Source organism: Arvicanthis niloticus, chromosome 13, assembly GCF_011762505.2.
Source record: "Arvicanthis niloticus isolate mArvNil1 chromosome 13, mArvNil1.pat.X, whole genome shotgun sequence".
Classification (NCBI taxonomy): Eukaryota; Metazoa; Chordata; class Mammalia; order Rodentia; family Muridae; genus Arvicanthis; species Arvicanthis niloticus.
The window spans coordinates 17,747,910-17,819,537 of NC_047670.1; the positions used below are offsets into that span (position 1 = coordinate 17,747,910).

The 71,628-nt window shown below is 44.4% G+C and overlaps 1 protein-coding gene across 1 annotated transcript; it reads left to right on the forward strand.

The window, feature by feature from the left end:
* The first annotated feature begins 18,427 nt into the window (after window positions 1-18,427).
* Atp6v1c1 (ATPase H+ transporting V1 subunit C1) lies at window positions 18,428-54,038 on the forward strand. Its single transcript, XM_034517209.1, has 13 exons — window positions 18,428-18,672; window positions 32,495-32,658; window positions 33,466-33,533; window positions 35,746-35,831; window positions 37,080-37,174; window positions 38,047-38,138; window positions 39,958-40,056; window positions 41,528-41,596; window positions 48,296-48,388; window positions 48,480-48,573; window positions 50,026-50,123; window positions 51,781-51,907; window positions 53,234-54,038. Exons 2-13 carry the CDS (start codon window positions 32,527-32,529, stop codon window positions 53,327-53,329), a joined length of 1,149 nt encoding a protein of 382 aa, XP_034373100.1. The 5' UTR covers window positions 18,428-18,672; window positions 32,495-32,526; the 3' UTR covers window positions 53,330-54,038.
* The last annotated feature ends 17,590 nt before the right edge of the window (window positions 54,039-71,628 follow it).

Here is a 71,628-nt window from a genome sequence, read left to right on the forward strand (position 1 = left end):
CTGGAAATTTGGGATGTAGGGTAGTTATTAACTCTCAGACCTACACTGGGATGTGAGGAGAAGCAGGATGGTCCTGAGGAAGAAGTTAATTATGATGTCAGCACAACGAAGCCTTTGGCAACTTTGCAGGAAGATCCGGAGTTAGCACTGCTTGTCAGTTTGCCTAAGCCAAATGGCAGTGCGTGTGCTGTCCTCACTGCTCTTAGTCTCACTAACCCAGAAGGATGTGACCGCCAAGGAAGCTGACCTTGGAGGAGCTGACAAGTGAATGTTATTTGCTCACAAACTTTCTACAGCTGGCCTGCCTTTCCTTTATGGCAGAGAGGATGACACTCACATTCTATCATATCTTTAAAATCACATTCTTCCATCGCAGCTATGCTCCGACTAGACAGGCTGACAAAAGTTCATTCCAGATGCAGGACAGTTGTAGCTTTGCATGAACAACACTGTAAATTAAAGCATACATCTCATTTTAGGATTTTTTTTCTTGAAACAGTATGTCTTTACTCTTTGAAACAAAGACTCCTCCCTTTGCTCTGTTTTTGTTGCAACATGGGTACTCACAAAGAATCATGACTTATATTTTCCTTTTAAAAATCTCCTAATAGAAAATCTTAGCTGGGTAGTGGTGGCGCACACCTTTAATCCCAACACTTGGGAGGCAGAGGCAGGTGGATTTCTGAGTTCGAGGCCAGCCTGGTCTACAGAGTTCCAGGACAGCCAGGGTATACAGAGAAACCCTGTCTTGAAAAACAAACAAACAAACAAAACCAAAAGAAAGAAAGAAAGAAAGAAAGAAAGAAAGAAAGAAAGAAAAAGAAAATCTTGAATAATTTCTGCTTCCCATTCTTCATTGGAAATGTAGGGTCACCTAGCCTGCCCGGTTACTAACACACAGCTAACTTGTCCAAGGCTAAATTCATCTCACATGACTCTCATGGGCTCTCTCTGCAGAGCTGAGTCACATGTACAGAAGCAAATTCCCTTAGAAGGAAGTTTGTGACACAGTGAAAAAAATGAGAGGAATCTTCATGGCTACAAACCTTCCAGGAAGGGAGCTTGAAGGTTAGCCATGACCCAGATTTCTAAGGTGTAGAAATAATAGCATGTTTGCAGCTGTGTACTTATGAAAGCCGTAAGGACCGGAACATGTGTGCATACACATGCACACATGCATGAACCCTTGCACAACTGCTCATTTGGCAAGACTAGCATCAAATCCAGACCTCCTGACGTCCTCCTCCAGCTGCTTACTCTCAGCACCCGATGTATTCTTAGGGACACAAAGCCAAGCAAAGCAGCGACTTTGTTTCCACACTTGGCGTCTCACCAATTGCAGATTATCGCTGGGTGTGCTGGGATGCTGGGTGAGCTCGTGGCCTGGGTGTGCTTTCCTTTTTGTGGTCCACCTTCTTTTTTGTCTATTTGTGGTGCTTTGAATAAAAATGGCCCCTATAGACTCATAGGGAGTGGGATTGTTTGAAAGTATCAAGAGGTGTGGCCTTGTTGGAGTAGGTGTGGCCTTGTTGGAGTAGGTGTGGCCTTGGAGGAGGTGTGGCCTTGTTGGAGGAGGTGTGTCACTAGGGGTGGGCGTTGAGGTTTCAGAAGCCCAAGCTAGGCCCAGTGGCTCGCTCTCTTCCTGCCATCTTCAGTTCCAGATACAGAACTCTCAGCTACCTCTCCAGCACCATATCTGCCTGCATGAAGCATGTTTCCCATCATGATGATAATGGACTAAACCTCCGAGCAAGCCCCAATGATAAGTGGTATAAGCCTCCTTTGTAAAAGTTGCTGTGGTCATGGGATGTCTTCATAGCAATAGAACACTGACTGAGCCACTTTACCTGTGGGCATAGGGGAACCCCGAGTGTCTGGGGAGTTCCCTGGTCCTCCCCCTCTCAACAATCTTATTAATGACTTAGAGAGCCAGCCATGGTGGCACATGTCATAATCCCAGCATCTATAACTCCAGAAGTGGAGGATTGGGTGTTTAAAGTGATCCTTAACTACACAGTGAGTTTAAAACCAGCCTGGCCTGTATGAGATTCTGTCACAAATATAGAGATGCCAGTAGTTCCATTTTTTATCCTCCTAGGGGACAACTCTGAAGTAAGACCTACTGTGTTCCCAAGTTGACTTTTCAGTATCATCCCTTACCTTATTTGGTCTTTTTTCTGTACCTTTTACTTCCTCTGACTTCTACTCACTTGCCCCCTTCCCCCACTTAACAAATGAATGAAAACAGAACAAAAACCTGCAAGAAAAGAAGTTTACACTTTAATCCCTTCCCATCATGCACAATGGCAGGTAACTGAGGATTATTTGTGGGCAGGGGATACGCAGTTGGTACCTGTCATGCACAAGGCCCTGTATGATGGTACCATTTGTAACGATTTGGAAGGTGAAGGAGCAATCAGAGTTCAAGATCCTCTTCAAGGAGTCTGAGGCTGGCCTGGGGTGCATTAGTGCTGTGCCCCCCCCCCATATTTAACTAGGAAAGAAACAGCCTGTTTGTACTGGAAGGGCCTGCTCTGGCCAGTTATAATACAATGCTTGCACATGAACACAATGCTTACACCTCTTCAAAATAAACAAGTCATTGATTTTTAGGACAAGAACTTCTAACCTGGAGCCCAGAGACCCTTCTGTTAAAAGATCACAGAACATGGATGGAGGGGAAATTTATATCTTTATTTTCATTATTACTGAACTGAATTCATTCATCCATTTATTCATTCACTCAAGACAGAGTATCAATATGTAGCCTATGGTGGCCTTGAAATTGTGACTTTTCTGCATATACTGTCTAAGTCTGGGAATACAGGTCTCTGTCACTATGATACTAGGGAAATAAAAAATCAGTTAATTTTTAAGTTTAACTGAATTCTTAACAGCAGCTCACCACTGGCACGCACACACACACGTGAATATGAATATATGTGTGTATGTGTGTGTATTTCCATGTGTATACTGCGTATGTGTGTGTATTTACATGTGTATACTGCGTATGTGTGTGTATTTCCATGTGTATACTGCGTATGTGTGTGTATTTCCATGTGTATACTGCGTATGTGTGTGTATTTCCATGTGTATACTGCGTATGTGTGTGTATTTCCATGTGTATACTGCGTATGTGTGTGTATTTCCATGTGTATACTGTGTATGTGTGTGTATTTACATGTGTATACTGCGTATGTGTGTGTATTTCCATGTGTATACTGCGTATGTGTGTGTATTTCCATGTGTATACTGCGTATGTGTGTGTATTTCCATGTGTATACTGCGTATGTGTGTGTATTTCCATGTGTATACTGCGTATGTGTGTGTATTTCCATGTGTATACTGCGTATGTGTGTGTATTTCCATGTGTATACTGCGTATGTGTGTGTATTTACATGTGTATACTGCGTATGTGTGTGTATTTACATGTGTATACTGTGTATGTGTGTGTATTTACATGTGTATACTGCGTATGTGTGTGTATTTCCATGTGTATACTGCGTATGTGTGTGTATTTCCATGTGTATACTGCGTATGTGTGTGTATTTCCATGTGTATACTGCGTATGTGTGTGTATTTCCATGTGTATACTGCGTATGTGTGTGTATTTCCATGTGTATACTGCGTATGTGTGTGTATTTCCATGTGTATACTGCGTATGTGTGTGTATTTACATGTGTATACTGTGTATGTGTGTGTATTTACATGTGTATACTTTTTTAAAAATTTTTTTCGAGACAGGGTTTCTCTGTATAGCCCTGGCTGTCCTGGAACTCACTCTGTAGACCAGGCTGGCCTCAAACTCAGAAATCTGCCTGCCTCTGCCTCCCAAGTGCTGGGATTACAGGCGTGTGCCACCACATTTTTTAAAATTTAAGAATAGACTTAAACAGTAGCTTAAATCTTTAATCCCAGCAGTCAAGACACAGAGGCAGGCAGGTCTCTGTATTGTAGGCCAACCTGGTCTACTTAATGAGTTGCAGGCCAGGGGTACGTAGTAAGATTCTATCTTAAAACAAACAAACAAACAAACAAACAAACAAACAAATGCCCAAGGACAATTTGAATTTAAAAGGAAAGCCCCAGGGCAGTTAAATCTTAACAGCTGTTGGAAGGGGAGAGATAGATAGATAGATAGATAGATGACAAAACAGAGAGAGAGAGAGAGAGAGAGAGAGAGAGAGAGAGAGAGAGAGAGAGAGAATAGAGAGACAGAAAAGCCTTACCAGTTGAGCTGGGCACCTTGGAAGCCAGCCTCTGCACAGCCAGCCAGCCATAAGGCAAGAAGGGGAGCTTAGAGGAAGAAGTACCAGGAAAAGCAGACTTTGGCTCTGACCAGTGTCAGAAAGAAAACAGAAGAGAGGAAAAAGGAAAACTTACCCCATCCTGAACCAACCAGACCAACTTTTTTGTTTTGGTGTTTTGTTTTTGAGACAGGGTTTCTCTGTGTAGCCTTGGCTACCCTGGAACTCATTCTGTAGAGTAGGCTAGCCTCGAACTCACAGAGATCCACTTGTATCTGCCTCCCAAATGCTAGGACTAAAGGTGTGCACTACTCCAGGCTAATATTTGTTTATCTGGAACCCCACAAATCCTAAGGATAGTCTTAGGCAGATTGACTTTTTTCTCCCCTCTGAAGGATAGAAACAACGGCATGCTCCTACAGAGGTAGATCCCGTTCTTCTGACTAGGAGACAACAGCTTTCCCTAAATGGGCCTTTCATGCTACTATAACACACATGCCTAGCATGAACTTGAAATTTTAATTATGACTATAGTCAACAAAATTGACTTGTACCTAGGACTTTGAAGCCAGACGTGGTGGTGCAAACCCGTAATCTTAGCACTGAGAAAATAGAGGGAGGTTGACCTGTTCACTATCATCTTTGATACACAGGACATAAATAAATAAATAAATAATCCTGCTACTTTGTCACTAGTAGCAATCACAGGTGTTTTCATATATCACTGTTGCAATAAATATTTCAGAATATTTATAATCACCATATTTGGAAACTAAGAAGACCAGAGATAGGAGAGGCAGCACACACTCTCAGCAGACAGGAAGAAAAAGGAGAAAGTCAAGGCCATCTTCTTATATTGGGGTGTGGGGCGGGGCAGCAAAGAAACTGCCAACATGACCACTCCATGATATGGTTAAGGTTTTTACTGTAGATATGAGAGAGTGAGAAAACATCTGGAAGAGTCCAGAGCAGAGAGAGGAAGAAGCAGACTGCATATGGCCAGCAGACTGCATATGGCCAGCAGACTGCACATAACCGGAGCTACCTGTGATGGGAGGAAGACTAACCAGAGCTAGAGATAGAAAGTGAGTATTGAAACCGCCTTGCCTTTACAAAGACAGCAAGCAGTATCCAGAGGAGGGAAGCCTCGAGAGACAAGGCCAGCATGTTAGCGCAGAGCTCTGAGATTTTAACAGGTGTCTGTGCTGCTGTTGTTGTGGGTATCCCCCAGAGAAGACTGCACAGACACGGGTGGGTGTAAGCCAGTAGAAAGTCTTTATTAGCCAGCCATTGACTACACTGAATGTTCCAGATTCCCATATAGCACTGGGCCTTTCTCAGGGTGAGCTTTTAAGCACCAGAACCATATTCTGGGTTGACATATTTCAATTAACAAGAAAAGGTAGCCAGAAGCTGAGAAAACAAGGTTAGAACATTTAGAGACTTTCCCAGAAATGTGATGTTTGATGGATTAGGTCTTTGTCTTCATTTTTGACAGATGGTGCTATCTATGTGCTGAGAAATTATGGCCTGAAAGGCACTTCCATCATGGAGTCAGTTTTGCTAAGATCTGGGGGCCTACAAGGGTCTGTGGCCCTGGTACTCTGAGGGCCTGGAGACAAGCATGTGCTTTGATATGCCACCACAGGTAGTCATATGTTCCTTTTGCCAGAGGTAAAGAAAATGATTTCTTTTGGAAGGTAGGAGCCAGTTTCACAAGTTCCTGAGGAGCGCTGGCTCTGCTCTAACTGCCAGATGTCATAGGGTCTGGCTTGAGCTCCTTTCTGGATGTTTGGACAGACTAACACTTCTGGACAGACTAACACTTCTGCTATAGAACAAGTTCAAGTCTGGTTGGGTTGTGTTTTTATGAAAAGATTAGGGGAGAAGGAATATGTTTGGTGGATGTGCAGTCAGGTGTGGGGGAAGGGGTGCCTCTGCGGGCCCATGCTGAGGCATTCCTTTTCCCTGAGGGACCAGTAGAGTATAGAATAGAGTTTATTCAGGGCATGGGGAGGGGAGTTGAGGGAGTAGAGACAGAAAGGCAGAGAGAGAGAGAGAGTAGAGGCCAGCCATGAGCATGTGGATAGAGAGGGAGGAGGGGGATGGGGAGAGAGAAGGAGCAAGGGCAAGAAGGAGAGAGAGAGAGAGAGAGAGAGAGAGAGAGAGAGAGAGAGAGAGAGAGAGAGAGAGAGAGAGAGGAGGGGGCAAGCAGCCTCCTTTATAGTCAGGCACACCTGACTGTTGCCAGGTAACTGTGGGGCGGAGCCTAGACTAAATGCCAACATTCCCCTATTTTGGTTTAATTTAAAAGGAAAAGAGGTGATGGTGGAGTAGGAATATGGTCATTGATCACATGTAGCTACTTCCTGCCAACTTTGGGGGATGTGTATCTAGGAAACCTAGGAAAATGGGTATGGGGATGTTGGTCCAGTCTTAGGAGAGTTGGCTGTTTCCTTGCTGTCCAGGGTTTGTGAACCATCTGTGGATAGGAAGGAGCAGGTCCAGTAGAAGCGTTTGTGTCTGTGAGAGAAGATTGGAGCATCTGTGGGTTGCTTCTCTGGAGCTGTCCTGGATGTAGTAAATGCCTGGGCTTGACAAGATGTTGAAACACACACACACACACACACACACACACACACACACACACACACACACACACACACATTATAGGTGGCGAGTAAGGTTAAGTTACGTTTGGGAGAAAAAAATTTTTTTTCTTAGGTATATTTGAAAGTTTAGGTGTACATTTAAAAATACATTTAAAACCCTTAGGTCTTGGTGGTTGGGGGAGAGGTGAGTCCCAATCCCAGGAATAGGAGAGGAATCCCACCCTCTGGGATAGGTAGTAAGTGGAACTTCAGGCTATTGACTAGCAGATGCACTTCTCTGGATGGAGTCTATTTGGTCCATGAGAGGTAGATCTGAGTACATAATAGTTTACCTGAAAGATAAAAAAGGAAAGAGAAGATAAAAGCAGGGGACCACTACCAAAATATATCAGAGGAACAAGCGACAGTCCCCTTTCAGGCAACATCTAGGTGTATTTTTCTTTGTGGCTGGTTCTCACTCTGTTACCCAAGATGGTCTTCGACCCTGTAAGTCTTGCTGCTTCAGGCTCAAGTGTTGAGATTACATGTGTGCCCATCTCCAGGTCCAGTGACTGAGTGTGTGCATCCATGTTTGTAACCAGCACTGCAGTGGTTCAGGGTGAAGCTTACGGAGGGATCTAGTCTGGGGTTTGGGTGTTAGCTTACAGTCACTCCTGCGTCGACTTCCCACCACCCCGTCCTCCTTCCTCATTTTTAATTAAACAAAAGGGAAAGAACAACGTTAGCTTACATGCTCTCTGCTATGCTCCTCTCAGGGACCTAGCAATGGCTTATGTCATTATGGGCCACCAGATGTATCAGGTATGGGCTTCGTATAAAAGGACCCCCATCACCACTATTCCTCCAGCAAAGCACGCTCTGTCTCTGTTGCCAAGTGCTCATGCTCCTGGTGGTCTCTCTTCCCCATTCTGTTTTTCTCTGCCCCCCACTTCTCTACTCTCATGGCTTTGCATCTGTCTGTCTATCTGTCTGTCTGTCTGTCTGTCTGTCTATCATCTGCCTCTACCCCTTCTCCAGGTCCTCACTCCTCTTCCTTCCCCAGTAAATTCCTTTTATACCAGGTCTGTTGAATGGCATTCCCAAGGCATACATTACTCAGGGGCATACCTTGGCATGGGTCCCCCGGTACTCTGAAAAGTTATTTGTTCACCACTGCCAATGAGCCAATTGAAACCAGATTAGACTATACTAAGGCAGGTTTAAAGCAGGCGGGCAAGTTCACTGGCCCCAAGAACCGATCACCGTGGGGAAAGGGGTGGGGGTGGGAGATGTGTACGCAGAGAGAGAGAGAGAGAGAGAGAGAGAGAGAGAGAGAGAGAGAGAGAGAGAGAGAGAAGAGAAGTGGGGAGGGGAGGAGCAAAAAATGTCTGGATTATTTGGGGAAGAGCCTCTGGGGGAAGGGTAGCCCAGGGCCTAGGCTGGAAAGTTCAGGGTTGAGGGCAGAGTATGCTGGGATACCTGGGGGCCAGACTGCTTTGATGTGTTAAATATGCACTTCCGTCCCTAGACCTGGGTCTGAAATTAAACAATCTCCTCACTACATTATGTTTCATAACAAACCATTAGGGCTAGAGGAACATGCACGCTAATGTGTACCTGGCTTCCCTAGACAGGACCCTTTCAGGTTATCATCGGGGCAGACGCACCTCCCATATTCAGAATTTCAGTTACTGTCCTTCAGGTACCATGGGCCCCATGTTTTTCAAAGTTCCGTATATGGGGCTTTCTATGGACTTTTAAAGCAGGTTCTGAAAGGACTGGTATTGGCCCGGGACCTCCAAGACCAAATTCTCAGCACAAAGATTTATTCTCCTTAGAGGAACAGGAATAAGAGACAAAGACGGAGAGAGAAGAGGAAGGGAACAAGGGAGCCGGGGGGGAGGACCCCTCCCGAGGGGCTGGTGGTGGTGGTATTTCTCCTGGAGGGGACAAAGGACTGCCTCTAGATAAAGGAGACAAATGTGGCCCATAGGAAAATGGCAGTTCATAAAGGTACAAGGGGAGCCCCCTGTTAGGATGAGATGTTTAATTTTAATTGGGCGTGCTAATTAGGTGAGCCAAAGTGGGGGTTTGATTGCTGATTTCAATATTTCAGTGCCTCTGCTGGACCCTGGTAGTCCACCTCAGGAGGAGAACAGACCTTGGTGCTGGCTTCAGGAACGGAATCTGTTTTTAGCAAGGCAGTGGGAGGTGGAGAGGGAGAAGGGCAAGTCCTGCCAGAGCCCTGTTTGCCACACTTGGGCTGACTAAGGTTCTAAACAGCTCTTGTTATGTTTTATTTATTAACTAATATAAATTATGTAAATCACAGTGTTCTAACCTGGTGTAGTTGAATATAGTTTTTTTCTTGTTTGTTTTGTTTTTTTGATGCTCTCCCACTGCACAGTTCAAAGAGAGATTTAAATTGCTGATTTTCTAGTAATGAATTGTATGAAAGGATTGTCACAGGTTTAGTGTGAAAACCACATATTTAACATTCCTGGGTAATATTCCTCTCTTAAATTGCTTTTTTTTTTTCTGGGTTCCAGACACAGGAACTCAGTAGAAATATGTGAGAAATATGTGGGGTGCATGGGAGCACTGTAGAGGGATATGTGGGGTGCATGGGAGCACTGTAGAGGGATATGTGAGGTGCATGGGAGCACTGTAGAGGGATATGTGAGGTGCATGGGCGCACTGTAGAGGGATATGTGGGGTGCATGGGAGCACTGTAGAGGGATATGTGAGGTGCATGGGAGCACTGTAGAGGGATATGTGAGGTACATGGGAACACTGTAGAGGGATATGTGAGGTGCATGGGAACGCTGTAGAGGGATATGTGGGGCATGTGGGAGCACCCCTTTGATTTTGTTTGTTTTTGAGGTAGGGTCTTAAAACATAGCTAACACTGGCTTTGAACACTTGCTTCAGCTTCAGGAATTACAGTTGTACACAACAGTAATCCCTTCCTTCTTTCCTTCCTTCCTTCCTTCCTTCCTTCCTTCCTTCCTTCCTTCCTTCCTTCTTTCCTTCCTTCCTATTTTAAAAAGAGGATTGAGTTTATTTGCTTTTCCATTTCCAGACGACTAAAGCCCTCGATACATAGTGAAGCATGAAGTCTGTTATCTCTACAGGGACTGAGAAGAGCATCTGTCCACTAAGACAGAGCTTCCTTTTAAGCACACTCCTCCCCACCCCCACCCCACCCCCTCATTCATCACTTTGGAAAGAACTGGTACTGCCCCAGTCTCTCTGAGTTCCGCATTTGAAGCCCAGAACAGGGAAGTTAAGGGATCCATCAGAGGGGCACGGCATAGAAATGTAAGGACAAGTCTTTCACCAGGGTAGGACTCATTTGGAGCAAACCTTTTTATTTGCCTAAGGCTCAGAAAGTCAAGCCAAGAGATTCAGGGAGGAACTGGTTGGGTCTCTCTTTCTCCAAACTACTTCCTCACTGTTATTCTGTCTCAGGTGTTCAAGACAAGGCAATCTTGACAAGTAACAAAATGTCATTGTGATGTTTCAATGGCATGATCCCTGGTATCTCAGTTTTTATTGGACATTTTTGGCAGACTACAGGGTATACCCTATGTGTATATTAGCTTATTGACTTAGCATAGTGAGGTGGGATTTACCATGCACTTTTAAGGAATTGTACAGTGGCTCACACAGAGTCAGCACCTAACCACAGTAGCTATTGGCCCAACTTACATGATAGGATAATTTTAGACTTTGACCTGAGCCTTGGAAATAAGTTCAATTTCAGTCTCTGGAAGTAGGAGGAAGCTAATATAAACCAAAGCAGAAGGATACAAACTCTAGGGGTTGCGTAGGTGACTGGAAGATCTCTGGCTTCTCTGAGATCTTTGTCTACTGACTTGGAGTCATGATTTAGGCTAGCCTTTAACTCGCAGAGATCTGCCTGACTCTGCCTCCTGAGTGCTGGGGTTAAAGGCATGATTTGGTCTCTTAAATTAGGGTTTCCATTGCTGTTAGAAAGCATGAAGACCATCATCACCTTGGGATGATAGTTCATCACAACAGAGAGTCAGGGCAGGAGCTCAAGGCAGGAAACGGAATCAGGAGCTGGAGCAGAGGCCATGGGGGATGCTCCTCATGGCTTGCTCAGCCTGCTTTCTTAGACAACTCAGGACAACCTGCCTCGGGTTTGCAACATCCACAGTGGGCTGAGCTGTTTTGGTAAATATTCGGGTTTTTTCTTCCTTCCTTCCTTTCTTTCTTTCTTTCTTTCTTTCTTTCTTTCTTTCTTTCTTTCTTTCTTTCTTTTATTTGACTTTAGATCATTTAGTTCCCAAATAAAAGACACAAAACTTTTATATTGATAATAAGCCTTAAAGCACTAGAGCTGGGCAGACATCAACCCCCTGTGCTACTTTGTCTACTTCCCTGTCAATAACCCTGAGATATCATTTGCCATGTCCGGTCTGGGCTGCTCCTACTCCAGCTGGCTGGCTCTTATGGCCATGCGCTCTCATGATACACCTACCTCGTGGTGACTTCTTTCATCTTCTTCCTCCTCTCTTCCCTCCTCCTCGTCCTCACCTCAGACTCCAAGCCTGGGAACCAAAGCCCCGCCTACCTCTCTTCTGCCCAGCTACAGTCTGTAAGGCATCTTTATTAACCAATCACAGATAACATGGAGGACAAGATCTATACAACAAAAGCTGGTGTATATGAAGATCTGCTTATTTTGTGGCAACCAGATCTTGGGGTACAGAATTTATCATCTGATATAAGCAGCATCAGACCGACCCACTATACAGTCCTCCCACATCCATCATATCAAGAACGTGCTCTACAGCCATTTTCTTAACTGAGTGATCCTCTCTTCCCAAACGATTCCAGCTTGTGTCAGGCTGACATAAAACTAACTAATCCTCTAGGCGACACAAATCACAACCCAGAGGTCTTACCTGTCAACATTGCTACAATGGCAATTAAATTTCAACATGAGTTTGGGAGGAGATGTCAGACCATAGTGTTACTGCATGTGCTGCCTAGGTACTGAGCTGGGTATCTCCCCAAATCATCTTGTTTGTGTTTGAGGATAAACAAGCTGTGGTCACACCATTTAAAAAAGCTCCTCTATTTTGGTTAAATAATTACAATTCTCAAAACCACAGTAACTTAGTTTCCCAGAACTAAAATTACTTGTTTTCCTGGATTTTTTTTTTCCTTCTCTGCCCTATCAGCTCCCCAGTAATGGTCCTCAGTAATGGCCCTCAGTAATGGCTGGTCATCAGAGACATTTATGTTCCACCTGATATTCTTCATCCAACCCCACCTTATGTCTGTAGATAATCCAAGCAGTTGCCAACTAGGATCCAAAAAAGGGAGAATTTGTGATTCCTATTCCTCAGCCCTTTTTCTGCCCTTTAAGTACTGACAGCAGACATCTCATCACTAGCTGCCAAGATGTGACACTTTCCCTTTGTTACCACAAGTTGAATATTCTTCCCACTGCGCATGTGCTACATTCCCTTATAATAAGCCAGTCCCTCCTTTCCTGCTCTCCTCTTCCCTCTACCCTCACCCTCTGTATACCCCTCCCCCAATAAATCTCCAAACTGAGATCTATTGCCTGCTTTGTGTGGTGACAGTTCCTCAGATCATAACACTTGCACTAGAATTTTGATGTTCATTCATGGGTGACAGATGATACAGGGAAAATTAGAATACACTTTTTTGGTTTTTTTCATCTCATTAATAAAATATTTTAAAATTGACTTAAAAGAGATTGGACCCAGTGCAGACTTTTGAAACCTCAAAATCCACCCTCAGTGAAACACTTCCTTCAACAAGGACACACCTACCTCAATAAAGCCACACCTCCTGGTCCTTCTAATCCTTTCGAACAGCGCCACTCAGTAGTAACTAAGCATTCAAATATATGAATTTATGGTCATTCTTATTTAAACTACCACAACAGGCAACCTGCAAACTTCAACAGTTACCTGGAGGAAAAGAATGGAGATGAGAAGAAAGTCATGCAATTTAAGCTGTCATGGAGACAAGTATCCACACAACTTTAGGACAAGATGCTTGGAGGCCAGAAAGCCATCTTTAGGTGGTCTAGCTGAAACCCAGCTAGATCTAAGAAGCCTTCTAGAAGGAATGCCATAGAACTTTAAATTCATGGAAATACTACTGCATGCTAAGTGATAATCCTTCCAGTATCCGAAGAGTTGCCAGTTCCAACTGGGTGTGATGGCACACATCCTTAGTCTCAGCACTAAGGCAGAGACAGACAGATCTCTGAGTTTGAGGCCAGTCCGGTCTACAGTGTGAGTTCCAGAACATCCAAATAGATTGGGACTAAACAAACAAACAAAACAAACAAACACATGGCATTTCTGTGACAAGGACTGGAAAGAGGTGAGAAGACTCCAGCACTTAGAAGACAAACACAGAACAATTGCCACAATCTCAAAGCCAGCCAGAGCTAGACTAGCTACACAGTGAATTCTAGGTAAGCCTATGTTATAGTATGACTTCCTACCTCAAACAAACAGCAATAAAAGAAAAAAAAAAACAAAAATGATAATAAATCTATGTATAGAACATTTACTTCTTAAAACATTTTGTGATTCAACAAATTAAAAACCTAGCTTTATCTTCTATTATTTTTGTTTGTTTGTTTTATTTGTGCGTTGAGAGTTGAATTGTCCAGGACTTGTGAAGAATCTCTGCAACAGAGCTATATACACAGTCAAACATTTCCTTCATCTTTTATTATATATTTAATCAGCATCTCAGCAAGTTGACCAGGTTGGCCTTGAACTCTCTCTCTCTGTAGCTTTGGCAGGTCTTGAAATCTCAGTCTTTCTGCCTTAGTTTTTGTAGCTCCATCACTAACTCCAACTTTTTTCCTTTTTTGTTTTGTTGTTGTTGTTTTGAGACAGAATTACATAGCGTAGGCTGGCTTAAAACTTGTCATCCTTCTGCCTCAGCCTCCCAAGTGCTTCAAAAGGCAGGTGTCAGGGTACCTGTGTATGACATTTCATTCATCTATCTATCTATCTATCTATCTATCTATCTATCTACCTATGTAATTACTTATTATTTAGTTTTTTTTTTTTAAGATAGGGCCCCAAACTCACAGCAATCTTCCTGCCTCAGTCTCCTAGTGCTGGGATTTCAGGTATGAGCAATCATGCCTATCTGATATAATTAAGAGCTAAAATTAAAGGTTTTTAAAATTTATATTTACTTACTTATTTAGTATGCACATGTGTATACTCATGCATGCATATATGCCATGGAGATCAAAGGAAAACTTGAGGGAGTCAGTTTTCCTCTTCCGCCATGGGGATCTAGGCAATTAAGAACAGGTCATCAGGCTTGGTGGCAAGTACTTTTACCCTGCTATCCATTTTGCCAACCCAGCCCCTTTTGAGACAGTGTTCACTGTGTAGCTTCATCTGGTCTAGGAACTTGTTGTGTAGATCAGGCTGATCTAGAACTCACAAAGATCTAACCATCTCTGCCTCCCAAAAGCTGGGGTTAAAAGTATGCACCACCATGCCCTGTTCCCCTCACCCTTTATTTTTTAGGTAATTTATGCCAGATGTATGGTGGTGTACTCCTGCAATCACAGCACTCAGGAGACTGAGAGATCGCAAGTTCTAGGCTACTGTGGGCTACAGAGCAACTTGGCTACACCCTACAAGTTTGTCTCACCAGCAAAACAAAAACTTTAAGCAAACCAACAGCAACAACCCCACCCCCACCCCCCCAAGTCTCTGAGGCTCAGGACTTGCTGCATCTCAGAAGGTTGAGCAAGGACTAAGCCCACGTAGCTAGCTCATTGCACTGTGGCTCAGAACCACCATCTGTCTGCCTATCTGGTCAGCTGCCTCTGTTCTGGTAACTTGGTTACTGCCTTTTTGAGATTCAGTCTTTTTCTTGTATTCCAATTCTTTTTATAAAAGACGCCCTGACATTACGACTAGCATTCTGTGGGGAGACAAATGAAGCCAGGTGCTTAGTTAACTTCAGTATTGACATTATCTTATTGAATCTGCTGAATAAGCCTATTGGGATTTATAGAAGGCTAAACTGAGCCCCATAAACATTAGCAAGTAGCGGAGCCAGGCTTACCTGACGCATGGGATTAGTTTGTGCCCCTTCCCAGCCCCTGCAGGAAAGGAAAAGCAGCTCTGCTTCCTTTAGTGAGCCCAGGTTCACTGTGTTCAGTTCTTGATAATCAGCGGACCTTCATATCTCTTCCTTCCAAGAACCACTTATTATTTAACAAGCATTTGCTTCCATAATTTATATTACGTACACCGTCTACTTGCCCTGCTTGACCAAAAACAACCTGAGAAAGAAATGGCTTATTTCATCTTACAGCCACAGATCATCATTGAAGAAAGCAAAGCCAAGAATTCAAGCAAAAACCTGGTGGAGGGAATTGAAGCACAGATGAGGGATGAGCCTTGTGTGCTGGCTTGCTCTCTATAGCTTGCTCAGTTTGCTTTCTTATACAGTCCAGAACTGCTTACCTAGGGGTGGCATTAACCACAGTGGTTAAGCCACAATCCCACACCAATCATTGATCAAGACAATACCTCACAAACAAGCCCAAGGAGGGCAGAAGAAGAAGGCACTGAAACCCCCGAAGCTGGAAGAGACTGTGAGCTGCCTGGTGTGGGTGCTGGGAACTGAACTCAAGTCCTCTGGAAGAGCAACAAACTCTGAGTCATCTCTCAAGGTGTTTTAAGTATTTTTTTTTTTGAAAGACTCCTTCAGCAATATTCTTCTTGGGTTCTCTCCTTTCCATTGTACTTGTGATCGGTGTCAGCTCAGGACATCCCACAACCAAGTTCTTAGCACAAAGATGATTCCTTTGTGCTAGGACAAAGCAGGGAGTAAGAGACAAAGACAGGACAGAGGATGAGGGAGAAGAGGAAGAGAACAGAGGAGAAGGGGAAGGAACATTTGTCCCAGAGGATGGGGGTGATGAAGGACTGCGTCTAGATGGAAGAGACAAATGTGGCCCATAGGAAAATGGCAGTTTATAAAGGTACAAAGGAAAACCCCGTGTAAGGGTGAGATGTTTGAGATGTTTAATTTTAACTGAGCACACTAATTAGGTGAGCCAAAAGGGGCTTTTGATTGCTGGACTTCAATACTTCAAAATCTTTGCTGGGCCTTGGTAATCAGCCTCAGGAGGCGCAATTGGCCAAATAAGGAAATAGACCCTGGTGGGCTGGCTTCAAGAATGTAATCTAACAGATTTTAGCAAAGTAGAGGGAATGGGGGATAAGGGCAGAGTCCTGACAGAGCCACGCTCTCCATGGTTGCCATGGTTGCCTTGGTTCCCATGCTCAGTCCAGCCAGAGTTCCATCATTTTGTATTTCCATAAGTTGGAGCTATGAATGGAACATGCAGCTTTCTCTGCATCTGTCTTATCTGCTGTTTTAAGTATGTTCCAGATCCTTCAATCAAACTGCATACTTCATATATTTCTTCTTCCTGATTAAAAGCTAAGTTCAGTCTGCAGGCTGGATGTTATACTGTCATAAAATCCCTTGCCAAGTAACGTACTTCATTTCTTTGAGCTGAACTTTAAATTTTATTTTTTCATTGGTTTATGCAACTTTATTGAAGAAAAATAAATCAATTACTAGGAGAGCTATTAGCTGACCACTCATCCATTGACAGCTCCCATCATTTATTCAGTGCTGTATTAAACAGTATTGGAAGACAGACTAACTAATAGCTCCAAGTTTACTAACCATTTAAACGAAAATTACAAAATGTTTTGAGATCCTATTTTGGAATACAAAGGGTGTTTGACTTCCAATTTCCATTTTCTGTAGAACAAGAACAGGTCATTCCTTTCTTGAACCTTAAATTTTAAAACTTAAAACTTCAAGACAGAGCCAGAATGCAGCCAAGTTCTTTTCCAGAATCGGATACAAAGGACTTCCAGTCTGGTTTCCAATGGAATCACTGTTCCCCTCTGAAACCTAGTGAGTCAGGACTTCATTTATTTCTGTTTGCACTCTGGTCTTCTGGACCCCACTCACTATGGCTCATTAAACTGTACTTAGAGCATTCTAGAGCTGCTCTAGGCCACAGCTCCAAACTCTCACACACAGATCCTGCAAACCAGTTTCAAAGGCGTAAGAAACACATGTCAGCCCAAATACATATTTTCTGCTATAAGTTGCCTTGTTCATGGTGTTTTATCACAGCAATAGAAAAGTAATGACTTCAGAAAGGGTTTTTTTGTTTGTTTGTTTGTTTTGTTTTTTGGCTCACAGTTTATGGCAGGGTGGTAAGAATAATTGTAGCTCTGAAGGCAGAAGTCGGAGAGCCCTGGTTACATTGTCAGGAAGCAGAAGAGATGAATGTTGATGTTTAGTTTCTCCTTTAAAGAAAATTATTTATTTAACACTTTTGATTTACTTGTGGGTGCTACAACTTGCATGGGAGGCTATCTTGCAGAATCTACTATGTGGGTTCTGGGGTACAGCTCAGGTCATTAGGCTTGGTGGCAAGTGCCCCATTACCTGTTGAACTTTCTCTCTCTAGATCCTATTTATTGATTTTTAAAGATTTATTTTATTTGTATTTATGTGTATAAGTGTTTGTCCTTTTGGGAGTGCATATGATTACAGGTCCTGCAGGAGGCCAGATGAAGCCATAGGGTCCCCCGGAGGCAGCTGGAGTCACAAGGCACTCCAGGTGGGTGCTAGTAACAGAATTCAGATCCTCTGCCTGAGTGGCACCCTCGGATTCATCTCTCTATCCTTGAAAAAAAAAAAAAATTCTGTGTTGGCTCCTAGCGTTCAAGATGTCCCTATTCGAGGTGAATGTCCTAAGTTAAACCTGGCTGGAAACTCCCTCAAACACACACCCAGAGGCTTGTCTCCTAGCAATTTTAAAGCCAGTCAAGTTGACAGTGAAAATCTATTATTCCACTTGCTAGTAAGAACAGCCAGGACTTAATGTCTGGAGTGCCCATTCATTGTACAAACAGCTCCATAACCTCTGGACCTTCACTTTGCTAATCTCTAAATCTAAAAACGATTTAAAATATAACCCCCCCCAATCCCCAAGTACCTAAAATGCTGAGATATGTACGAAATAACTTCTCAACCAGTGAGATGTGCATGGTTTGAAAGAGCGGGTCGATATCTACTTTTCTGGAATCTAAGGCTGATGGTTTCCCTGTCCAGGCCTCTATCCTGAAATCTTCCTTGACTTCCTGTATCCATTTTGGTATCCCTAAACCAGATATGGGTCACTCCACCAGCAAATTCTCAAAAACAGATTAACAATATTTGGAGCTGAGTAACTAAACCTGAACACTTTAGGGAACGAAGTGATACCAAATTGGATGAAAAATATGAAACCATTGAAGTAGATTATTAAAAAATTTTCCCCGAAAACTGGACTGTAAAGACTTGCAGTGCAGGAGCTTGGGGGAGTCTGAATGGCTGAAACCTGTGGGTAATTTCAGGGTGGGCGGGGACTGCTCCGAACAGGTGCGCCTGGAGGAGCGGCAAGCTCCACCCACCCGGAAGTCCGCTTTGCGCGCTCTCTCAGCCCCGCCTACTCCGGAGGCCGGGCCGCGTCGTGATTGCGCGCAGGGTTGCGCGCGCGTAGGCGGAGCGGCGTGGGCCGCGGTCAGCTGACTGCTCCGGCTGGCACGTGACTTGCTTTGGGCGCAGGGGTCGAGGAAGCCGAGAGGCCAGAGCTTAGGTCCGGGAGGGATGGAGCGCTGAGCGGTTAACGTCTGCCAGGCTTCCTGCCTTCGCACCCGCCGTCGCCGCCGCCTCCTCCTGAGACACCTTCCGGGGTCAGTGAGCGACAGTCCTGCGGGGAGCTGCCACTGCAGTGGCTGCCAGGGAAGGATGGGGCGGCGCGGGGGCCTAGACTGTGGCGTCGGATCTGCAGCCGGCCTGGGTGCGGGCTCTCCGCATCTCGGGGCCTAGGGCTGATGTCTTTGGAAGAAAAAGGAGGGGGAAGGGGTCCAGGCGGGGAACTCAGTGGCAGAAGAGAGAAGTGTTGTACTTTGGGGTCCTCCTTGGGTGGGAGTCCCAGTCAGTCCTGGTCTGGTCACTTGTGAGAAGGTGGAAAGTGATAGAATGCCTCAGGTGAGGATCTGGGTTGGTGTGTGTGTGTGTGTGTCTGTGTGTGTGGTCTCCACTGGGTGTGTTTACGTCTGTATGTGAATAGAGGGAATTACAGTTTTCAAGGCGAAAGGGGTGCCCACTTCAGGCAGGGGGCGGTCACAGAGGACATGGGGGTCATTGTAGGTAGTGGACAGAACAGGAATCCAGGCAGCTAAAAACATTTCACTAGATTGGGGTTGGGGGAGGTTAAGCAAAATCCTCGAAAAGGAACTTTCGGGCAGAATCTCTTAGAAGACAGATTGAATCACCTATGAGGCATGAGAGGGAAGCTAGTATTCTTTTAGAGGAAAAATGTATCAGGGGGAAAATTGTCCACTCAGTCTAAAGTGGTGCCCCAGGAATGGAGTGGTGGGGTGTGACTAGCCCAGCCCTAGAAGTTCACATTGATGCTGGGAAGATAAGTCACAGCGGAAAGGTGAAGTTGTATAGAACTGGTAAAAAAAACAAAACAAAAAAAAACCAAACAAAAAAACAGAAAAGTATTCTGGAGGAAGAACAACTTGAATTTGGGTCTTGGCAAGTCAGTGGGATTGGAGGAAACAAAGGAGAACTTTTTATTCAGTGAAAACCCCATTATTTGAGGGCCTGATGAGAGAAGACATGTTTCAGGGGTGCCAAAGGCCAGGTTTGTAGTAGGCTGTATTGTGGAAGAGTGGGAAGTAGTTTTGAAGTCTGATGATACTTGATCATATAGTGCGTGCTCTGTGACAGATACTATGGGTGTGCTAAGACTTAGGAAGCAGACAGGCACTCTGCTCTCAGAGCTTCCAGAGAGGTACGGAGGAAATAGGTTTTAATATTCGTGCGTGTGGTGTGTGATAGAGCACTCACCTTTAATCCTAGCACTTTGGAGACAGCCAACCAAAGCTACATTGTGAGACTGTGTCAAAAAAAAAAAAAAAGTTATGCACAGGTAAAATCTGCTCTGAAGGAGTAATGGAGCAGTGATGTTTCCCAGGAATGTGACCTTTGTGGAAGATTCAAAGAAAGCTTTGCTGAGGATATGACTTGACCTAAGGTCTGAAAAGAGATTGGTGTGGAAAGGAGATGAGCAGGCAGGAGTGAGGGGACAGAATTTGTCAAGGCCTTGAAATGAGAGGAGAACTTGCAGACAGCCTGGAATGAGAAAGTGTGGTAGTGGGATGTGGACAGACAGGCCTGCGTGGGACAGAGCTGGAGCAGACTGTGCAGTGCTTTTCTGTTGGATGCAAAGAGGATCAGTGAAGATTCTAGACAGTGGAGACAGACTGTGGCCCTACAAGTCCCCCACAATTTGAACCAACCTGGCAGATAGTGAGTTGCAGGCTAGCCAGGGCTGCATAGCAAGACTCTGTCTGGAAAAACCCAGAATTGCTTTTCTGTGAGTGATTTGGGCTTCTGTGTCCTGTCTAGCTGGAGGAGATAAGGAGCCACAGGGTGAGCTGAAGTGCTTAAGGTGGTAATCACAGTTGTTCGGCAACAAGTAAGTCTCATTGTGTAGAAGTTAGAGCCGCAGATTTTCAGCTCAGAACTATGGGATCCTTTTGTCTTTTGGTTACTTTGCAGATACCAGATCCGATCTCAAGAAATAGTACTCTGCATCCTGAATGTGAGAGTTAGGTGGCTACTCTTGTCCTGCATTTAAAACAGAGCAGGATTATACAGACGCGCACACACACAAACGCACACGCACACACACATATACATATTATATTATCTATCTATCTATCTATCTATCTATCTATCTATCTATCTATCTATCTGTTTGTTTTTAAACAGGGTCCACTATGTATCCTTGACTGTCTTTGACCTTATTATATAGACCAGGCTGACCTTGAACTCACAGAGATACACCTGCTTCCTGAGTGCTGGGATTAAAGACTCATCTTTCTGTGTGTGTGTATTTATTTATTTTTTTACCTTTTGGTTTTTTGAGATAGGGTTTCTTTATGTAGACAAGGTTGTCCCCAAATTCAGAAATCTGCCTGCCTCTGCCTCCTGAGTGCTGGCATGTGTGTGTTTATAAATCTTTTTTTTTTTTTTTTTGAGACAGGGTTTCTCTGTGTAGCCCTGGCTGTCCTGGAACTCACTCTGTAGACCAGGCTGGCCTCGAACTCAGAAATCTGCCTGCCTCTGCCTCCCAAGCGTTGGGATTAAAGGCGTGCGCCACCACCACCCAGGCACCTTTATCAATGTTAAAGACAGCATTAGCATGGTGTTCTTGGAAAGAGCTTAGGCATTAAACCAAGGTGAGCCTGGAACTCCTGATCCTTCTGCCTGTGCCTCCTAAGTATCAATATTACAGATCTGTATCACTGGTCTCATCTCTCGTCTGTAAGCTAGGTAATGAAATAGCACTCTCTATTGGGAAATGTACTTGTTGTATACACACACACACACACACACACACACACACACACACACACTGAGTTCAGAGAATTGAGTCCAGTAGTCAGTGGAGGAGAGGTGCTTATGTCATAGCAGGATAAGAGTCTCATGAGATATGCATCTCAAGTGAGGAACATAATGGGTGTTTGAAAATAAAATGTTGGGTGAACCCAGTGCTGGCATTTTATTGAAAGAGGTTGATGCCAGTTGTGATGCATATCTTTCATCTCCGCACTTGTGGGGCAAAGGCATGAGAATCTGAATTCAGTGTCGGTCAGGGCTACATATTAGGACCTATGTGGGAGAGTGGGGCGAGGTGGCATTTCCTAAGTGACTAAAGCAGACTGAATAAGTAGGAAGTTCTTTATAAGGTAACACAATTAACTGGCACATTAACTTTTTAAAATAAATTCTTTTTATTTTGTGTGTATGAGTGTTTTGTGTGCATGTGTTATATGGTGCTTGTGGAAACCAGCAAAGGGCATTGGATTCCTTGGAACTGGATGGTGGTTGTGAGCTGAATGGAGTTTTGAGAACTGAACCTGGTTCTTCTGCAAGAGCAGCAAATGCTCTGAACTGTTGAGACATCTCTAGCCCCTGGCCTATTAACTTCACCATTGAGGTTGTACTAGTTCGGGGCTTCTGAGCTATAATGCTAACATTATTTTAGACAAAATTTTTCCATGTTTAGACACGTCCACCAAGTTCTAATTAGTACTTGAAATAGTACTGTGCTTTTCTCACGAAGACAGGTAAGCATGTACTGTTATCACATACTGATAGTACTGTGCATTTCTCACGAAGACAGATAAGCATGTACTGTTATCACATACTTGGGCAAATATTCAACGTTGAAGCTACAGAAAATAAGAGTAATTAATACTTCTGTGAATTCAGTTTTTCTTTGAATGGCTTTTACTATTAACTGCAGAAACACATTTTACTATTTCTAACTGTATGAGAACTTAAATAGGTTTCTATCAGTCACAGTAAGTGTAGCTATGACTTTGGACAGATATCTTCATTAACTGTTCTCTGCTCTAAAGGCGCAATGAAGTATCTGCTCTAGAGGAATTTATCACCGAATTGTTTAACATACTGAAGTGCTTTTCACCACTCATGATTCAGTAAGTGTTGTCCTTGAAGCAGTTAAAAATCTCAGATGAGCCTTTTATTTTAAGGGAGGCAGTGTGAAGAATTGAATCAGTCTTGTGTGTAGCTAGACAGGCATGCATTCTATAGGTTAGCCATGTCCCAGCCCTGATTTTAAACCTTTAACTTGAATTTCAGACTTGAATATATTGCATCTAAGAGATCATTTATAAATTATAAATGATTATATAAATGACCAGCCCCAAAGACAAGGGAAGTCCAACTCAGGGATTCATAAGCTATGGGTTGTGTGGAGGTCAGAAGACAACTTTGAGCATTGATTTCTTCTTGTGGTTTCTGCTGCACTGTATACATCAGGGTGGCTGACTTGTAAGCTTCTGGGTTAGTCTCCTGTTGTTGCCTCTCATCTTGAGGTAAGCGTACTGGGATTACAACTGTGTGCCACCCAGGTCGTCCTTTTACTCAGGTTCTGGGGGTAGAACTTGTATCCCCAGGCTGTACAGCTGGGGCTCTTACCCAGCTGAGCCATCTCCTTGGCTGTGTTGTTTTTGTTTTATAAGCTAGGGTTTCATACTTGCCTAGGTTGATCTCATATTCCCTATAAAGTCCGAGCTAGCCTCAAACTTTACCTTCCAGTTTCCTTAGATGCTGAGATTCTAAAGGTGAGTCACCTTCCCAGGCTGAGAGAGTTCTAGTTAATGACTTTCAATGATAGGCATATTGCACACATTGGCCAGTGTGCCAGTTCAAGTATAATATCTTTACCAGAAGTTACTAGGTACTTTCCAACATTGTATCTTGTATAGTGTCCTTCTTTTATTCTTTTTGAAAGAGTCTTGTGTAACACTAGGCTGGTCTCAACTGGAACTGTATATAATCAAGGATCCTCCTGTCTCTACTTCCCAAGTGCTAAGAATACCGGTGTGTACCACCACACATAGAACTCAGGGCTTCAGGCTTGCTATGCTAGTACCATGCCAACCGAGCTCCTTTTCCCAGCTCCAAAGAATAGGTTATGAGTACATTTCAATAGGACAATGGGCTGGGCTAGTAACTAGAATTTGCTCTGCTGGTCCTAACCTGCCTCAGATTCTTCCTACTTGTTATTGATGGGCATCTGCAAAGCTCTCTATTTCTTGACAACTGGGATGACAAGATAGCTGTTTATAAACTAAACTGATTAGAAATTGCTTTCTTTCATATCTAAATGTACCAAGGACACTTACATAGTATCTAGTAAATATTGTTTCACTTAAAAATAAAACTTGAAAAAGTTAAGATGTATTTATTTGATAATACATAGTTTGACAGTTCTAGATCTCATATAAATCCCGGAAATATTGAAAGGTGAGCTCTCCTTTAGTTGCTAAAAACAAACCAGCTAGGAACAAGTTTCCCTTCCTCCAGTTATAACTAAGATGCTTCTGCTGTGAAGGGTAACATTTTTACGTGCAAAGAGGAAACAGTTATTTGTATAGTGTAAATAATATTGTAGGGTAGGGTGTGACAACTTTGTCTCACCTTGATCTCGCTGTAAAGGAGGGTGCTATTTGGAGGGCTGCTCTGCTGTTACCTGCAGCATGCCATTTCCTGTGCTTGTTGGACTAAGCTGCTTTGGTGTGCTTGGTTATCCTTGGTGTCAAGAGGACTTCTTTCAGCATCTTCTCTCTTCCCTGTGGCCGAGTATCTCCATGTCACTACACACATACCCTGTGCACTTTAAACCATCTCTGTGTTAACTGTCAGTGTTAAGTGTTCAGTGGACATGCTGTGTAAGTGATTGTTCTGCTTTAGGGAGTAATGATAAAGGAAGAGTCTAGACATGGAAATCACTGATATATATGTCCTCATAATATTTTTTGACTTTAAAAAAAGTTTGTATGTGTGTGTCTGTGTATACATGTGCCACAGTGCTTGTGTGTGTGTGTGTGTGTGTTTAGTGCTCTCTCTTCATCATGGAGGTCCTGTGTATTGTGTGTGTGTGTGGTCACTGCCCTCCATCACGGAGTTCCTGTGTATGGTGTGTGTGTGTATGTGTGTTCAGTGTACTCTCCATCATGGAGTTCCTGTGTACTCTGTGTGTGTGTGTGTGTATGTATGTATGTATGTATGTATGTGTGGTCAGTGCCCTCCATCATGGAGTTCCTGTGTATTTGGTTTGGGTCATCAGGTTTGGTGGCAAGTACCATTACTTACTGAGCCTCCAGATAGGAGTCCTTGGATGTGGAAGGCTGACTGTAATTTGAAGAACCAAAAAGGAAGTCATTTTGCATCTAGATCATCTTCCAGCCTTAATTCATATGGAATTGAACTTACTGTTAGGGATGAGTGCATTTCAAAGAAATAGTGTACTGCCAGCTAGCCAGCCAGCCAGCCAGCCAGCCAGCCAGCCTTCCTTCTTGCTTTGTTCCTCCTTCCTTTTGAGACAAGGTCTTACTGTGTAATAGTTCATGCTGACCTGAAGTCACCGGTGTGATTAGGAGAGCCTCAAACACTTGCTGTATCAGTTTCCTAAGTGCTAGGGTTATAGTTGTATGCCACCACAGCTGGACTACATTGTTGTTTCTTGAAAGCATTAAAATCAGTGCAGGGTTGGGGTACATCCTGTTTTTTTTTGGTTGCACTCTTTGGGTTTGTTTGCTAGCTGGTCTGATCTGCCCAGGCCCAGTACCCCACCTTTTGTGGTGCTGTGTAAGTTACTACATTGGTGTTTTTGCTTTACATTTAAATCAGTGTGGTAGGAGAATAATTCTAGCCTTCAGATTACCCGAGGTAAGAGATGTAGTCATTAAACACTCCCAGAGCTCTGGACCCATGCTTTCCCTCTTTGTATTTGGGCTTCATGCCCTTGTGCTGCTGATATATTGTATTAAGGTTGTTTTTCTGTCCTGGTCTCTGCATGGGCCTCCCTCTGATATCTCTTTACCTACTTAACACTTCCCCACCCTCTCATAGAGATCTGTGGCCATCATTGGAACCTCCTTGATGACAGGGACTCCATTTCATTTGTTTTGCTTCCCAAAGACAACTACAGTTCCAGGGATTTGAGAGGAATAAGATCCTAAATTGAAAACAATTACTAGTTAAATAAGAGATTAGACGTAAAATATGTATCTGTCTTAATACAGTTATAGTGTTTACTTGGATTCAGTGCACGTGGATTGAGAGAGATGTAGTTGGGCATTATGTTGATTGATTTGGTGGATGGATGGACTTAGTTGAGAAAATGGCTTGGGTGGTTTTTATAGGCAAGGAGAGTTTGTGCAAAGTGAATGGAGCCACGAGGCAAAATAGGAAAGAGAACTAAGGGCAGATGTGAGGTTAAGGTGGAAAAGGATGCTCCAGAAATTTGTGAGGATAAGGCAGCCAAGGACTGAGGGCAGATTCCAGTTTCATTCCAAGTGGGAACCAGAACTTAGTGCATGTGTGTAATGAGTTACTGAGGAAACTGTGGACACAGCCATCTGTTGCTTGTACATATGACATTCAAAGTGGTTTGTATTCTGTCCTTGATAAATTCACTATCCCCCCACCTCCATCCCCACACTCACTCAAGACAGGAGCTCACTGTGTTGCCCAAGCTGGCCTGAATTCTAGATTTTCTGGCCTCAGTTTCCCTAGTGCTTAGATTATAGGCATGTACCATCACACCTGGCTGAACTGTTTGCCTGCGTGTACATCTGTGTGAAGGTGTCAGAAGTCCTGGAACAGGTATGAACTCCCATGTGGGTGCTGGGAATTGGACCCATGTCTTCTGAAGAGCAGCCAGTGCTCTTTAACTGCTGAGTCATCTCTCCAGGAACACCCCTACCCTCCTTTTTTTGAAGACAGGATTTTACTGGGATTAAAAGCATATGCCACCATGCCCAGCAAGTTGTTCATTCTTGAGTGAAGTGAAAATGTACCTAGATTTTATTTTGTTCTTCACCATATCATTCATCTCTATTTGCTTAATCAATTTACTAGTTACCACTCAAAAGCATGCAAAAAGTAGATTCAGATTATGTACACACATAAATCATTCTAAACTCAGTAGAGTAAAAATAATCTTTGTGTTATAACTCTAGATGCTGGGTAGTTCTTAAACATGCTCTGCCTTTAGCCAACTTTTTTGTTTGTAGTCCTGGCTGGACTGGAACTCAGTCTGTAGACAAGACCAACTTTGAGATCCACTTGCCTCTGCCTCCTAAGTGCTGCAATTAAAGGGTCATTCTACCACCTTCCCCTCCTCTTTCCCCTTCTCCTTCCCCTCCCCCTCTCCTTCTCTTTCTCCTTCTCCCTTTTGGAGACAGTGTTTCTTTGTGTAGCCCTGGCTGTCCTGGAACTTTGTAGACCAGGCTGGTCTTGAACTCAGTGATCCACCTGCCTCTGCCTCCCAAGTGCTGGGACTAAAGGTGTGCACCACCATGTCCAGCTATCTTCTGTTACTTAATATTGCTACCTCTTAGAACATTCAGCTCATTGTGTCATCATGGGAGTACTCTTTTGATACAGTTGTTCTGACACCTGCTGATAATCTGCGCTGTCTATAGGACAGTTTTTAAATTATTTAATCATAAAATACTTTTGTGATGTGTGTGTATGTTTGGATGCATGCATGTTTGGTGTGCATTTGAAGGCACTTTGAAGAGACAGCTGGCAAAAGTTGATTCTCTCCTTCTACAGGAAGCCAGGACTCAGCACCTCCTGCCCGTCCCAATTGTCTCCTCCTCTCTTTTTATATGCAATGATAAGCAGAACTGAGATGAGCTTCTAAGTCTTTTTGTTGTCCATGCAGTGCTTGGCCATCACACTGTGCTTCCTGGAGCTGGCATTAGGGTTTTCTCTGGCTGTAATTCACAGTGAGATGAAATTGCTATTGGGCACCCTTGATCTTGTGCTTCACATATATAGCTATTTAATAATCGCTGAATGTAGCCCTGCCTTTTCTGTTGCATTATCTCCAGGGTGGTATCCCTCACTCCAGTCTCCTCCTCCTCTTCTCTCTTCCTTTCTTTATCTCTGTGGGTGCCTGTTTGCTAAAGGGCATTTGTAGAGGCTAGAGGACAACTTTGTAGAGCCTTGTTTTCTTTCCTTCCATTTTCACTGGGTTCTGGGAATCAAAGTGAGGTAGTTAGGTGTGGCGTCAGTGCCTTTACTGCTGGGCTCCTCGTCAGACTCTGTTCTTTGTTGTGATGCTGTTTATTTATTAGTCTGACCTTTTAACCTTTTCAGCTGTTGTGATAGGGGCATGTTTCTGGTGTTTAAATGTAAAGACAGCTGGTGGGCTAGGAATATAGCTTGGTTGAAGAGCATGTGTGTGAGCCCCTAGGTGTGACCTCCAGTAGCACAAGGAAACAAAAGATAAAGCTGAGCCAGACAGGGTGGTCCACACATTCATTCCCAGCTAAGAGGAGAGCCCAGGCATTTTAAGGTTAGTCTGAGCAATGATATAACACTTGGCTGAACAGCCCTTTTGTAAAATAATAACAATATATGTTTAGATCCAATCTAAAGTATTACTATGTTAGATATTAGAGTTTAAAATTAGTTTTACTCTGTGGTTGTCTTGGTTAGGTTTCTGTTGCTATGACAAAAAGCTGACCCAAACCAACTTGGGGAGGAAAGGGTTTATTTCACCTCATAGGTTACAGTCCTCAGAAGGAAGACAAGGCAGGAATCCGGAGGCAGGAACCATGGCAGGTAAAGGCCATGGAGGAATGCTGCATACAGGATTGGTCCTCCAGGCTTGCTCATGGTTTTTAAGTCCAAGCCAGGACCATCAGGACCGTCAGGACCATCAGCCCCATGTAGGCACTTCACCGTTAATCAAAAAAATGTTCCTCCAGATTGCCTTAGCGTGTGCCAGGCACAAAGCTAACCAGTAGTGGAGCCCAGCAGTGGCCTTGTACTTTTGGGATTACAAACGCGTGCTACCTCCACACCGGGCTTTAGGTATTCTAACCAGTGATGACAAGTGTGCTACCTCCACACCGGGCTTTAGGTATTCTAACCAGTGATGACAAGTGTGCTACCTCCACACCGGGCTTTAGATAGTCTAACCAGTGATGACAAGTGTGCTACCTCCACACCGGGCTTTAGGTATTCTAACCAGTGATGACAAGTGTGCTACCTCCACACCGGGCTTTAGGTATTCTAACCAGTGATGACAAGTGTGCTACCTCCACACCGGGCTTTAGATAGTCTAACCAGTGATGACAAGTGTGCTACCTCCACACCGGGCTTTAGATAGTCTAACCAGTGATGACAAGTGTGCTACCTCCACACCAGGCTTTAGATAGTCTAACCAGTGATGACAAGTGTGCTACCTCCACACCGGGCTTTAGATAGTCTAACCAGTGATGACAAGTGTGCTACCTCCACACCGGGCTTTAGATAGTCTAACCAGTGATGACAAGTGTGCTACCTCCACACCGGGCTTTAGGTAGTCTAACCAGTGATGACAAGTGTGCTACCTCCACACTGGGCTTTAGATAGTCTAACCAGTGATGACAAGTGTGCTACCTCCACACCGGGCTTTAGATAGTCTAACCAGTGATGACAAGTTGCTGTAGTGTCCGTCCGTAGCTCCTTTGAATGAATCAAGGCAGCAGTGTATGAATATTTGCAATAAAACGAGCGAGCACTTCTCCCATTATTAACCAAAGCAGTTCATGTTCATTGTTGTGTATTGATTCATTTTTTTTCTGCCTGTACTTAGGAAGTTTATGTGTTCATTGTAATTCATCCTCTTTTTTATTTTAAATGTAAAACATGAGAGAGAGAAAGGAGGGAGGCTGGAAGATGTGGCTGAATCTCCACACAGAGATAAATATCAATTAGGTGACAATACCGAAGGCTGTGACTAATGTGTACAGCAAAACCAGAGACCTCAGCTGCTGGCTGTAGTGGGCTCACTTTCCCACCACAAACACCCACAAATCTGGTCAAGCTAGGTGGAGAAACTTCTTCTAGACAGTTGGTAACAGGTTGTGCAGGAGCCCAGAAGAAGACAGAGTGAGCTCTGCAACCCCCCTCCCCTCTAGGTCTCCCCCAAAGATGCATTGCACTGTAGTCAGTTGATCTTGCTGACTTTGGGCTGGACAAAGGCGTGTCTAGTTGAAATTAACAGGTAAAGTCCACAGAGCCTTTGTAGGGCTCTTGATGAGAGGTTGAGCAAAGAATGAGTAGACAGCTGCACCTGAATAGTTGCCAGCACAATAGCTTCCCTTTCTGCCCTCTCCTTCCTGCTTCCCCTCTGTCTTTTCTTGAATCCAGACCTGAGGGATTTAGAACAAAGCACAGCACTGTCTTTAAAAAAGAAAAGAAAAAAAAAAAAAAAAAAAAAAAAGCCTGGGCTTGGTGGGACAAGCCTTTAATTTCAGTAATTAAGAAGCAGAGGCAAACTGGTCTCTGAGTTTGAGGTTAGTTTAGTCTATATAACAAACTCCAGGCCAGCCAGGGCTATATAGTAAGACCCTATCTCAGACATTTTTAAAAATCGCATAATGTGTGTATGTACACGCTAATGTGTGGAAGTCAGAGAAGAACTTGTAAGGAAACATCCCTTCTTCCACCATGTAGGTCCCAAAGGATGGAGCTTGGTCATCAAGCTTGGTGTTATGCTCCTTCACTCACTGAGCCAGCCATCTGTTGTGCCCTCCCACCATCTCAAAAGGAAGATAGAATGCAGAGATCAGTAATACAACACGATGAGTTAGACATATGACCAGTGACTTAAAGGAAAGTATCGTAATGAGCCAGTAAATGGAAAACTGTAAACAGGAACTTAGAGCTAGACAGTGTGTGTGAAGTATAATGCTATCAGATGAGAAGAATGGCAGACCACAGCCAGCCACGTCGGCAGAGCACTGGCTGTTCTCTCAGGGAACTCCTGGATTCTCTTCCCAACGCCAACATGGAGTTCACACAGCCATTCATAACTCTTATCTAGTTCAAGGCATTGAAAGTCCTGACATCTGAGAGCCCCCGTGTGCATGTGTGCATACACAGACACACACGCACACACGCATGCACACTCATACCCTTGTTTAGGGGTGAAAGGCATGAGCCACTACAAATGTTCTTAATTTTAGTTTTGGCGGTAGCTCAACAGGTTTATACATGGCTCAGGAACTGATTGAAGTCTTAAGATGGGTGTATTTCACTGTGTGTAGATTATATTTCAAGAATAGAAAAGGGAAAATAGATAACAAGTTATAATTCAATTTATTTGTTAGCTCATTTAATCCTCAGGGTTAATAGTCAACAATATTCAAGAAGTACTTGAAGATATTAAGTGGATAAAAGAAAGTCCTAGCTATACAATCTTCATGACCCTGGAAACCAGGTGCAGTGGTGCACACCTGTAACCACAGGACTCCTGTGGGAGACTGGAAAGAGAAATATCACCCCAGAGAACACAGTGCAACAGACACCAGAAACCCTGCCCAATAAGCTAGGAGGGAAACAACTCCCAAGATTAGTTCTATGACCACAAATGGTGCATGCATGCACACGCACGCACACACACACACCCCAGCATCCTTTTCTACCACAGCACAGGAAAGAGTTCCTTAGAAAACGTGGCCTTTGGTGTTCGATGTTAGACTTGATGCCAGTTTTGTGTTGTGCCCTTAGGTGAATGACCAGGCTGTGAGTATTTCATAGGGTTATTGTGGGAATGGAGCATGACAGTTTGCAGACGTGTGTGTGCAGCACAGCACCAAACTCAAAGGCCACTGTGTCCTTTCTTCTCCCAAAAGAGCTCCATTAAAAAAGTTAAAAGTTAAAAAAAAAAGTTAGAAAAAAGTTAAAGTAAAAAGTAAAAAGTTAAAAGCAAGACTTAGAGAACTATTTGTCTTTCCTAGACACGGCTTCCCTGTGTGTAGGATGCTTTGTGACATTATTTCCTTTTATGCTGGTAAAAACTCAGTGGAGTATAGAGGCAGGTATTTATAGATGAGAAAATAGGGTCTTTTTTCCTGTTTCTGGGAGTCTTTTGGACATGTGTGGGCCAAGAAAGGTATTTAGTAGAATGGTGAGACAGACATCTGCTGGCTTACACTGTTAACAGATGTGACACTGCTGTCAGGAAGAATTAGAACAGTTGTTTTCCTTACCTGCCATTTGGAGAGATAGTGATTAGAAAATACACCCACAAATATACTTCACCAGTTCTGCTGGTATTCAAAACTGTGGTATTATTAAAGGTGGTTTAGACTGGCCTAGTGTACAGTCCTGTAACCCTATCAACTTGGGATGCCAAAGCAGGAGGATTAAAAGTTCAAGGCCTGTTTGGGTTATAGGTGAGTGCAAGGCCAACTTAGTTTAGTGAGACCCTGTCTCAGGAGGACTGGGAAAGGATTCAGTCAGAAGAGTGCTTGAGGTCCTGGGTTTAATCTCCATACTGGTAAACAAACTAAACAACCAGAGGCTTAAAGATGCAGGTAGATTCTCTGATAAGCTGATGATTGTACAGTCAGGATAGTCTCCTGATTAGTATCTGGGGTAAGATAGCTCTGTTTAGTAATTTTAGGCAGAGGAAACCAGATGGGAAAATAGCCTAGGCCGACTAGCCAAGACAGCAGTGAAGAAGCCAGCAGCTGTTGGGGCTGCTGGTGTCTCAATGTATCAAGCCTATGTTTGTAGCTGAGAAGTCTTGTTTTCTTCATGCTGGTGAGAGCAAAAAGAGAAGCCAAGCTTGATGACATCATGGTCCTGTAATTGCAGCCATTTGGGGAGCCAAAATGGGAAGATAGCTTGAGCCCAAAAGTTTGAGGCCAGCTTGGGCAGAATAATGAGACTCTAAATAAAGACAGAGAGGGGCCAGGGTGCTAATATCTGCTTCAAGTGCATTTCCAAGTGACCTAACTTCTTCTCACAAGGTCTCACCCCCATACCTGCTTTATAGTCTCCCAGTAGTTCCACTAGACACTAGGGCTTCTGGGGGCATTTTAGATCCTAACTGTTGTAAGGTTGTACTGAAGGACATTAAATGTTACCTGCTCTGTTTTAACATTACAGCTTCTCCCTTGGTTGCCAAAGAGGTCACAAACATGACTGAGTTCTGGCTCATATCTGCTCCCGGGGAGAAAACCTGTCAGCAAACATGGGAGAAACTACATGCAGCAACCACCAAGAACAATAACCTTGCCGTCTCTTCCAAGTTCAACATTCCTGACTTAAAGGTGAGGTGACAGTGGCTCCACTGTGCAGAAGACTGTGAGTTTGTAGAGGTCACTCCTCTCTAGCTGTTGACTTAGCGTAGGGTGGATCTGAGTCTTTGAATGTTACAAGGAAACCACTGAAGTCACATCTTGTTGAGAGTCTTCTGTTTTTATAAATTATAAGGAAGCCTAGGTATTGCATCACAAAATGGGATTTTCAGAAGAGAAAAATCTTAGTGTATATTTTTAAATGCCACAATAATATGTCTGTTGTTAAGTTTATATTCTGTTACCACAGTACCTACTTAGACATTATTTAATCCAGTTAATGTATTTAACATTTATTAAAGACTAATAATCTACCAGTGATGGGCATCCGCAGAGCCATCGTAGGCCTTGTAAAGCAGGACTTCACATTGCCCGTTGTTCCTGGGCTTGTTGAATTAAGTGCAAGATTTTCCTGTCCTAAACGGTGCTTTCCAACTCAGAATTAACTCATACATATAACTGACTTAAATGTTCAACAAACTTTTTGTGCTACACTTTATGAAATAAGTGGAAAATAAAAGATTTGTAGACCCTTCAGATAAAGATACATCATCTAGTTTTTTTTTAAAAAAAGAAAAAAAAAAAAAAAAAAGCAAATGGATGTAGAGCTGGGCAGGGTGCAGGCTGTAATCCCAGCACTGAGGAGACAGGAGGAATGGGAGCTCAAGGTTCATCCAGGTCACACAGTAAGACCAGTGTCAGAACTAAACAACCCATCCCTCTTCAATCAAAAGGATGGACATAATGAAAACTGAGTTCTAAGCTGAGTTTCCCTTCTAGGTTGGCACGTTGGATGTCTTGGTTGGCTTGTCGGATGAACTGGCTAAACTGGATGCATTTGTAGAAGGGTAACGTATCTGCATGTGTGGGGTAGAGCAGAGTGAGACACTCTTGTCAGTACCAGGTTATCTGGAGAGTCTTTCCAGATACTGTTCTAGTCCATGTGTATGCTACGCTAGTTGAATGATTTTAGGAGATGACTTTTTCTGTATATATCAGTGTTTTTCTGTGTATTTGGATGTGTGTACATGTGCACCTGTATGTCCAAGCATGTTCATGCACATTCCTGTGCAGGTGCACATGTATGTCAGGAGCCATCTACTTTGGGTTTTATTTGTTTGTTTTTTCTTGATACGAGGTCTCTCATTGGAACCCCCAGGGCTTGCAGATTCAGTTGGGCCACTGACCAGGAAGCCTTCGGGATCCTCCTGTTGGCTTCCCCAGCCCTGGGATTGCAGACACGTATCACCATGCCCAGCTCAGTATCCCCACTGTTACAATAACTCCATTATGTATCATGCCTTATTAATCCATCAACTGGGAGACCATTTAGTTTATTCTCTTTTTTGGCTTATGTACTGTTTGTGAGCTGCGTTTCTGTTTGTCTTTCTTGAATGTGTGTGCCTGGGAGTGGAGTCATTGGTTTCTTGGTTCTTTTTGAAGAGCTGTTTGACAGTGGCTGTACCAGTTCATATTTGCATTGTTAGATCTTATTGTTGTTTTTTTGAGACAGGTTTTTACACTGTTGCCCAAGTTGCCTTGGAACTCACAGTGTAGCTCAGGCTGGCCTAGCACTTACAGCAGTTCTGCTTCTGTCTTCCCAGTGCTGGGATTACAAGTGTGATCAGTGCTGAGCCAGTTTAATTTTGCTGCATTTGTGCTAGGACCTACCATGAACTGATTTTACTGTACCCTCCTGGTGGGTACAAAGCAGTATCTCATTGTTTGTTTCTTGTTTTTGGTTGTTTTGTTTTGGAGACAGAGATTTTATAGCCTTGGCTGGCCTGAAACTCAATAGACATTTGCCTGCCTTTGCTTCCCAGGTGCTGAGACTCAAGGCCCATCATGACTGGCCACATTCTGGTTTTCATTCACATTACTCCAACTAGTGATGTATGGTTTATTCTATTTACTTATTTGTAAGGACTTACTTTTATTATGTATAAATGTGTTGTCTGTGTGTGTGTGTGTGTGCGCGCGCGCGCGTGCAGTGTGAGTGCAGATGCCAGTGGAGACCAGAGAAGGGCTTCAGATCCCATGGAACTGGAGTTGAGTTCGTGCTGAGCCACCTGACTTGGGTGTTGGAAACTGAACTTGGATTTTCCGGAAGTATGTTTTTTTCATAACTTCTCAGCCATCTATCTCCGGAGCCTGTCCCCTGCCTTTTTTGGGGGGCGGGGAGACAGTTGATGAGCCTACTGCCTCAGCCTTCTGATTGCAGGTTACAGGGGGAGACAGTTGATGAGCCTGCTGCCTCAGCCTTCTGATTTTGGATTATGGGGGGACAGTTGATGAGCCTACTGCCTCAGCCTTCTGATTTTGGATTATGGGGGGACAGTTGATGAGCCTGCTGCCTCAGCCTTCTGATTGCGGGATTACAGTTGTATACTACCAGGCTCAGTTTGAGAAATTATTTTAACATAAGCGTATGCAGTAAGAAAGTAAATAGTCCCAATATTGTGTTGGTTTTCAGTAATATTGAAGGCAATAAAGGAAGGCCTGTTGTAGGCAATGCTTGTGTGTAGTGAGGAGGTGAATGACTGGAGGCCATGCTGCATATCTGTTTTCTGTCTCCCAGTTCTCTAGGGGCTGAGGTGTGAGGATTACCTGTTCAAACCAATCTGCGCTGTATAATGAGGTACCATGTCATGGAACCAGGTTAGGGGAAAAGCCTCAAATGCCGTCAGGGGCTTACCCACTAGAATGAAAATGCAAGGAGGAGAAAAAAGTAACAAGTTACAATGAGGTTGTAATTCCACATGTAGCAGAGGATGGTCTTGGAGTTGATCCTTCTGCCTCCACCTTGAAAGTGCTAGGATTACAGGCATATGCTATCATGACCAGTTTTCATGACTTTCTTTCTAGACTGAGAAACACTTTACATGTAGTCTCTATAAAACCCTACAGTTGTGCAGTTGCTTTTTGCATATAACCAGACCTTCATCCACTTTATTCTTTGTTTTATATAAGGATTCATTGTATAGTATATCCTAGTGCAGTCTATGTAACATGGATTTTTTTTTTCCCTAAAAATGATAATTTTCTTTTTTAATTTCCCAGTGTGGTGAAGAAAGTGGCTCAATACATGGCTGATGTGCTGGAGGACAGTAAAGATAAAGTTCAGGAGAACCTGCTGGCCAGTGGAGGTGAGCTCATTATGTATGGCCCCTAGGTATTAGTGTGAGAGTCTTAGAAACAGGTCACAAGGACGGGCAGTCATGACAGGGAGGCTGCTGTGGCAAAGCTGTGAGGGGATTGCTGGTGACGGTACTAGTGCATCTGCCCCAGAACACAACTCCATGTCACTCTTAGTGGGTACATGGAGTGTCAGGTGTGGTATCAGGCCTCCTGCAGAAGCCCTCTTTCTTTAGCTCCCTCGAGAACTACTTGTTGACTTAAGGCTGGACGTCTCAGCTTTACTGCAGCTAGACGCCGCCTGATTTCCACTTAATAGTACCTAGGAAGGGATGGCTTTTATTACACAGTAATGCCTCTCCTCCATTAAAGTTAGAGTGTTGCTTTCTTAGTACCCATAATTTTCATACACACACACACACACACACACACACACACACACACACACACACGCTATGTTAATATTTATATTGAGCCTGCTCAGTGATGATGGTTTTATAAAGAAGATTTTTATCTCATTTATTATTGATTTTAATCAATTAATTAATTAATTTGTTTTTGAGACAGTCTCAGATTTCCTGGCTGGCCTGGAACTTACTATGTAGACTAGGCTGGACTTGAATTCAGGAGGTTCTCCTAACTTTACCTGGGATTAAAGGTAACCCTTTTAAAACCACATTAAAACATGCCTTCAGTAAGATTCACCACCACATCCAACAATATCACTTTTTTAAACTATAGTTTTCTGGGGCTGGAGAGATGGCTCATTGGTTAAGAGGGCTACTGCTCTTGCAGAGGACCTGGCCTTGATTCCTGGCAGACACACTGGGTAGCTCACAACCACCTGTGATCCAGTTTCAGGGACTGTTTTTCTGGCCTCCTCCTGCAGGCACCTGCATTCATATTTATATACCTGCCCTCTACCTCATATACATGATTAAAACATTATCTTAAGTTCAGTGTTCTGATCTCACGCACATTTATTTAATCAAAACCCTTCAGAAATCATACCTTTGCCTATGTTAAGAAGAAAGCAAATTACCGGGCATAGTGGTGCATGCCTTTAATCTCAATATTCAGGAGGTAGGTGCAGAGGGATCTCTTAAGTTCAAGGCCAGCCTTGTTTATAGAGTGAGTTCCGGGTAGATGGAGGCTACCCAGAGAGATCTTGCCTTGAAAAGTCTAAACAGACAGACAGACAAACCCACAAGAAATGCTGCTACTTCTTAATCAGTAATTAATTTATTGTCTTATTTCAGTTGACTTGGTTACTTACATAACAAGGTTCCAGTGGGATATGGCCAAATATCCAATCAAGCAGTCTCTGAAGAATATTTCTGAAATAATTGCCAAGGTAAGACAAGGAATGAGGCAGGTGGGACACACTGATTTATAGAAGACTTGTTTGAATTATGTGTGTCTATGTATGTGTGTCATATAGTGTGTATGAGAGAGAGCATGCTATGCAATACTTTTTAGGTTTTTCCTTTTCTAATTTTTTTTCAGTGTTTATTTCTATTTTGTGTCCATTGGTGTTTTGCCTGCATATTTGTCTGTGCAAGGTTGTCAGAACCCAGTAAACTGGAGTTAAAGGTAGATGTGAGCTGCCATGTGGGTGCTGGGAATTACACCGGGGTCCTCTAGAGGAGCAGCCAGTGCTCTTAACCTTTGAGCCATCACTCCAGCTTCTTTGTTTTGTCTTTTGAGACAGGGTCTCTCTAGAGTCCTGGCTGTCCTTGAACTCTCCTACCTCTGCCACCTGAGTGCTGGGATTAAAGGTGTGTGCCACCATGTCTGGCCTGCAGCCTTTTGATCAGTAATCTTTAACCTAATGGGCTGGAGTCTGTTTACTTGATTTACGAAGTAATGTGGCAATAGCAAGTAACTTAACTTCATGGACTAAGACAGTATAAAAGATTCATAAGGAAATTTGTTAATAATAAAGTTTGGTTTTTGTTTGTTTGTTTTTTTGAGACAGGGTTTTTCTGTGTAGCCTTAGTTGTCCTGGAACTAGCTCTGTAGACCAGACTGGCCTGGAATTCACAGAGATCCATCTGCCTTTGCCTCTCAAGTGAGATTAAAGGCAGTGAAGTTGGTTATTTTTTAAATGTCCTTTTAAAGTTGTACTTTTAATGAAATCACATATTTTTATGCCAGAAAATATTGAAATTGTATTAGTAGAGGCAAATCTAAGAATAACTTGCCTGTTTTTCTTCTCTTTTGAAGGGAGTGACTCAGATTGATAATGACCTAAAGTCTCGGGCATCTGCATACAATAACCTGAAAGGGAATCTTCAGAATTTGGAGCGAAAGAACGCGTAAGCTCTTAAGTCTTTGTGGATGCTAAATGTGTGGGGTGTGCGTGCGTGCGTGCGTGCGTGCGTGCGTGCGTGCGTGCGTGCGTGCTCGTGCATGTCTAGCACATGTTGTGTGGGATACTATTAGGGTTTAGAAAGTTGTAGTTTGTGCTGTTCCTTTTCTATAATCAGAATGATTTGTGGGAGCTGCATAGCTGGCTCAGCAGTTAGAGTGGTGGCGGCTCTTGCAGGGGACCTGAGTTTGTTCCCAGCACACACATGGAAGCTGATACTTGTCTGTAACTTCATTTCTGGATCTGATTTCTTTTTCTGACCTCTGCGGGCTCCTGTATATATGCCGTACATAAACTTACTTAAGTGTATACACACATGAAAAAATACTTTTTTATGATTTTGAAAGCATTTCATGGAGAAAGTTGATTAATTTTACAGAATTTGAGCGATCAGAACAAATCAGTGTGGCTGATTCATTAAACTGTTTTGTAAATTGACTTGTCATCTGAACTCTGGTTTAGTCCCTTAATACATTTGATATTTTACTGAAATTTGTGTAAAATTATTTTATCAGTGTATTTATTACATAGCAATCACCTGCTGCTTAAAAGATTTTTTTATGTAATAATCTGTTTGTGCTGTAATGATTATTTCCTACTTTCTCTGTTTTTAGGTTTACATTTTTTAAAGCATTAACTTGGAATCTTATAATTGATCTTATAATGTTACTGCTATGTTTTGGGCTGCTAATGTTGTTTCTTTGTGCGTGTGTGTGTTACTGTTACTGCTAATGTTTTGGGCTGCTACTGTTGTTTCTTTGTGCGTGTACGCGCGTGCGCGTGTGTGTGTGTGTGTGTGTGTGCGCGCATGTGGTGTATTTGAGAGAATTGCACACGAGTGTGTACTGTGTACATGTGAAGAACAGGGGAGTCATCAGACTCCATCCTGTCTCCACTTCTTGCAGTTCTTGGGTTATAGGCATGCATAGCTTGTTACATGGATGCTGGTATCTGAACTCAGGTCCACATGGTTGTCTAGCAAGTGCTTTTAACCACTGAGCCATCTGTCTAGCCACCAAGTAGAGTTTTAAGCACACAGCTATTCAAAGTTGCATCATCATCTAAGGAAAAAGCTGGATGGAGATGGTCTGTGGTACAAACAAGACAAAACATTTTCATTATTGGAGGACCAAAAGAAGAATGATTTAATGATGTGTAAATTAACCAAAATTGTCTGGTATCACATGATATCTGAGGAAAGAGAGAAAAAAGCAGAGGTTGTGCATAGATGAAATAATTTCATAATTACAATGAAAGAGACTCTGATATCTGAGGACTCACACTGTCCCAGCCAGGACATGTAATTAAGAGAAGAACAGAGCTACAGTAATTAAAATAAGCAGAGTTGGACATTGGTGGCAAACTTCAGCAGATGTTGACACTTCTTGGGTTGCAGGGGTAAGATACATCTGGCTAACTATTGACTTCTTAAATACATTTTTTTTTTTAATTAAAAGTTTTCATTTTATGTGTATTAGTGTATGTACGTGGACCAAGTGCATGCCTAGGGCCCTTGGAGGTCAGAAGAAGGTGTCAGGTTCTTGTAGCTGAGCCACCGTGTGAGTGTGGGGAATTGAATCAGGGTCATTTGCTAATGCTTTTAACCACTGAGCCAGCTCTCCAGCCCCTAACTTTTGAATTCCTATGGAGCATCTAAGACTGATCCTTTCGAGATGCATTTATAATGAGATTAAGCTGCCCTTCTTTCTTGTGTCACTGAAGCATGTGCACATGTATCCACCAGTGATTTTCTTCTTATTCTTCAGGGGAAGTTTGCTAACTCGAAGCCTGGCGGAAATTGTGAAGAAAGATGACTTTGTTCTTGATTCGGAGTATCTTGTCACATTACTGGTGGTAGTTCCCAAGTATGTCTGTTACAAGAGTCCATTAGTGGCACTTACCTTTAATGCCAGCACTAGGGAGGCAGAGGCAGAGGCAGGTGGTTGTCTGTAAGTTCAAGGCCAGCCTTATCTACAAAGTAAGTGCCAGGACAGCCAGGGCTACACAGAGAGACCCTGTCTCAAAAAAGAACAACAATAACAACAACAACAACAACAACAAAACCCCCAAAGTGAAGAATGTGTTTTTTTTTTTCCCTAAAAAAAAGGGCTGGATAGTCTCTGCCGCTCTTTCATACAGGGCTGGACAATCTTTTTGCCTTTTTTGCTCTCAAAACTGCTCTTCTCTACCATGCCAATTGGTTGTTAGAGCTGAAGCAGCCACAGAATCTGTAAACAGACTAAATAAAATAAAAAAATAAAATAAAATTCTGTTTATAACACATGCATAGATTGCTAACCTTTGGATTTAATAATCCTTTGAAGTCTCCTTTTGACTAGGCCTTCTGTATGAATATTTGCTCATGTGTAGTTTTGGAGAGTCTAGACGAGTAGAACTGAGTGAGTGGCTTGCACAGTGTGGTACACGCCTTTAATCCCAGCACTGGGCAGGCAGAGGCAGACAGATCTTTGGGAGCTGAGGCCAGCCTAGGCTGCACAAGAGATTCCAGGCTAGCCAGATACATAGTAAGACCCTGTCTCAAAACAAGGGCAAAAAAGCCTGTGTGTAAAAGACACTTTTAATGGCCTTAGGTCCTATACTGCTGACATCTCTGGGGATCTAAGCTGAGACAAGCTACATTGATTTTTTTCAGAATATCACTGCATGAAGCCTGCCTTCTTTGTTCTGTATTTTATCTAGTTAGGGAATTGGGAGTAAAAGAGAAACACTGGCTCCTGGAGGGGGCAGAGGAATGTCGAGGGACTCAGTTTCCCTAATGTTACTTGACTGGAGCACTTCTCTCTGAGAGTGTAGGCTTTTGGATTTTTCTGTTTTTTTATGGCTGTCCTTGAACTGGCATTGTGGTCTGGCTGGCTTTGGGCTCCTGCCTTCACTTCCCAAGCACTGGGGTCACATACAGCTGTGCCCAGGGTGCAAAGCTTTGCTCCATGCTTTCCCTGCACAACTGTTCCCTGGAATATTGGAACACGATAGTAATTTCCCATGGCTTCTTCTGTTTGTTAAATGAGGTATAAATTATGTTTTCCAGCCATGCGGTTTAAAGATAATGTAGAATCTGTACTGTGCTTTGCCGCCTTAACAAACCAACTGTGCCTCTGTCGCCACAGTCCCTGGCTGTGGGGCGGCCAAGTCAGACTTCTTGCTTCATTCTGTGTCTGTGAGGCATTCTCTCAGTAGGAGACTGGATGTTTTGCTACACATATGATGTGCTTTATTGAAGCCACATTGCCCGTGTCCCATGTTTTCTCTTCCTAGACATGGCAGAAGTGGGGCTTGTCTTCCCTTCCTAATGTTTATATTGTGCCTTTTCTGCAGGTTGAACCACAATGACTGGATTAAACAGTATGAAACACTTGCAGAAATGGTGGTACCACGGTCGAGCAAGTGAGTAGCCATCTTGCAACAGTGCTTTGTTTTCCTAGCAGTCTTCCAACAGCTTGTCGGATTAGGAAATCTCTTTGTGGTCTGTGTTTCCTTTGCAGTAAATCTGTAATTTTAGAGCCAACATTTTTGCTTCATAAATGGTCAACTCTAGTCTTCATTTCCCTAGCAAAGGAGTCACGTCAGGCAGCTCCTGGAACGTGTGAGCCTTCAGATTTTATTTGAGCAGATGATGAGGCCAGATATGTATATTCTTTAAATTTGTATATTGCCTTTTTAGTAAGCATTTTTGAGTTATGAGTGTAATGTACGTTGTCTATTTGTATGTTACAGCACACAGCATACAGCTGTGAGGCAGTTAGCCAGCTAATTTCTTGATAGGATAGGAGTCCATGTTTAAGTGGTCTAAAGCACATGGTTTTCAGTGCCCAGTGGCAAGGCAAGGCTGACAGTGGTTTTCTAGCCTGTTACCTATATCATTAGTCTGTGGCCAGTTATTGCTGCATGAGATGCACTTGTTAAAGAAGGTATCAAAGACAGTGAGGAAGTGAACTTAGTAAGATCAGGCCAGAAGAACTTTCCCAGTTCATTGTGTTGTACAGGAGTTAGTTTAGTATAATGGAAAGTCATAGACCCTGTTGATGGTTCTTCTGACTTGCCATGTGATCTGGGTATGTCTTCTGGGTCCTACTGTCTTATCTCAAATGTCAAAGAAGTCAGGAAGTTAGTTTAAGACTTGATAGAGTATATAAAACATAAGGTGATACCATTGACATTTGACAAGTATTGGTCTTTTGAGAAATAAGCCACAAACCTGAGCTCATTGTGATTTTTTTTCCCCTGTATTTGAAGTAATAACCTTTATTAAAGCCAACTCTTCACGTGGGAAACTGCAGACAGTGGCTGTATCTTGACATGCAGTCTCACCTGGGCTGTTAGTCCTGACCGGTAGTAACTTCTCCACAGCATTTGAGCTCAGAGATCAACACAGTATTCAGGAAGCAGGTACCCAGGAGGAGGGTGAGGCCTCAGTTCGCAGTGTCCTCTAGTGGTAGACATACGGAAGTCAGGCTTCAAGGCTGAGGGGGTACTGTATGGGTCAGGTAATAAGCTCTGATTTTGAAAGGACTTTATATAGTTTCAGAGAGTTAGATTGTTTGCTAATCACTTTAATAATTGAAAGGAAGAATAGTAAAATCCAGGCAATACTTGTCCTAATGGCCTTCTGGATCCCTGGCCCCACCTCACAGTGTAACGTGCATTTGGCATCAGTGCCCGTGGAGAGCATAGAGCTGACCAAGTAGCCATGGGAAGAGCATATAGTTCACACAAGCCAGCCAGGCCTTCAGGGCACCGCTCTGACACCCACTGTTCAGGAAAGAGCTCTGTGGCTTGATGAAGATTTTGTTCAGCTTGTAGTTAACATTTTCCTTTTTGTGTTTGTGGTGTTGGGTGTCAAACTTAGAACTTGGCACATGCTAGTCAAGTAGCCTATTCTGAGCCTTATCTCAGTTAACTAACATTTTAATTACCTCGAAGTGATCATTGTTTCAAGTCTTTATGGATAGTAGGGCTGGAGAGATGGCCCAGTGGTCAAGAACCTTGGCTGCTCTTCCAGAGGACCTGTTTTCAATTCCTAGCACCCACATGGCAGCTCATTACTGCCTGTAATTCCAGTTTTAGAGGCTCTGACACCATCACACAAATACTCATGCAGGCAAAACACTAATGCCCGTGAAGTGAAAATAATGAATTAGTAAACTATGGATAGTCATGGGGTTGGAGCTGCCTTAGCAGTGAAGGGCATTGGCTGTTCCTGCAGAGGATCCAGATCTGGTTCCAGCACCTACATGGTAGGTCACAATCACCTACAACTTAAGTTACTGGGTACCATCTCTCTTCTGACTTCCAGTGGCACCAGACACACGCATTGTGCACAGACATATATATGCAGGCAAACACCAGCACTCAAAATAAAAATAAATATTAAAAAAAAATAGGGGTTGGAGAGATGGCTCAGTGGTTAAAAGCACCATCTGTTCTTTCAGAGGTCCTGAGTTCAATTCCCAGCAACCACATGGTGGCTCACAACCATCTGTAATTGGGTCAAGTGCCTTCTTCTGGTGTGTCTGAAGACAGTGACAATGTTATTCACATATATAAAATAAATAAATCTTAAAAAAAAAAAAAAACCAAGAAAGTATCACTTGATCATCTGCCTGCCTGCCTGCCCCTCCCACCCCCTTTCTTTTTATTTTTATTGCGACAGGCTCTCACATAGCCCAGGCTGGCCTGAACTCTTAATTTGCCTGTTTCTATCTCTCAAGGGCTATATGTTCCACCAGGCTAAGCTTAACATATTTTTTGATGTTTTAAATGTCTTTTGCCTTTGTGTAAGATTTTATTGAATAGCCTTTGCCCCTTCAGAGCAGTGTCCCGAAGGTCTAGCAAGGTTTTACTAAATTTTTTTGTTGTTTTTAATTTTTAAAGCACGGAAATTAATAGGAAACAACTCAGCCTCGTTCACAGCAATTGTGGTGACTCCACTCTGGCACTTCTGTGGAGGGCATCACTGGGGACCCATGCACTTAAGCAGAGGCCGGAGGATCTCTGCTCCTTTTCCTTCTGTGGGTGGTGGTGCTCACTACTTGAGCCTCTGACACACTGTAGGCAGGTCACATGTTGGGCATACTGGGTTGATCCTTTTTTTAAAACAAAAGCTTGCTATATCAATGATGAGTCTTGGAAGTAATGAATCATGAATTTTGAAATAGAAGAAAAAACTTAAATACCATCCTTAGAAAGTGCCATAATGAAACAATACTATGTATACTTAAAAAATTGCCACCCTCAAACCTGGATGTGGGATTTTTATTTTTTATCTATTTTTTGACAGGGTCATGCTGTACAGTTTGGGATGGCCTTGCCTTCTGAGTGCTGGGTTATAGGTATACCACTACCACCCTTCATTTTACACAGCAGGGTCTTTATTTTAGTGTGTGCTCAGGCACACGAGTGACATGGGACATGTCTGGAGGCTTGGGTGGCGGGAGGTTAGTCTGTTTTTTCTTCCATGTCTGTTCCAGGCTGTCAGGGTTGACAGGAAGTGCTTTGACCTGCGGTGTCGGTGTCTTACAGGTCTTCTCGCCTTGATTGTTCAGTGCACAGAGCCTAGCTGTTTGCAAGATACTCTATATTAAAGTTTTAAAACATCAGATAATTTGAAACCTAGCTGAATACTAGGGTGTCTATAAGTGTATGTATTACTGTGGTTGGGAGGAGGTTTGTGCTATTTTGAATCTTTATTGGCTTGGGAAACATGGCTCTCCCCTTGTGTTCTCACTCTTTTCTGTCTTGTCTCTCTCTGTCTCTGTGTCTCTGTCTCTGTCTCTGTCTCTGTCTCTGTTTCTGTCTCTCTCTCTCTCTCTCTCTCTCTCTCTCTCTCTCTCTCTCTCTCTCTGTGTGTGTGTGTGTGTGTGTGTGTGTGTGTGTGTGTGTGTGTTTGGGATTTTGTTTGAGAAACAGTCTCACCCTGGCTGGTCTTTGAAGACTAGGCTGGCCTCAAACTCAAAGACTTGTGTGCCTCTGCTTCCTGAGTACTGGGATTAAAGTTGTGTACCACCATGCCCCTCTCCTCTTGCTTCTTAAAATGTCTGATTGGAGTCTAGGTGTGTAGCTAGATCGTAGAGCTCTTGCCTAGCATGTGGGAGGCCTTGGGTTCAGTTACCTGCACCAGAAACTTACAAAAGTCAGATTGGGCCAGCTCACTGGGTAGCTTTTACCTTCTTTGTCCTTGGGAATCACTTGCTAGGGTCTCAGAGGGTTTTTTATCGGGTCTGGAAGTGCTAGGTTGGCCATAACAAACTGCTGGGTGTTGTGCGGAGTTCTCTTCTGTTCTGAATCATGGTTGCAAGGGTGTGCTATATAAAGCAGGAGGGAGAACATGGCTGGCCCAAGCCTTAGAGAAGTGAGGGATCAGGAGCTGCAGGAGGAGCCTGGAGGCTTCAGAAAGTTCTGCTTCCCACAGGGGTCACTGAAAATGTCCTGAGGCTTCCAGCGCACATGAGCAGTGGGCTGACTTTCAGTTCCCTCCAGGCTTATGATGTCTGTATGAAGACCTAACAGTTAGTTGTTCATCTATTTGCACCTAGTAGCTGTTATGCCCAAGGTTAAACTGAGCCTCCTGGCAGCCATGGTTCTGGTGTCTCTTTACAGCAATAAAACAGTTACTAAGACACTCCTTCATCACTCTAGCCTTCTCTTGGAGTTTCAGGGCTCTTAAACTTCCTCCTGTATCCTGGCCTGCCCTATAGCTTTGGACTCATTTACTCGTCCCACTGGGCTCCCCATGCAGTATTCTGGGACACCAGCATGATTTGCCCAAACGCAACAGTTCATTTTCCTTGAAGTATAAAGTAGCAACAGTGTCTGCCAAGTGATGCAGAGCAGAGCGCGATGGAGTAATAATAATAGATTGACTTTATATGGTCCACCCCGTCTCTCGCCTGCTGGGGCCCCCTCAGCTTAGCCTCCTGCTGTGTCTGGCCTGGGCCTGTGGTTGTGTTGCTTGGCCTCCGTTAGGCTGCTCCCATGCTGCTGCCCGTTTATCTTGCCATGCCAGCCTTTGATTCCTTCTGCTTCAAACCCTGCATCTGTTCCTGTTTCAGAGTTGTCCTCTCAGTGCCTTTTAACACCCATCCCCCACCCAGACCTCTCATTTGTTTTGAGACAAAGCCATGTAGCCCGGTCTGGCTTGGGAGTCATGATCCTTTCAACTCTGCCTCCCGGGAGCTCTTACCTAGATGGTACATAAGTGTGCACATAAGTGTGTACCATCTTACCTAGATTTGGGTTACTTCTGAAAAAGATTCTCACTTAGAGTTCACTCTGTAGCCCAAGTTGGCCTATCAAACCCAGGTTTATTTGTTTTCAGCTAATGTTCTTAATTTTGAAAGATTATTTTATGAGTGGTGTGTGTGTGTGTGTGTACACGTGTACACGTACATGTGTGTACCATGTGAAAAGCCTGGTGCCCAGGGTTGTCAAAGAAGTCATTGGCTCTCCTGCAACTGTAGTTATGAATCTGGGAACCCAACCCCAACCTGCTCTTAATTGCTGTGCCATCTCTCCAGCCCTCATTAAAACTCTTCATGGCTCCCTGTCCACCTGAGTTTGAATGGCGCTAGGAACAAGAACTAGTTGATCATTTCATAGGGTGGATTAGAAAAGGAGGTGGAAGTGTTCTGAACCAAGAGCAGTTGAGTTCCTCTGCATTTCCCTGATGATAGGGATGGGGTGGGGGTGAGGCCCTTGAGGTGCCTCCCTGTCCTGTGCTGTGCTGGTGCCCTCAAGTGGTCAAGAGCCAGGACAGATTTAGTTCTTAAAGCCAGTCTTCACGTGGCTCTGTAGTTAGCGCCTGGATTTACTGGACTAGTGAGGAGTTCACTAGGCCTCTGGGAAAAATGAAACTTAAAATACTTTGTCTAATTTTATTTTATTTTTTAAAAGAAAGCATTTAAATTTCTCAGTCAGTACCCCATCAGTTTCGACAGTCTGACTTCTGGTTTTAGAATTACCGCGTTATAAATAAATACTAGAGGCTCAGTGGTTAGGAGAGGACCTGGGTTCTGTTGCTGGCACTCACTTCCAGTGGCTCACAACTGTCTGGAACTCAGCTCCACAGAATCTAACAGCCTTCTCAGACATAGGCAATTGTGCATGTCTGTGCATCCCCTCCCCTAAATAAAAGTCATCTTAAAAAAACAAAAACAAAAATAAACCCTAAACATAAAAGAAAAACCACGAAAGCAAATGACATGAGGCAGCTTGAGAAGGGTGAATGCTTGCTGCCTCAAGTGTGGAGACGCTTTGTGGTTGTGCACCTGTGCAAGCCAGCAGTGAACACACGGCAATGGAGATTTTGTGTGTGTATCACTTATATTTCAGAAGGTGGCTTTTCTTTTACAAAATCACAAATTAAACATTAGAACATGCCCAGTATATGGACAATAGAAGAGTTCCATGCCTCAGTCACATCCCCCCAGGGAGTCTTGACTGTTGTGTTCAGCTTTGCAGACCTTGTACATGAGAGTCTCTTCATAAAGAGAATCCAGATTCATATTGCCTGAGCCATACAGTCCACCCTTCCCAATAGCAGCCTGCTCCTCAAGGCATTATAGATTTCTGTGACAGAATTTCTTGGCAGTTGTGTCTGGAAAGGTCTTTATAGTGATGTCCATGGAGCTGTGACTGGAAGTTGTGTACTCACTGACACTGTAGAACCTAGACACACAGAAGTTTGTTCATTCAGAGCTGGGAAGTTCTGATTTGGGGTGTGGTGGGTGGGAAGACAGGAATGAATACCTGGGACAGGAGTTGATAGCAGTCCAGAGTGGTTGAGCCAGACCCTGGTGGGCTGGCCTAGATTGGACTGGAAAGAGGAAGATTAGTCTGTGAGACGAGAGGAGACAGTTTGATCAACCAGACTGATGCTAGAAATTGAACAGCATGCTCCAGCGGTGGCTTCCTGTAGTGAGCAGATCATTTTGTTACTAGTAAGTGTAGTAGAGGGTGGGAAGGCATCGGAGCCAGAGACCGTCAGAAATGTCCATTGTCTGTCCTGTTGGAGGTGGGTGCCTCCTGTCCTCCTGTTTCTGAATTCCACAGAAGTACAGAGCTTAAAATGACTTTTTCCCTTTTTAGTGTTCTTTCAGAGGACCAAGACAGTTATCTTTGTAACGTCACCTTGTTTAGAAAAGCAGTTGATGATTTCAGACACAAAGCCAGAGAAAACAAGTAAGTCTGTCTGTCTGTCTCATGTATATACAGAGACATATATATTGGCTATATATGGTGTAGACAAATTTGCTTTTTCCTCCACCTTTAGGTTCATAGTTCGTGACTTCCAGTATAATGAGGAGGAGATGAAAGCAGATAAAGAAGAAATGAACAGGCTGTCCACTGACAAGAAGAAGCAGTTTGTACGTGTTCTTCCTTAGTGTTGTCAGTGTGCAGCAGAAGGTGAAACAGTACTGCCTCCTTGGGCTAGGACTGGAGCTACTTTACTCTGCCACTACTTTTTTGACAGGGTTTCATCTCATGGTCTGGGTGGAATGCGCTGTGTGGCCCAGGGCTGTCTGGAGCTTGGGGATGTGCCTGCCTTCACTTTAGAGTGTAGGGATTGTAGGCAGCCAGCAAGTGCCAGATCCCTCTGCAGCACTCCCACAGCACTGGGGTTGCAAGCCTGTGTGTCATTGCCTGCCTCACCCCCTCTCTACATGGGCTAAGGTCTGACCCCAGGCCCTTCCCCGAGCCCTAGTCTCCTTTTGTGGTCTTTTCAGTGGGTTTTTTAGAGCTTATTTTGCTTTTGAGTCTTAGGAAAATGGAAAAATATATTCTGGGGATACTGAAAGGAGAGGAAAATATGAAAATGCAGGTCATAATTTGGTGCTAGAAAAATGTAAGTGTTGGGGCTGAAGATGTAGTTCAGTAGAGTTACCCAGTGTGCACAAAGCCATAATGACAAAAGCTAGCAGTGTTGGTGTACCCTGTGATCCCAGCATTGGGGGAAGAGGCTGGAGGGTCAGCAAGTTCTAGGTCATCCTTGTTACATGAGAACTTGTCTCAACAGTAATTAAGATATATAGTTATATATGTGTGTCTTGATTCCCAGCAGCTCAGGGCTATGTGAAGGAGGTGTCTGGATCTCACCCCATGCGTGGTCCAGCCTGTCCTCAGACACTGGGGTGTCTTGGCACTGCACGGCCATGCCTCCACTTTTCACCCCGCTTTGCTGCTCTGATTCCTAGCAGGCAGACGTCAAATGCTGTTGGCCACAGCAGCTCAAAGAGCAGACGCTTTGGTAGAGTTTATTGTATCCTCTGCCTAAACATAGTTGCTTGGTCCGTCCAAATGATCCTCAGGTGTTGAGTCGTGATGTCTTTATAGGTGGACAGGAAGGGTGTTGTTTGACATCCTTGGAGAAGGTTTAAATTGTACTAAACACTTAAGTTTAACATGAACTTGCATTGTCATCGAATGAGGAAAATATAAATTACCAGCAGGTGTCAGAGACTCCGGATGGGAATGGCTGTGCTCCTGAGAAGTTGTGGGTTGGGTTCTCTAAGTGTGTTAAGCAGCTGAGTGTCCTACACTGTGGTCAGGTGTCTGTGCTGCAGATTTCTAGTGCACTTTGAACTGCTTTCATGAAGGCTTGTGCCTTTGCTGTCGATGAACCTAGTTCACTCCAGAGGCTGCTGAAGCTACTGAGTTGTGGCTTTCCCTTTCGTTCAAGAGCTTGAGAAGATAATTGGTATCCAGTATAATATTTGAAACTTTCATAATGTGACTCATCACTTAAAGAAAAAGTTTGACTTGTCTAATTGCTGTTTGCAAACCAAATTTGTGGTAATTTTGTGTTTCTCTTTTTAAAGGGACCACTTGTGCGGTGGCTTAAAGTGAATTTCAGCGAAGCGTTTATTGCGTGGATTCATATAAAAGCATTACGGGTTTTTGTGGAGTCTGTTTTAAGGTAAGAAAGTTAATTGAAAAAGTTGGAGTTGCAGAGTTTGGTGTGCCTCTTTTATGATCCAGCCTTATGAAGGTGATTTGGAGCAGCCAAAGAGCCAGTGATGAGGGAGTGGCTGTCAGGGCAACACAGCTTGTCAAGTGCATGTTTATCCTGTTCGTTAACACCAGCTTCAGGAAAAGAGACCAACACCACTCTCTCTCATGTACTGTTTGAGAGTCAGTCTGAGCTGTCAGCAATTTCATTCTGTGTACACAGAATGTACTGTGTAGTTATGTCTAGTTGGTGTGTATACCATTTGCTCACCATGGCCACTTGCTGTGTTTAACATTGTCTCTCCAGGCTGACCTGGAGCTCAGTTCTAGAGTAGGCTGGCTCAAACTTTGATCTTCCTGTGTCAGCCTCCTGAGTGCCAGTACAGCAGGTATGTGCTGTCATGTGTGATCCACATGGCCTTTTGGTGCTGACCAGTATGTGGGACTTCCCTAGAAGTGCAGGTTTGTGTACTCCACTTCCTCATAAACCCCAAGGCTGCCCAGCGATGAAGGACTCTCATTATAATGCCGGGAGCACCACCATTTTAAAAAAATTATTTATCACTGTGTATGAGTATTTCGCCTGTGTGATGTGTGTGTACCACAGTGCCTGTGACATCCAGAAGAGCCACCACATCTTCTGGCACTGGAGTTATAGTTGTGAGCTGCCATGTGGGTGTGGGAATTGAACCCAGGTCCTCTGGAAGAGAGTAGCCTGTGCTCTTAACCCCTGAGTCATCCTCTAGCTTCATGGAACCACCATTAGTTTTGTGGGTTTTGGTTCACTAAATATATCAGTATGTGGCACAAGATTTGTAGTTAAATGCAAAAGGAATTTTAAGATATTAGCCACGTTGGGTATGTTGGTGCACACCTTTAATCCCAGCAGGTAAAAGTAGAGGCAGGCAGATCTCTGGGTTCAAGGCCAGCCTAGTTCACACGGTCAGTGAACCCTGTCTTTAAAAGGAAATGCCAAAGTTTGTTTAAAATGAAGAGTCTTCAGATGTTTCACATGTAGTTTGATGTCCAGTGTAGATTGTAAGACAGTGGGAACATCGGCTGTCTCGGAGCCTCTCCATGTGCTGCAGTTGTTTAGAGACTTGTCTGCAGCCATGTTTCTTAGTCCTAGGTTTCTTAAAATGCTTACAGTAGGCACGGAAAGTCTCTGCTTTTAATTACAAACAGATCTTCTAGCCATATTTACATATTGGGCATATTCATAGATTATTGTGAAATTGAATATTAATAAATTCCTATTGATTGGCTTGTCTGTTTTTCCTCCTCTACAGCCCAGATTGGCCTTAAATATTAAACATTTTTTTTTTTTTTATGGTGGAGGAGAAAGTTTATCGTAGATATGTGTGGCCTTAAACTTCTACAACCCCTTGCCTTAGCCACCCCAGCGTTGGGAATCACAGACCTGAGCTTACATCCCATGAAGGGGCTCGGTTCTTACTGAAAGGGCTCAGTTTTTACTAATGGGCTCGAAGGAAGGTTTTGTTTACAGCTAGTGTAAGCTTCTGTGGCTGGTGGCAGACTTGTGTCCATGGAGAGCAGCAGGAGGCTGCACTAAAAGGAAATGTCTTTATGGGCTTGTGCTATACAAGCTTTTTTTGCTTTTTAAGGTATGGCTTGCCAGTGAACTTCCAAGCAATGCTCCTTCAGCCTAATAAGAAGTCAGTGAAGAAGCTCCGAGAAGTGCTGCACGAGCTGTACAAGCATCTGGACAGCAGTGCAGCTGCCATCATTGATGTAAGTACCTCAGCGCAGGGCAGTAGGATGGCAGATATGCACGGGACACCAGGCCATGTGTGTCCCCTGAGCATCTCCCTTTCTTAGGCAAACTTTGTATGGCGATACACCAGCTGCAGCAGCTGTTTGTGGTATTTCTAGAAGCTCATCATTGTTTTGTTATGTATCAGATGTTTACAGTTGCAGAAGTTCAGAAACAACCAATGTTAGAATTGTTCTTAAAAACTGTAGATTGCAGAGAGGAAGAAAATATGAAATTATTTTGTTTGGTAGAAGTAATAGTAGATTAGCAGTTTATGTTTTTATTTTGGGAGGGCATGCATGTGTACGTGTGTGTGTGTGTGTGTGTGTGTGTGTGTGTGTGTTTGCTTGTGCGCCTGCACGGACATGCGAGTGTGCAAGTGCCTGCCTGCCTGTCTGTCTGTCTACATATCTTTTCCTCCCACCTTGTAGGGCCAAGAGTTCAAACTCTGGTCATCAGGAGGCTTAACAGCAGTTAAGTTATCCATGTAGCCATTTCTGAGCTCTGGCTCAGATGAACATTTTGAGGGGAATTGTCATTTCTCTAAAACTGCTATAAAATGTTATGTTTATGAGAGTGTTTTGCCTGCATGCACAGCGGTGAGTGCCTAACACTCAAGAGCAGAAGAGAGGCAGATTGCCTAGAGCTGGAGCTGCAGACAGCTGTGGGGAAGAGGCAGTGTTGCTCATGCTGAGGGGTCATTGCCGCAGCCTTCTAAAGGAGCTGTTAAACAACAGAGAACACACAATGTGCCTGCGGTTGCCACCTCACTGTTACTAGTGGGCTTTTATTTTACAGTTTAAATTTCACAGATCTTGCTGGTTTTCTCTGTAGTTTAAGATCTTGTGTATCAGAAAAATGAAAAATTAATTTTCTTGATAAGAGAAAATGTAGGAAATGACTTGCTATCTTAAGATCTTGGAGAAACTAAGAATCCTAAGTACAAACTTTGCTTCCATTAAATTTTTACAAGGTGCAAATAGACCTGGAATCTTTCAAACCACACTTGGTTTATTTAGATACTACATTTTAAAAGCCTTGTGTCCTAAACCCAAGATGTAAAAGGTTACCTTTGCAGTTGTACACAATACACTGGGAGCATCACGGTTCCGTCAGATAGACTTGCGGCAGAGCTGGTCTGGCCTTCCTGCTCACTGAGTTTCTCAGTGACTCAGCAGGCTTACACTCTTCAGTACTTAGAGCAGAGCGAGTCCTTAGATTAGTTTAACTGCATGACTTCAGCTCAGACTAGGGATCCGTAGAAGGTCTTGTAAGTGGCCAACTGGTGTTTGTGTTTTTCGTAGGCTCCTATGGATATTCCCGGCCTAAACCTGAGTCAGCAGGAGTACTACCCCTATGTGTATTACAAGATTGATTGCAACTTGCTGGAATTCAAGTAAAAAGGAGCTGCTCCCAGTCAGCCCTGTCCTTGTGTTGGTGTGTGCTCACAGTCAACTCTCCCGACTCATGCTCTCTGCTTGCTCCTTACCCTCTCCCTCGGTGGGTTTCTCATGTGGTCCATATCTCAACATTTGCTTTTTAAAGAAAAAAAATATATATATTGTTTCTTTTTATTGATCAGGTCTGTAAATGTGTACTGAAAAAAATCAGAGTTTATTTATAAATAGAATAGTTTATTTAAAGAGGTATTTTCCTCCTTCATATCATGGTATGCATAATTCTGTGTGTTACAGCCTTGTTTACAGGAATGGTATAAGCATACCGTCTCCTTCACTGTATTAGTAGACATAACTGTTCAGTAGTGACTAAGTTGTGATGTAGTGCAGTGTGACAACGTTCCAACACTATCTTGTCAGCACTGTTGACACCCACAGGACAGAATAAAAGAACCTGTGCACATGTGCTGTGTGTGTGACTTGAGAGGGCTCCAGGGAGCTGCAGTCTGGCTGGGCTGCTCAGGAGCAGCAGCTGCTGAGCTGTGAACATTTGTGTCTGACTTGCATATGATTTAATTGTGCCAAATTTGGGTCAGAGCACAAACCAGAAGGTTATTTTTCCACACATGGTGATATTTATATTTGGACACTGGACGCTTAGCTCTCTTAAATAAGAAGTGGGGCCAGTTTTGAATAAAGTGTAGCAAAACTATGCAGTGCTAGTCATTTATTTTGTCTAAGTCTTTATGTTTGTTTTCTAATGTTGATAATCATAAAGGCCTCGTTTTCACTTTGCCCTTCTGACGTGGTCTGAAAATAGGCATTTCTGGCCTTTAAAATCCCTGATGTGAACAACTTGACGTAAAATTTAGAAAGAACTCTGAGAGAGGAGTTGAGATCACACTGTACTCCTGAACTCACAGCTTTGCGAGTGGAGAACTAGTCTGCACCACCTTATCCTGGAGAAAATTAGCCTTCAACAGCTTTGCTATGTGGGATTTTGTGTTTTGTTTCATAAGTAATTATCTGCTTCAAACATACAAAAGTCTACAAAGCAGAACATGTGAGAGGTCCCCGTCAGGCCAGTGTCTACCTCAGGAAGTCTGAACATGTGAGAGGTCCCCGTCAGGCCAGTGTCTACCTCAGGAAGTCTGCCGCCCTTTCCCATGTCCGACATCTAGTCCCAGTTCCTCACTCCTCCCTGCCCCCCCCCCCCAACATAGAGCTCTCTTGGAGAAAACATGGGTTATATGCACACTGTCTGAGACCCACACTGCTGGGGCTCTTCACCTTCCTGACCATGCTGGTCTACCAGGTGTCCGTCACAGAAGACAGTGATGGGTGTCCAGGGTGTCCAAGGGCTGCAGTTTTACTTGGAACACATCCTTGCATAGGTGTCTGCACTTCAGATGTACCCAGTAAGAGACTCTGCATGTGTATATATTAAATTTTGACACATGCTGCCAAATTATTGGTCAGAAGTCTAATTCCAAATGTGTTAGAAATACAGGGTGTGATTGTTGTTGACACAGTCTCATTATATAGCTCTGGTTGGCCCGGAACTGACCATGTAGATCAGGCTAGCCTTGAACAGAGCTGCCTACCTCTGCCTCAAGTGCTGGGGTTAGAGTCAAGGCAACCATATGTGGCAGGGATACAGTTTTAGTTTCTGTTCCATAGACAGGAAGAAGCTGAAAATCTTCCACTTCAGTGTCAGATCTGAGGGATGTGGATAATCTCTACCTTAAGGAAACGTGTTTAGACAGGAGGCTTTAAGGTCATGTTTGGGCCACGGTTCTGATGCGAGTGGGTAAGGACCAAGCTCCCGTGTGAATCCTTAGTGCGTGTTTGAAGCTCTGGCACTTTACTGCCTCTTCCGTAGCGTACAGTGCTGCAGAGGGCTGGGGCGTGGACTGAAGTCAGACTGGAGCCAGTACAGTGATACTGCTGAGCTCTGAGGCCCAGGCTGTCCCCAGGGAGGTGGTAAGAGGCTGCGGTGATGAGTGACTGGGACCCCGTGTGACAGTGTAGAGTGTTGCCTGGCGAGAACTTCCCGTGTTTACTTATGGCTGGGAGCTGCTTCATGGTGACTAACATGTAACTTCGGTTCACACTGTTGGGGAGTCTAAAGACTAGAAATGCTGACAAGTCGGGTCACAGTCTTAAGGCAGCTTCAGTGTCAGTTCAGTCCATGGTGGAGGACTGATATTGTTGCTGGCAGCCACTGTTGTGTTGTGACTGGTCTTGGAGTCTCCGTCCCAAGGAGTCTCCTGGGCCTCCTCCTGTGTGAAGCCTAGGTAATTGTAAGATGTCGTGAGCGTTTAGAGACCATTCTTACCTGTTGCCTTAGCCTTTGTCTGTGGTGATAGGGTGGAATGTTCAGTCCTGTTTCACAGTGTAGGGAACTCAAGGTCAGAGGAGTTAAAAGCCACAAATGCATGTGTGTGTGTGCATGTATGTGTGGTGCTGGGCATAGAACCCAGGGCTCACGCGTGCTAGGCAAACAGCCATTCCACCACTGGACTACATTCCCCAGCCCTGACAACTTGGGCTCACAAACTCAGAGACATATTTGAATCTATCATTTCTGACTGCTGGTATCTTCCTTCCCATCATACATCCGTGCTCCAGGTGCCATGTGAGTGGCCAGAGCATGTCCCTAACTCTTTGCAATAGAAATGAGCTTGGAGAGTGGATACCCAGGTACTAAACTGTGTTGGTGTTTGGCAGGAGCCCAGAGCGCTCTCAGATGGTGAGTCGTGCTGTAGTGACCTACAGCACACTGCCCAGGAGATTGTTCGCCTCTGTGCTTCCTGAATGGATTTTGGAAGAAGCACACATCAGGTAGTGTCTTCAGAGCAATCCTGTGTGCAGGTCCACTCAGTAGTATGAGTGTCTCTGCACTTATTTCTGAATTACACTCCTCCCAGGTATTAGAAATGAAACAGGAAGTGATGTCAGAGTTTTCTCTTACTGGCTTCCTTTCCATCTTAAAAAAAAATGTGCACAAGGCTAGACCACATGCACAGATACCACAGACTGCTTACAGTGGAAACCTGAGCTGCCTTTAGAAAAAGAGGTGGTCATTGTTGTATTCAGATTATTAAAAGAAGTCACTTCTCAGTTTTTTGGTTAAAAATCAATGTAGTAAGTCAGTGAAAGATAGTTTATTTGAAAAGTCTGTATTGTGTTCTAGAGAAAACATGGGAAACATTACAATTTAGAAACCAACACTCGGTTAAAAAGTGATTACTGCCAGGTGTGATGGCACATGCTTGATCCTGTCGCTGGCTGGGGAAGCAGGTAGAGCTCTGTGACCAGGCCAGCCTGGTCTACATAGTGAATTCCAGAACAGCCAGGGCTATGTAGAGAGAAGACCCCAGTCTCAAAAACAAGCAAAAAACCGAAAACAAACAAACAAAAACCCAAAACAAAACAACCCAGAAAAAAAACATTAGTAGTTTTTAAAAATTTATCATGTTAGTGTAAACTTATTCATAGTCTGCTTTTTTTTTTTTTTTTGGTTTTTTGAGACAGGGTTTCTCTGTGTAGTCCTGGCTGTCCTGGAACTCACTCTGTAGACCAGGCTGGCCTCGAACTCAGAAATCTGCCTGCCTCTGCCTCCCAAGTGCTGGGATTAAAGGCGTGTGCCACCACCGCCTGGTATAGTCTGCATTTTTTATAGTATCAGATTCTTTGAACTCATCTGAGTGTGGAGACTGGAGAGATGGCTCAGCAGTTAGCGTTGTTCTGAGGACACAGGTTTGGTTCCTAGCACTCGCGGGCTCAGATGAACCTGTAACTCCAGCTCTAGGTGATCCAGGATTCTCTGGCTCTGTGCACGCTGTGCATTGCACATGTGTGGTACACACATGTCCTGTCCAGCAGGGCATTAAACAGGGTCCAGGGAGATCACCTAAGAGAGAATGGGGGGAAAAACGGGCGAACACAAAGAACCACGGCTTGTCTGTAGGCTGATCAAACCGTAATTTTTACTTTTTCACACAGGGGTTATATACACAAAAAGGCAGGATGTGGGGAAGGGGATGACACAGGAGTGTAGGTGTTCAGGGGGAGTACAGATATCTTCCAGAACAGTGTCAGCTGGGTGAAGCTTCAGGGGACAGGTCACTATGACTTCGCCTATGATTCACTTGTCCTTATCTAGGTTGGTACTATCCACCGAGGCTACCCAAGGTCTATGACTATCCACAAGACCTATGACTATTTGTTCCTATCCAGGGTGGTGAATTTCCACCAAAGCTGCCTGTTTACAATATCTTATAGTTGTCTGTTTCAGTGTTTTTCCACAGAGACCTGAGACTTTGTGTTAGCAGGCTGACTTAGGCCTATGGCTGATTTTAGGCCTTCAGTGTATAAGCAAAGCTGCCCCTGACGTCTCCTGCCTACAAGTATAAAAAGACCGTGGCTATTCCAGTTTTGCACAGGCAGGGACAGAGGCCTGACCTCCAGTAATTGAAGGGGATCTTGTAATGGCTCTGGTCCTGTCGTTCAGTGAAGTGTGAGAGTCATACCAATCCCGATGTCTTTTTCCTGGAGAGGGGTATTTTTTGACATCAACCCCTATGCAGTCCCTTGTCCCTTAGGGAACCCAGAAAGATATTTTAAATTTTATATTCCCCTGCAGTGCTTAGCCTTGCAGCCTAAGCAAGAATTTAGATCGCCAGTCAGAGGGGGTTCTGGGTGGCCCCTCTCTGCTTGGTCTAGGGGCAGGAGTCCCCTCTCTTAGGTTGATCAGAAATGTGTTTTGGGAACACCCTGGATAGAGAGTAACAACCTCGTCTTGAGTCTCGTGGTCCTCCATAGCTAAATTATGATAATGTATCTGAACAGGTTTTGCTATCAAATCATCTATCTGTTGTTTCACAAATTTAGTAAGCCTGTTTAAGGCCCAGGTACCAAAAGAAGTAAGCAGAAGTAACCCAATTAATGGTCCCAAAATTGTAGGAAGTAGGGTTGACAACCATGGAGAGATTGAAGACCAATTCCAATACCAGCGCTCGCTCTCTCTCTCTCTCTCTCTCTCTCTCTCTCTCTCTCTCTCTCGCTCTCTCTCTCTCTTCCTCCTCCTCCTCCTCCTCCTCCTCCTCCTCCTCCTCCTCTTCCTCCTCCTCCTCCTCCTCCTCCTCTTCTGCTGCTGCTTCTTCTTCTCCTTCTTCTCCTTCTTCTCCTTCTTCTTCTTCTTCTTCTTCTTCTTCTTCTTCTTCTTCTTCTTCTTCTTCTTCTTCTTCTTCTTCTTCTTCTTCCTCTCTCTCTCTCTCTCTCTCTCTCTCTCTCTTTCTCTCTCTCTCTCTCTCTCTCTCTGTTCTCAAGGCCTTCTCTGGCCCTTTTCATGCTCTTTAACCATCCCTGTCTTGTCTGTGTAAGAACAACATTCTTCTTAAGGGCTGTACACAGTCTAGAGCTGTACACAGTCTTTTCTAGTGTAAGAGAGTAAATCAAGTCCAATAAAGTCCTTTGCAATTTTTGGAGATCACTCAGACAGCCAAATGAGGGATTTCTCCAGATAGTGATGTCAGTCTCTAGCTGTTTGATGTCCTTGTCACTGGCCCAGCGAAGGTCTGAGTAGTGTAAGTCCAAAGGCCAGCCAGCATCAGGATTAGAACTTCCAACCGCAAACACCACGGGGGATTCATTTTTATCTGGAAAGGAAAATGAAGGGAATTCTCAGGGAAATTTCTCTTCCCTCGATGTCAATTGTTATTCATCTTATTTATAATTGGGCCTTGTTTTGTAGGGTTATCTATTTATTTCATTAATCTTTCTGGCAGCCATTTAGCTGTGCCTTCTTTGGTATCAAACAGGCATATCAGTCCTCGGCCCCATATGAGAACTGGGTCCCGGCCATTCCATTTAAAGGTAAGAGGGTCCTTGTACATAACTGTGGCATAGTTTTTATTGGTCTCAGCATGTCAAAGGCAATCAGCAGCATTTGTCATGAGCATCCAGATTTAGAGAATTGAGAATGAACAAGGCATGATGGAGAACATTTCTGGGAGACTCCTTGGGGTGTAAGTCTCCTCTTTTGTTTTTAAAAGCCAATTTTTTAGAGTTCTTAGTAAAAGCAGGACAGAAGTGCCAGCAGCTGCTTTTCCCACACTCAGAGAGTCATGAAGACACTATTTTAAAGTTCCACAATATCTGTTTTGTAATACCTTGTCCTTGAGGATTACAAGGAATTCCAGTAACATGGGTAATACCAAATTGTCAACAAAACATCTAGGTACGTAGTGACCTCAGCAGGTCCACCTTTCTTTCAAGGAGGACTTACTTTACTCAGATCGTTCCTTTTCCTTAATGCAGATCACCGTGTCTCAGTTTCCCATTTCATACTTGGATTGATTCTCCATCGTGTAGGTCTGTACAGATCTTATGTTTATTCAAAGCATAAAGTCACTTCTGCTTCCTATAAAAATCATGACCATGCAGGTCCTGGGTGTTGCCACAAGAGGGCACTGCTGTGCTGCTGAGAAGGAATCACTTTCCTTGTCCTCTACCCCAGAGGATGGCTCTGAAATTTACATGCTATTAACAGAAGCCCCCCCCCCCCCCGTGTGTGTGTGTGTGTGTGTGTGTGTGTGTGTGTGTGTGTGTGCGTGCGTGTGCGTGTCTGTGTGTGTGTGTCTGTGTGCGTGTGTGCGTGTGTCTGTGTGCGTGTGCGCGTGTGTGCGTGTGTGTCTGGAGTTACAGACTGAGTTGAAGGAGGTGCACCAACACTCTTCCTCCTGCCTTGCAGTCAGACAGTACCACTGGCCAGTTCACATTTCTGCCACCATGTCTTCCCACCAAGGTGGACTGTCCCTTCTTAAACTAAAAGCACATATACATCCTCCTTCACTTAAATTTTTGTCAGGTGTTTGGGCCTGTCTGGAAATTCGGCCTGTGGACCCATACTTTACTAATTCCAACCACACGTAGGTCTGGCTGAAGATAACGTTGTTCAAAATCATTGTCTGTGATTATACTATAGATAGTCTGGCTTTGTGTTGATCACTTGAGATGTAACTAACGTGACGGAATAGACATTTGACTTTTACTATAGCTAGCTGTCTGTGTGGCTCCATTGCCATGTGGTGGCCATATCTGGTAGTGAGCCCCTTTACCCTTGCTGCCACATGGCCTGTATCCGTTGGCCCTCTTTTGTCCCTTGATGTTCCTGTAACTAGAAGAGCCAGCCCAGCTTCTGTTTGCCTTGATGGTCAGATTTGAATCCCAACAATCTGAGAAACGAGGGGAGGAAGGGATTGCTCTGTGAATCACTTGAGTTGCTACACACAGCCTTCCCTTTGATCACAGAGGTACTGCATTCATTCTGTGCCTCTGAGCAAGAGGATAAACCAGTTGCAGTACTGAAAGACCAAAAGCTGTTTCTGATGGGAAATATTGAATCAGCAGAATTGAAAACACAGCTGTGTGCTTCTGATGGGAGCATAACTTCCTGTCTGTCAATGCCTACTTAGCATTCATTTTGTTCAGGGCATTCACTACACCGGCTCTGGGAGGCGTCAAGGAGATGCTTCAGAACTACATTATTAGTCCACACAAACAGGATTTGCAGTTCAGAAAATGGGAGGAGTTAAGGCCTCTTGCAAGAGGCACAGATGCCCTCCGGAAGAGGCACTATGTTCAGGAAAGGATCAAGTTTTGTTAGCAGTGTGCAGGTAAGTTTCTTGTCACTTCCTTGGGCTCAGAGGCACTGCCCTACCCAGTAGCAGGTCAGGGGTCTCTCGCCCTTTTTACTTGGTATGTGGAACATTTTGGATATACCCCCTTCCCCAGATTTTCCTTTGCCATCTCTGCCGTCTGCATCTTTTCCAGTATATTTGACAGCTCCTTGGTGGCTACTTGGTCCCCATCTCTGCTTAGTTTTCGTTAGTTCTCTTAGCTCTGAGGCAGAGGATGGCTGGTCACTGTTCTGAATCATGAGTTCACTGCCCACAAAGGACTTATTCAAACAGGCTTTTCTCTCTTTTAAACTTGGCTTCTCTGTGTTTCCTGGAAGCAGAATCTTCTTTAATGTTTTTTTTTTTTTTTAATTTGATGGGAACCTTTTTTTCCTTCATTTTTAAAATTTTATAGTGTGTTTATGGGTGTTTTGCCTGTGTGTATGTCTGTGAACCATGTACATGCAGTACCTTCAGAGGGCAGAAGAAAGCACCAGATTCTCTTTGCCTGGAATCACAGACGGCTGTGAGTTGTCATGGGGGTGCTAAGAATTGTGACCCAGGTCTTTTGAAGAGCAGCCAATGTTCTTAACTGCTGAGAATTTCACACACCTAAGAAAAATTGAAACCACGCAAAAATGTAAGAAGTTCAACATATGCAAAATATGTAAATGAGCCTTGAGAACATGCTAAGAAGCCAGACACACAAAGATCACGTGATCTCATCCTGTGAGCTGTAGGCAGATCCATAGACTCGGAAGCTCAGTGGTTGGAAGGCACCAAAGAGGAAGAGGTTTGGGATAGCAGTCGATTGGTAGATGTTTTTTACGAGAATGATAAAAAATAGATGTTTTGGTAATGGTGTACAATTTTGTGAACATACTAAAAACCATCAAGTGACATAAAATTTCAATTCTTTCAGTTTTGTGAGTGTGTGTGTGTGTGTGTGTGTGTGTGTGTGTGTGTATTGTAAGTCTGAGAGCGGAGGAGGGTGCCAGATCTGGAACTGGAGTTACAGTTGGTTGTGAGCTGTCACATAGGTGCTGAGATTTGAACTCAGGACCTCTGGAAGAACAGCCAGTTCTCTTAATTGCTGAGACATCCCTCCAGCTCCAAGTGACACATCAGTTTTATTTTGTGAAACTCAATTTCAGGGATATCTGGAGTTCTCAATAGCGATTTGCTGACCATCTGCCTACCCAGTTTGAGGACATGCACGCCCCCATCCTCTCTTGATGGATTAGGAGTCTTGAGCATTAAAGGTTCCCTCCCCATTTTCTGTGTGCATTCCCTCAGTGCGTTTGCTGCATACATTGTTACAGCCTCAGCTCAGCCTCCTGGGAACCTTCCTCTGCTTCCAGGTCTGATGTCCCAGATCGTCCCCTTGCATGGTCACAGTGTCCACAGTGACCGTGTCACTTGTGAGGAGCTGTTGCCGGGCCTTGCCAGTTTGTCAATGCCTTTGTTGCTTTAGTCCACAAGCCCAGGTCACAGTGCCCTTGGGACATTCACTCGAAGGTTGGTTCCTGAGGCTGGAGTCCTCACTCAGCACCTGTTGTTTTGTTCTTGAGAGGGTCTCACTGTGTAGGCCTGGGACTCAGATATTTACCTGCCTCTGCCACCCACGGACTGTGATTAGAGGTGGGCACCACCACTGCCCAACTTGAAGTTTATTTTTTGAAAACTGTATTTCATACCAAGTGAGTGGTCCCTTTCCAGGGTTCCAGTGAACACTTTTCAAATAAAAGTTTTTTCCTTAGTTGTTTGTGTTGCTATGCCCTGGACTCCTGGGTGAGGTCTTGGTACCGCGACCTTTGTCCTCAATGCTGCTGGTTGCATCTCTGACAGTCACCATTGCTGTGCCCCCAGCTCTGTGACCACAGCTTCAAATCCTCACACATTTGTTTCCTTTTCAGACTGCATGTCTTTACATCTTTATTTCCAATTTGACTTTTCACTGTAGCATTCTTTAAACACGAGCAGTGACCACATAGCTTTTGCATTGCACTGTCTTGATAATTCAGCCATAGTTAATTACTAATTAGTCCATTGCTTTTGCATTTCCTCAGGACAGGCAGAAGGAGGCTGAGTTCTTCAGCAGCGTGTAACCTACATGGTCTCTAATCTAACTGATGACCGGTCCCCTCGGAAAGCTCTAAGCAGGCTTTGTTACCTTCCTTTTTTAAAAGGAAACACCATCCTGGTAAACTCCCAGCAGAATCACCCACTAAGCTGTTTCCCACATCCCGGGCTCCGTTAGCTCCAAACCATCGCACACTCCTCCCACAAACCAGTGCCTGTGAAACACATGGGGGCTTCTGCACAGCCATGGCAGCCACGGCTCTTGACACCAACCAGCTTTCTGTGTTAGTTTCTTTTGTGGTTGATGTAATAAAATATCTGAAAGAAGCAATTTAAAGGGGAAGCATCTTAGTTTAGCTCATGATTTGACAGGATACAGTTTGTTACGCTGGGAAAGGCACATCTAGCTCTTGCCCGTGGCAGTGGTGGGCACATGAATCTGTTTGTCCATATTTCAGTGGAGCAGGAAGCAGAGAGCGCTCAACAGGAAGTTGGGTGGAGATATAACCCTCACCGCCCCCGCCCTCCAACTCCTGTGACTTTTTTTAAGTAGGCCCCACCCACCTCAAGGTTTGAAAACCTTCCTAAGCAGTGCCATCTGCTGGGGCTCAAGCGTTGAAGCACAGTTCTTGGTGGGCAGTGCTGTTTCCAGAGGTTCTACAAACTTCCGGAGGCTTGACTTTGCTAAAGGAACTTAGTGGCTGGGACTGGTTCCTCGGAGGTTTCTTGTCCTTGCCCTCTTCCCGACTTTGCTCTGTTTGTTCTGTATGAGACCCGCTCTGCTCTCTAGCACAGAATTGAGACAAGGATGCCGCTAAGCCAGAAGAAATGCTTTTCCTGCTTCAGCTGTTTATATTGGGCATTTTGGTCCCAGTAACAAAACTCAGTAACCCAGGGGCGCATCCACGTTTTCAAGAATAGCCCTGGCACTATCTTATGAGTTCATAACAATTCCTTTATTGGACTTAGCACATTCAAGTAGGCTCTGGGTCCTGGCTCTCCAGTAAGTGAACTTCCCGAGTCTAGTCTGCACCAGGAAGTGGGCTAGACTCTGCTGAAAAGTTCTCACCACCTTTCCCTTCTGTTTCTCTTTTTTCCCCGGTGCAGGATTTCGTGCAGAACCTCACGCACAGTGGCACTGGGAACTTTTCACTTGCTGTTGTAGACGTACTTACGCCTTCCTGTTGTCCAAGTGACCTTGAGATTCCAGATAGAATTTAGTAGTTTGTAAGCGTTATTTGTTTTTCTGTTTGGATATTTTGCCTTTGTGTATGTCTTGTACCAAATGCATGCTTGATGCCCAAAGAAGCCAGAAGAGGGCGTTGGGTCCTTTGGAACTGGAGTTACAGACAATTTTTAGCCTCCATTTTTGGGTTTTAGGAACCAAACCCAGATCTTCTGCAAGAACCTGCTCTTAACCTCTGAGCCAGCCATCTCGTCAGTCCCAAAATTTGTATGCCTTTGTTCCTTTTCCATTGCTGTGATGACACATGACCAAGGCAGCTTGGTTTGCACTAACAGTCCAGAGGGTTAGAGTCATCAGCATCACGATGGAGAAGTGTGGCAGCAAGCACAGGCATGGCAGCAGGAACTGCTGAGAGCTCATGTCTCCAGTGACAAACAGGAAACAGCCAGTTTGGAATGATACAAGTCTTTTCGCTCTCAAAACCTACTCTACACACTTCCTCCAGGAAGGCTAGTCCTACTAAACCTGCCTAGAGAGAGCCACCAACTGGGGACCAAATATGCAAATGCCTGAGAATATGGGGGTCTTATTCAAACCACCCACTTTATTGCTAATTTTTGCAGCTGTTCTGTCATCCTCAGTAATGTCTCCTGTATGACTGACTGGCACTGCAGCCCCCTTAGTCTCTCAATAGCAGCCAAAATCTGACCACAGCAAATCTCTGTGTGCTTGGTTTTTTCCAGGGGCGACACTGTCTTCTCTGTGTTTTTCTAGCGTGTTTATGTTTCTCACCTCCACTTCCTTTAGTGGGAAGAGCTGCCTTTATTTTAAACTATCTCAGCTTTGTGCTGAGACGAACAATGATTTCTGCTTACTGCAAACCCCTGTGCACATCATAGAAACTGCTGCGCTTGCGTACCCTTTACTGTGAAAGGCTTTAAAGCATTTGTTTGGGCAGTGGTACAGAATCCCTCCTCTTCTTCCAGGGGATGTGCAGTTTTGGGAAGACATGACCCTGGGAATACTGAATTGATTGCCTGAGAAGTGTTAGCTTTCCTTCTGGGTCTGAGCCTGTATAATTAGGGACCTATGTTGAAAGGAAATGTAAAATTTTCCATAGTCCCAGCTTTCCAGATTTTAGTTGGCTGTGTGCCCTCTTATCTCCACAGCCAGGCTCAGAGCTCCAGTTCCTCCTGACCACCAAAGTTCCCTCCTCTGTCACCACGTGGTGCCTGGTGCTGTCCCCACTCCAGATACTGTCCCACACTGGAAAAGAGGGGCCGAGAGCTGTATTTGTGTGTGAGGTTTCTTTCTTTTTTGGAAATGCCACTGACTCTCTGACTTTTTGCATTTGTTTCCTAGCTGCTGACACCTGTCCCCATTTCTCCACTGTGTAATTTATGTCACCCAAACCATTCCATAGTCTTCTATCTTGCTTCTTTTATAATTAACCTGTTTTTTTCTTTTCTTTTTCTCTAAGGACTACAATGTAAAGGAATCCCTGTTAGTCGAGCATGACAGGGATGGTCCAAGTCAGGGATACTGTTGCTGTGGTGACACACCATGACCAAAGCAGCTTGGGAGGAAAGGGTTTACTTGTCTTATACTTCCACATCACTGTCCATCAGCAAAGGAAGTCAGGACAGGAACTCAAACGGCAGGAACCTGGAGGCAGGAGTTGATGCAGAGGCTGTGGAGGGTGCTGCTTACTGGCTTGCTCCTTGTGGCTTGCTCAGCCTGCTTTCTTTTAGAACCAGGACTGACGGCATGGGGATGGCATCACCCACAGTGGGGAGTGGGGCATTCCCCATCATTCACTAATTAGGAAACTACCTTACAGCTCACCTATAGCCTGATCTTAGGAGACATTTTCTCAGTTGAGATTTCCTCCTCTCAGATCGGTCTAGCTTGTGTTATGTTGACATAAAACTATCCAGCACAGTAGAGTGTGGCAGTGTATTAGAGTTCTTCAGCGAAAGGAATTTATGTACAATTATAAAAATATCTATTACAAAGAGTTTGTTCTTCCAGTGTCCCTATCAGAATCTGAAAGCCAGAAGGGGCCAATGTCTCAGCTTGAAGGTCATGAGGCAGGAGAGTTTCAAGTTCAAGGCCTGCCTAGACTATATGATGGCTTTGCAACGAGCCTGGTTCACATAAGAGATGGTCTCTCAAAATACAAACAGTAAACAGAGGTGCCCTCAAGTCAGGAGCTAAGTCAGCACCCTCAGCCTCCACCTCAGGGAGCACCACCCATCCCCAGATCACCGCCCCCATCTCCAGCTGAGTCTCACACCAGCTCTGCTGACTGGAAGTTACCCTCTGTCCACAGACTGCTGGACAACAGATGCTAGCCTTAAGGCTGCTTAGCGGCTTACTCTCAGAGGGCTGGGAGTGCAAGGTGGCTGCCACAGTAGTACATCTTCATAGAACTACACTCAAAACCCAGAACAGACTGGCCAGCAGCAGGATCCCGAGGCTCCTGACAATCTGTGTTTAGTCCCAGAAACATGCAAGCTGTCCTCAGACATGTGTGTGTATACACATACACACACACACACACACAGACACCAAATAAATTCATACAATAAAATGAATGAATGACTGCAGAACAGAAGGCAGAGAAGAAGGACTGACTGTTGTATAGCTTTTCTTTCAGCCAGAGGGAATGTTGTAGAAGCTTAGCAGAATCCCCGATACCTCATCGGTTAGGACTCAGTTCTGCCCTCCAGCAGAACACCTGGCATATTCTATCTGTGTTGCTGGAGCTCGGTGGTAGAGCATGCACACATGTATGATGTCCAGGTTTGATCCCAGCCCCACAAAACAACATAAAATGACCTTCGTCTCTGTAGTATTGAGAGAAAGTTCTCCCACGGGGGAAATGGCTAGGGGTGGGGTTGCGCTGGGTGGACTACACACTGAGTGGGAAACAGTAGCTGCTGCAACCTGATGCCAGCACAGTGTCTGCCATCCTTCAACCGCTCTCCCTGAGTGGCATCCATCCACGCCCAGACTCCCTCAGGACATTCCTGCTTGACGTTCTAATCCCAGGGTGGACACAAGGCAAGCTTGAGAAGTAGCTGGAAGTACTCGTTTGTCAGGCTGAAGGAGAGAGGGGACTGAACCGCCCCCACACGTGCCTGGGCAGTCTCCTTGGGGAGTTTGTTCTGGATCCAACTCCTTCCTATTCCATTTCAGACATGGGCACTCCCCAGCCCCCCAGCATGAGCAGGCAATCACATCAGACTGAAGAGCTCTGGGTTAGCCATCTAGGCCTGTCACCAGAGCCGTCACATCATTAGTACAAGACAAGGACAGAGCTGAAGGAGTTCCCCAGTACCAACATCTGTTGAACAGAATAGCCGTGGGAGTGATGCAGTAATGACCTGTGGACTGTGAGGGATGAGGAGTGTGAGGGTTGAGAGAGAGAGGGATGAGTGCGAGGGATGAGAGAGGGATGAGTGTGAGGGATGAGAGAGGGATGAGTGTGAGGGATGAGGAGAGAGAGGGATGAGTGTGAGGGATGAGGAGAGAGAGGGATGAGTGTGAGGGATGAGAGAGGGATGAGTGTGAGGGATGAGGAGAGAGGGATGAGTGTGAGGGACGAGAGAGGGATGAGTGTGAGGGATGAGTTTGTGGGGACAGTGTAGATGGAGAGGAGCTAGGGTCTGAGTGGCAGTCGGCATGTGTCCAGTGTGAGTGAGGCAAGACTGCCTCTTCCTTGTCCTCCTTCTCCTCCTCCTCCTCCTCCTCCTCATCCTCCTCCTCTTCCTCCTCATCCTCATCCTCCTCTTCCTTGTCCTCCTCCTCGTCCTCCTCGTCCTCCTCCTTCTCTCTCCACCCCCTTCTTTATTCTCCTTTTCTTCCTCCTCTTCCTTTCTTCTGAGGTGCTGGGTTTGAACTCAGGGCCTTCCTTGCACATGCTATGCCAGAGCTCCCACTGAGTTGTCCCCGGCCCTGGCTGCTGTTCCTTTTTCAGGGCTCATACTTTATAAACACCAAGCCATGGGAACATGGCCTAAATAAGTAAAAATGATCCAAACAGCACCATCTTCTGTACCAGGTTCTGTAGGACTGTGAAAGGTAGCCTGGTTTCTGGTTGAGCACAGGCTAGAAACTGTCGGAGACCCCAGGTGATCCTGAGGGGCCCCAGGCAATCCTAAGAGACAGCAATCCTAAGAGACAGCATGCGTTTTGCTACACCCCAGACTCCAGGCTCCTGACATGAGGCTGTGGCCCTCCATGGATTTGTGTTCTTTAGCCATGTAGGACAACCCCCCCCCCCCCCCCCCCCACACACACACTGGCACTGAGCCTCAAGACAGATCACCATATTAATGAGCTACCTAAAAGCCAGAGAGGTGTAGCTAATTAAGCATTCCTTCCCAGACCCTCCTCCCTACAAAAGGCATTTAATCTCAAGCCCGCCCTGAGGAAACTGGGGCATAGTCTCTTATTTACTTTCTGCCATGACAATAAATATCTTCCCCAAGACCATGAACTGTTTCTCTTCTTTGGGATCCGCTGTGGGGAACAGTGGAGCAGGCCTTCACCCACAGACTCTAGTCTCCTGCAAAGACCTCTCTGTGTTCCCAGCCATGGCTACCACCAACCCAAGCCAGCTGACCACCACAACAAGCCAAGAACTCTTCTCCCCACTGGATGCAGCCAGAACTCATCCCTCCCCTTTTCATCTTTGGTCCAATCCAGCCTGTAAGCCTCAACTTATTTCTCTGCTCTTTCATGCCACTCCCAGTGCTGCCTGGAAGCCCAAGAGCCTGAGAACCAGCCAGTCCCTGGCCACCTTTTGGCCTGGGGACCCCCAAGCCAACTCCTCCTGCCCTGGGGCCTCAGACTGTCCTCCCCACTCCTGGAGTGGGGTCCCACTGCTTCACATAGCCCTATGCCTGCTCGTATGGGGAGAGTGCAGTCAAACTTCCTGCGCCTATCTCCCCCGAGTGGCCCTAGCCCTGTAGTGGGGAAGAAGTGGGACACAGTTAACTCAACAAGGTTCCATTTTCTTTTCCTTTGAAAGCAAGTGCCCAAAACACTTGCAGTAAAATTAAGAATGGATAATTAAGCACATTAAATCAGAATGCACTACTAAGTAAAACAGAATGCCAAATAGCACATTAAACAATCACAATTATACCACAGCCACACGCATACACACACAGGCTCACATACACTACACACACACATGGACACACACATGTGCACACACAGACATGTACACACATGTACACGCACACACAAGCATGCACAAACATATACACACACAACCCTACACGTGCATACACATGTGCACACACAAGCATACATGTATACACTACACATGAACACATACTCATACTCCATAATCCCACGTACCAAATAGCTTGTGGGACTATGGAGTATTTAATCTGTTCTTATTTTCAGAGAAGAGAAATGGCATAGGTGATTTGGTTTTAGACATACTAAAGGAAGGTTTCCTGAGGGCTTGCTTCATCTGGCCCTCGTCCTGTGGCCAGGCCCCCAGTCTTTAGTTCTTCCCTGCAGCGGCTGCTTCATTGGTCAGCTTAGCCTCAGACCCACAGAAGACAAGTTAGGGGAGCCAGTTAGGGCCCAGGAAAGAGGAGAAGGGATAGTTCAGTGTCCATGTTTAAATGTGTGTTGGGAATGTTTGGCTCATTGAACATTTTGTGCGGCTGATATGGGTCCCTCGGGTTACTGAATAAATCTTGCCATGTCTTTAAACAACAAAGAGGGACAGTTTATTCTAAACCGCCTGACATCAGAAATGCAATTGCTCAGCCTTCTGAGTCAGGAGGCTCATGAGTTCAAGACTAGCCTGGGCTACATAATTTGTCTGGTCCAGCCTGGGCCATATAGTGAGACCCTGTTTCAAACAAACAATGCCAACAAAAAGACTAAAGCAAATGAATAAAAAGTGTCACATCTGGATCCTTTACTGATGAACCCGAAAGCAAAAGCCAAATGACTCTAAATGTTCTCTGCCATTTTGCCACAGTCTCGGTGAGATTAGATTCCCACCAGGAAGGCCTCAGTTCTGACTAACTTCCCGTGTGAACTCAGAGTAGCAGATCCACTTAGAAACCCCAACAAATGGCTGAGGAGTCTATTAACATAGACACTGGCCACCAGGCTGTCCGTACCTGTTGGAGAGTAAGGCTTCTCTCAGTGCGTCTCACCTCCCCCACCCCACCCCCCCACTTGAAACTTCTCCAGCCCCTTGAGAAGGTTAGGCTGATTCCATGACAGGCTTCAAGTTGGCAGTTAAGGAGACTAGACTGAAATCTCTGTTTCCAAGAATCGGGTAATTGCAGGCAAGTCCAGGCCTCAGAAGCTGCTCTGCCTCCTGCTCTGGTCAGTAGCAGTTTCCAGACTTCCTCAGCAACTTCCTCAGTAACAGTTTCCAGACCTCCCCAGCAAGTTTCCAGCCCCCATACCCTGGTAATGGAATGTCCATAGGAATTGGACCCAACAGATTAACACAGAGGTCACCTACGCTGGAATTCCCTAGTGTGCTTTAGGCCTGCAAGCTCGCTTGGGTGTCTCTCTGTTCTGGTAATGGGAAACCCCAGCATGCTGGACTTCTGCAGAATAAAACACTCTTTGTGTTTACATACTATTTGAGTCTGGGTACCATCATTCGGCAATCATGGACCCTTACACCCTAGCTTTGCCTCCCTTCCCCCAACTTCTTCTTCCTGTAAAACTCAGCCATTTTGGCCGCATGCTCTCTCGGCCTCTTGGTTCTGTTTCATCCTCTTGGTCTTCTTTTGTCTCCCTCTCTTTCTCTTCCTGAATCTCTCTTTTCTCATGGCCTGGTCTATTCTGCAGGCCATGTTCAGTCTGGATTCTTCTAGATGCTTCTGGCTGTAGTCTCCCTCATATACACAATAAAACCCTTCTCCCCATCATACCTAGGAGAGGCCATGTTCTCCTTCCATTCACCCCCGACACGCACCCCAGGGCTTAAGTTCTTTAAGGTTACGTTCTACAATTGAAAGTAGACAAAAGAAAAAAATTCATGTAGGGCTATGAGACACTGCCTAATAAGGAGAGAGGGAAGGAGGGAGGGAGGGAGAGAAGAGAGAGAGAGAGAGAGAGAGAGAGAGAGAGAGAGAGAGAGAGAGAAGGGTGGAAGGCAGGGGCAAGCAAGGGAGGCAGGAGAAAATGCTCACTGAGATACCCTCCCCCCTCCCCCCAACACATTGCCTTCACAAACCAATAATTGGTCTTAGTCTTCAGTTTGACAAACACAGGGCTGGATGTTGAATATAAATCAACAAAGATTAACACAAAAAAGCTCTTTTTTGAAACCAGATACAATTGTGCCAAGG

Excerpts from the sequence above, each read along its gene's own strand:
- Atp6v1c1 (XM_034517209.1), top strand. The coding sequence starts at position 32,527 with ATGACTGAGTTCTGGCTCATATCTGCTCCCGGGGAGAAAACCTGTCAG. Across the intron at positions 41,597-48,295 it reads GTGGTACCACGGTCGAGCAA|TGTTCTTTCAGAGGACCAAG; the intron begins GTGAGTAGCCAT and ends TTCCCTTTTTAG. Across the intron at positions 48,389-48,479 it reads CACAAAGCCAGAGAAAACAA|GTTCATAGTTCGTGACTTCC; the intron begins GTAAGTCTGTCT and ends CTCCACCTTTAG.